Consider the following 60,948-nt stretch of genomic DNA (forward strand, 5'->3'; position numbering starts at 1 on the left):
TTGAAAGGAATTGACCATGGAACCTAGGTTATTTCAGAGAAATGTTGCTATAAAAGAGCAAGGTGCAGCTAAATTCCTGTCTGCCATGTGACCCTCCCCATTGTATACATTCTCATCATGATGCCCTTTACTATGATGTGATATAGACAAAGGAAACTTACCACAGTCTGAACTGACAGGACCACCCAACATTGGACTTTTATCCTCCAAAATTTTGAATTGAGTAAGGCTCTTTTCTTTATAAAGTACCCACATGAGGTATTTTGTTATAGCAAGAGAAAACAGACTAATATAGGATTGTATTGTGGTAACATTCAAATCACATAGACCATGCAGTGATACAGATGATCTGCAGTTTTCTGGCTCCATATTTTTCATTTCACATTCAAACATTCCACATAAAGTGAATGCAAAACTTCTCATAATCATCTCCTTATCTAAGACATTTTAATCACCTACTCTTAGGAAGGCAGTCTTTTATTCCTAAGCATAGGTAGGCTATTGATTGTACTTTTAACTCAGGTTTTCAGCCATGTAGTTGATGAAAACTTTCTCAAAATCTGGTAGTGGCTTAACTGACATTCACATTCCCCACATTTTTCAGTGTCTTCCCATATTTAATCAGAAGCTGATAGAGAGTATATAGAAAATATTTAAAATGCCATTCAGGGTTTTTATAGGTACTTATTTTCTTTGGTATCAAGACTCAGCTATAAGAAATCTCCAAAGCTAAGATAGAGAGCCCATAAGTTAAAGTATACATACAAAGCAGATGCACTAATTTCTACTTTGATCCAATGCATCATGGGACTGTTCTTTGCTACTTGGATAAGTTTGTTGAGACCGAACACTCACGTGACAAGGTACGTATTTGTATTAATACAAATACCCAGCAAGGGGCAACAGAAGCATAGGATTTATGATAACCTGCTCCCCAAGGTTCACGAAAGTTGCCCAGAATTGATGGAGTCATATCTGTTGTGCCCGACGTGCACACAGGTAAGGGGTCCCAGAAAGCAGCCCACCATGGGATTTGCACCTCAGGAGCAACAGGACTCACTGACATAAAAGGTTGAAGGACATTATGTTCTGGGAGGAACTAGAACAGAGCTGAATTATTACTGCCAGTTCTGCCCTATCTGAGGATGTTCCATAACCAGCACATTCTAGAGTTATTCTTGAGAACTACAAATAAGAAAGCAGGGAGAATGGGGTCATCCCCAGGCTACACAGCAACCATCCTGCAATAAGGCTGTGACCCTGCATTCTTCATACTGCCTGCCCATAAGACCATGCTTCTAGGAGCACCAGACTGAAATCCATGTCTGAAAAACTAGTGGCAATCAAACCTCAAATAAAAACAAATACACGCTAGGCCCACTAGCACAAGCCTGTAATGCCAGTTACTGGGGAGGCTGAGGAAGGAAGATCACAATTTTGAGGCCAGATTTATCAAGTTAGTAAGACTCTGTCTCAAAAATAAAAATTAAAAGAACACACTATGTAGATCAGTAATCAAGCACCCCTGAATTCAATATATATGCACATCCATACACATATGTGTATACATATATATGAATCTGAAGGCTCAACAAGGAGCTACAACCTCTAAACTCTTGGTCTAACTCTATTCTTACTTGAGATTGTATAACTTTGGAAAAACTACTCAAAACTTCAGGGCACTCATACATTTAAAAAGGTTGCTTTGGACTGAGAGTGTAGCTCAATGGTAGAAGGCATATATAGCATATGTGAGACCCTTAGCTCAACTCCCAGCACCAAAAATAAATAAATAAATAAATAAGAGTTTGCTGCTTTAAATCAGTGAGTCTCAACTAGAAGAGATACTATTGGTAGGATGGTACCCCAGGTGAATACTGTGATAGCCAATAAAAGATTAAGAGCCCCTAAATCATTGCCTAAGGAGGCACATTCTGAAATCCTTGGTATCATGAAAACTGAATTCAACAATGAGAAAATGGTGTTCTGGTAATATCTAGTCTCACATTCTGAAGGCCCACAGCTTCTTTGAATTGCCAGAAAATGCTCCTTCCAAAATTTCTGGAGTGACTTAACCCAAGATTACTTTAGGGCTGGTATGCATCCAAAGTGGTAATGTTCCTTAGATTGCCAAACCAGCTGTGCTGGATTGAAACAATGACAGACAACAAATGTAAAATCCATTAAGCCAAACCAGGCAGAAAATAGTTCAGGCACATGCATATTGTACAGAATAGCCTTGTTCACTTGCTTTCTAATAGGGTGGGAAAGGGGAGGTAATGAAAAGGAGAAAAGGAACTGTCAGAGGGCCTTTGCATGCAACCCTTGTTTGGTCCTTTCCTGCTACTATCTCTAAGTATCCCTATCTGCCGCCCCCTCCCCTTATAATATCTCTCTCTCTCTCTCTCTCTCTCTCTCTCTCTCTCTCTCTCACACACACACACACACACACACACACACACACACACACACACTTGCTCATTCTGGCATTCTTTCAGGTTTTTACCTTCTATATCCACACATTCATTATGTGTATTTATTTGTAATTATAGCTCCTGTGTATTGAGTTCCTGCTATATAGAAGATGCTTTTAACAAATTTCCTTATTGTTTATTATACTGTTTATTTCTCACAGCACCCTGAAAGGTATTTAGTCTTGCTCCTACTTTACAAGAAGAAACTGAGAGAAAAAATTAATCCAAGGACCCACAACCAGTGATACACACATACACAGAAAAGAAATTTCTGAAAGTGTTTTATATTCAAGTAGGGGGCCCCTCAGTCATCTAGCAAATAGCCCCACAGAGTAAACTACCTACTCTGTTCATCGATAAAGCCCATCCTTTCTGCTAAAGAACTGGCTTTGTCCTGGAATATTTTTTAATATCACACTTATGACAACGAAGGTCTTTAAAGCTTTCTGTATATTAAAGGCATCAACAGAGCAGGGAATTACAGGCCAGTCTTCTCCGAGACTACAAACTTGGCAAATATCTTGCACAACATTGAGAGAAGACACACGGTGCTAAATTGCCCCTCAGTGATGTAGAAGAGTTAAAGTACTTCCCGAGAGCTGTAATTTACTGGCCTCTTATCACTTGGCTCTGTCCCAACACTTGGCATATCCATTCCACATGCTGTGAGGACTTGGAAGGGAGAATAGTCATCCCAATCCAAACCAGGCAAAATGAAACACTTCCCTCCTCTACTTCTGAGGCCAAACAAAGTGTGCAATGACACCCTTCTTCCAAAATCACCTTCGTTTTAATCAGTCTGTTTGCCCAACTTTGTGTCAGATGGGCTACAAACCAGATGTTACAAATCAACTAAATCTTTATTTGATATAAAGAAAGAATTTATCAAAAAAAAAGGAAAGAAAATTTATTTTTAGTACCTTTCATGGACCAGACCCTGTCCTAAGAATATTGCTTGAAAAATCCTCACACAAATCTTAAAATAATCATTACTCTTTCAAGTTTACCACTGAGGCTCAGAAGCACACAGCTTCCATACTGTGGGGCTGGGTCTCAGCCTAAATCTCTGACTCCACAACCTTTGTGGTTCTCAGCCCTTTTTAAGCCATGTCTCATCAAAAACCTCTGCCACAGTGAGGAATCTGGAACACCTGCACTTCTTCTCTCAATGTTGTGCAAGATATTCTTTGCCAAGTATTCATTTTGGTAGCTTATTACAAAAATGTTAGATAACTTTTATTTTCCAATTGTTATTATATTTCATTTACACATACAGAATTATTGTATATTCATATTGACTCTTTCAAACTATACACACATCCCAATTCCTCCAGGGGTTACAATAACACAGTATTCATCACCACCACCATTATTTCATAAAGGACTAAAATAATATCAACCAATTGCAAAATAATTGGAAATGTAGTGGAGGCAATTTCTAAACAAAGTGAAGAGTCATGAACTTTAGAAACAATCGCCTTAGAATAAAAAATTGCAAGATGTAGTTTGGATTTCTTGGGAGTTGTCTATTCATTTATACACTTCTGATATCTCAAGTATTTTGAAAGAGTTGTGAATATGAATTATAAATCACATGCTTCTTTCTCCAAGTTTTAGAGACAGTTCCACAGTTTTATACTGCCTTATAAAATGCACACTTCACTTCGAGGCATATAAAAGTAAGATAATTTTATTTATCTACTTAGTGTCTGTTAAAGATATAAAATTAATTACCTTTTGACATCTTTTTAAAATATTTAAAGAAAGTTACAAACCCTGCAATCTAACATAAAAAAGTGTGATAATAAAAGTGTTATTGTAAAATATATAACATTCCAAAACTTGCTCTTTCAATCTTATGATTCCTTTCTAGCATCCATCTTGAAAAATGTGATTCTAGTTTGTATAATAATGATTCTAGTTCATCCAATTACAGTACAGCATCCCCAAGTATTCTTGTACCATGGTTTATTTTTTGATCTCACACTGAAGGATATGTAGGTTATTTCTAATATTTCCTGATTACTAACAGGTCCTTCATTTAAACTATTATAGATATCTCTAAATATATATGTGCAAAAGTTTCTCTGGAATGGATGGATTAGATACATGATCAATAAATGATTGATAAAGCACTGCCTATAGTCCAAAGGAGAATTGGTAAGTGGGTATATCCTAAACTTTATGAGCTATTTCCAAATTTCTCATCAAAGTATTTAGAGTAATGGAACTCCCTAACAATATAAGGGAGTTCCATTGCTCCATGTTCTTGCCAACACTTGGTTTTGTCAGACTTTTTAAGTTTGCCAATCCTATGAAATGGCATTTCATTTTGCTATTTGATTTGCATATCCTTGACCACTATTGCGGTTAGACACTTTTGTTTATTGTCCCCCACCAGGTTTACCCTTTTGAACTGTGAATTTATATTTTTGCCCATTTTTTATATTGAATCAATGATTCTATTTTCATCAACTTCTAAGAGTTATATATTCTGAATACTAAGCCTTTGTCAGTTCCTCCTGTATTTTTTACAGTCTGTGACTTACAGTTTATGGGTACTCTGCTGTATAAAAATGTTTTGGTGAAGTCAAATTTAGCAATATTTTCCTTGTTTGTTTCTTGGCATCTGAATAAGTTTTTTCTTATTTCCAAGGTTGTAAAGATATTTTCCACTATTTTCTCCTAAAAGTCTTACAATTCTGTTTTTAACCTACAGATCATTAATCCATTTGGATTCTTTTTATAAATCATTAAAATGGGAAATTACTTTAACTTTTCTGTAATGGATAACTAACATCATTTTTTGAATAACCCATCCCTTCTACACTGTTACATAATACCACCTCTGTCATGGACCAAGTTTTTTTTTATGTTAGATATTTGGGATTTTTATGTTTCAATCAGTTTGTCTACCTGCTTTTCCATAGGTAGATACTACCCTGTTTAAGTAATGATAACTTTATAATAAATTTATACATCCAGTAGGGGAAATATGTTACTCTTCTTCAAAATGATTTGATTATTCTGGACATTTTAGTTATCAACAAGAACTTTAATATTAATTTGTCAAGATTCCCTCAAAAAACCCCTGTCTTTTTTTTTCCCTGGAAATACATTTAGTTTATAGATTGACAGAGTTGATATGAAGATATTAAGTTACCTCATCCATGAACATTTTATAATTTTCCATTTAACAAAATATTATTTTATGTCCTTAAAAAAGCATAAAAATCTTGCACCTATTGTGTTAGAGTTATTCCAAATAGTTTTTATTTTATACATTGTAAGGTTGTTCAATATTTTATCATCCTCCTGAATGAAACAAAAATCTTTAAAATGTTTGAATTATTTTTTACATAGATTACCATCTCATTATTTCTACATGTGATTTCCTTTCTATGATCTTTTTGTACAAACCAAAATGAATTCTTTTGACCATTAATAGTTAATAAAATTACTGACATTCTGTCCTTCTTGTGTTTTCCAGATACCACAGTTATTTTTCCATTGGCACTTTATGGTATTTTTACTTCAGTTTACTCTGGATGAGATCTTTACCATTCATTCAGTTGTCAGAAATCTGCCTTTGCTTTCTGATAATTAACTTTTATGCTTTATAAGACTTTTCTTTATTCTTTAGGTAGCAAGAATGGGTATAGACAGAGACTTATGTGTTTTTTTATTTAATCTGAGAAACTACCTTTCTTCTGTTTCAGAAAAATCTCAGCCATTAGCTTTCCAATATTGTTTTTATTTCCTGTAACTCCTTCTTCTGAAGCTTTTCAACCTACTTTTATATCTCTTAACAATTGACTTGTATCCTCAAAGTGTGCATCCCGGGTGAATTCCTCTATACTACAATGGGCTAATATTCTCTTTCATTAGGTCAGGGGCCAACATTTTTATTTCCAAGATTTATATTGTTTTATTATATAAGTGATCAATGTTATTTCACATTTGTTTTGTATAATAGTTTGTCTTTTTATAAAAGAAATGTAAATATTAGTATGCCTTCACACACCTATTTGTGTATCCTTGATGCAACTAAACTACTAAAGGGTATTTGAAAGCTAAGTTTTAATCTATTATTTCAGTTTCAGCTGAGTTGAATTTATCTTTTTCATCTTCCCATTATTTATCATATTCCCTTTTACAGCTTTTGGGGGGATTTTTTTAATAAACAAGCCAGATTTGTGAACAGTTAATAAAATAAACATACAATACAAAGGTCTGAGTTGGGCACCAGTTTGTTCTTCAATAGTAATAATGATATTGACAAAATCTTTTGTGAACTTGATCAAAAATAGGATGTACACAGACCAAAACCAGGATAAATAAAAAGGATTGTCACTAGAGTTGACACACGAATATATTAGGGAAAAAAGATATTATTAACAACTTTATGCCAATGAATTTGAAAATATAGATGAAATGGACAATTTTTTAGGCAGTATATCAAGACTCACTCAAGAAAAACAGAAAGCTAGAAGAGTTTAGAGGGGGGATTTTTCTTTGTCATCATATCATATTTTTGTGTTAAAGTTGTTTATCTTATTTTCTCCTCTTTTCTACCCCTTCCTGTCTGAGAGTTTTGGGTTTGGTTTGGTTTTTTGGTGTGTGGTTTTTTTGGGTTACTTTTTCTCAGATAAGTTGGTATTGGTCATCTGCCATATTCCTAATACCATCACCTTGGAATGGTATTAGGAATATGGCAGATGACCACTTAGACAGAACCTTACGTTAAAAGGTTGGGCTGGATCACTACACAGGAATTGAGCCTAAAATCTTCAACCCAAGGTGCTGGTCAGAAGCAGGGCTTTCCCTGATTCCTGTAACAAGAAGTAGAAGCCCTACCAGGGCCATAACAATCTCCAAACCTTGTGAGGAAAAATTTTAGTAGCATTAGTACAAAGATATCAAACTTCCAGTTACCAGAACATGCTTCCAGCCCTGGATTGCAGTTGGTGTGAGGCTTCATCCCTGCCACCATTTGTGTTTCTGATTTTTTATATTGTCCATGAGATATTTCTCTTTTAGTCCATGAATGTTCTATTTTTAAATATGTTATCCTTCACTAGGAAAAAAAAAAATGGAGTGTCTTGAAGCCAGCCAATTTTATTCAAAGTCTTTCTCCAGTTATTAACTTTCAAAGAAGCTGGGTGGAGAAATGTTTCCCTCAGAGGTAGTTTGAGCAACCTATACCTGAAGAATACACTCAATGATTCACTGAAGAAGTTAGTATCTACTCAATTCAACAAATATTGTATTGTTGTATCACTGAAGGTTTCTAGTTGAGGACTTACAAGTCTAATAGTGAGACCATGGCTCGCAGGCTACCACCGCTCCCTCCATTCCCTACCACTTATCAACAGGCTTCCTAAGCTTGTTGTCTGCACTGGACTCTCACTGCAGCTCAGAGGTACATCTGAGCTCCGAGGCATTAGAGGTGCAACAGTCCTTCTTTCCCCTTCATTGAATTTCTCCACACAGAATATCAATCAGTAGGTACGGACACAAGACTTGAAACCTGCTTGCCATTTTTGGCTCAACACCTTAAAAACATGTATGTGGCCTAAATAAGAGTCACACACCTAAGAATTCACTACCACAGAACATTAGTTCCATTAATACATGTTGGCATCAATGCTGACAGTTAGGAAATAACATAAAGAATAACTGGTAAGCACAGTCAAAGGTTGAATGTATTTCTGTTAGTTTGGCTTTAAATTGTAAGGAGACCTAGTTAAAATCTATCCCAGTGTAGAAAAAAGTCAACTTTTAATTCTAAAAGAAGTCAGTGTCTTAGGAGGAAAGCATTCTTTTTAATCTGGGATGATTTTTTTTTCCTCTGTCTCTCTCTTCAGGCACAACAATCTCAGCCAACGGGCTCAATATTGTTTAATTTCTTTTGTTCCAGCAGCTTCCTTCCCCCATCTCTCAAGTGGTATTCATTATCCAGAATGTTCAGCAACGTACCAGCAGTTTTCATCATCAACGAAGAGTGTTGTTTTTTTTTAAAATGATGACAGTATTTCAAGCCAGTCTGTACTCCTTTCCGGATTATCACTGGCACCTCAATGTCATTAAACATTTGATGTGCTGCCTCCTGGCTTTGGGAGCTTTGCTTCCTGAAAACTCTACCACTTTAAAGCTATTTTCATCAGCTCTGCTGTTTTATTAAATGAATCACAAACTCTCCCCCCATTCATTTCCTTCCTGAGAAAACCTTCTAAAATCACTAATACAATGAGCTCTTAAAAGCTTGTGTTGCTTTTTACTTCAAAATTATACATCATAAGCCAAGCAAGAATTTTCGAATTATATCTCCCAGCTAGAGATGTGAAATATGTCACATATCCAACTAGAAATGTGTTCCATTTGGAAGTACTGATCATTTGGTTTTGCCTATTCTTAAACTGCCCATGTATTTACATATAATAATACAAAGAGGAGGTGTCTTTAACTGCAGGGCTTCATAAAGACAAGAGGAATTGTTAGAATGACAAAATTCACATTTGTCCATCAAAATTACATACAATTAACTATACATAGTTTAGCAACTGGTAATAAACTTGGTCACCACTAAGGGAACAATTGTGTTCTCTATTCGACCTCTGTGTGGCTCTCTAGCATTGTTCTTTTCCTGCATGGTCTTATTTCAGAACCTTTATTACTCTCACAAATCATTTATAGGTTTCCAGATTGAGCCTGGGAGGCTGCAGAATGCTGCAGCTCTCCCTTTGCCTCCACACCTGGAGCCTGTTGTCTGCACTGGACTCTCACTGCAGCTCAGAGGTACATCTGAGCTCCGAGGCATTAGAGGTGCAATAGAAGCACCGCCTTCTTCTAAGACTGTAACTGCAAATGGACTCCATGTTTGCATTGCACTATGATATTTTCTGTTTAATATCAACACAGACTCTCCAGGCTGGAGGTGTAGCTCAAAGGTAAAGCACTTGCCTAGAATGTGTGAGGCTCTGGGTTTGATCTCGAGCACTGCAATCTCTCTTTCTCTCCCCATACTCTCTTTGCCCCCACCCTAACTTACTCATAAAAGTAATTTAGTAGTATCCACAGCATTAATATTAAGGTCCCCTCATCCCTCATGCTTAATCACTGGACTGTAGGTGTCCTTTGACAGTCATGCAGGACTATCATAAGTCAACTCATCTGCTTCCTGACCTTCCTGGTCTAAAAAACCCTGAATATGAAAGCAGCATCTTGGCCTTGAAAATGAGCTGACTGTCATCAAGGATCTTCACAGCCCTCTCTAGCTACAAAGAATGTTCAATTACAAGAAACAGATTCACAGACTCACATAGTAGAAAAGGAAAAAGAAGATCTGTTTCAACCCTATCCACCCTTCAATTCTACCTCTTTGACAAGTCCTAAATCTTTCACCTAAATTAATGTCTTCTTTGAAGTACTGATGCATTTAATCTCCACCATACATTATCACTGGGCTATCTTCTGAACAGCTCTTGGTTCATGGCTTAGTCTTGACTGTGATCTTTGTTTGAGAACAAATGTTCCCCAATACACAGAAACTCTCTCAGCATACACTCTATATCTTGACATGTGTCACATGCTCACTAAATACTAGTGTTTGATGGCAGAGCACTTGTTATTCACTGTCTTCTAAGAACTAACAGAAGAGGGATATCCTTTGTATTCAGCCCTCCCAAAATAAAAGCTAACATGCCACAGAACCAAACTCTGTCAAGCACACCCATTGTCCACATTTCTATGGTCGATGACAAAGTCTAAATAGAACAAGTACAGGATGGAAATTAGAGAATAACCAGTCAGAGAGTGTGCCTCTACTAACTACTACTAGTGCCAACTACTAGTTATATTGATACCAGGTCTGCAGCTGTCACCCCAATTTCTGATGATACTAGGTACAGAGCAAACCTGCATGATTCCAGTGTCAGGGGGATGTCACTTCATCACTGACAACTTCCCCAGGAAAATTCCAATATCTAGCATCACCCTGGCAACATCCAATTAGCCTACCCACAAACCTTAATAATCAGAGCACCCATTTCTTTGCTTTGAGACAAAGAAATCCTGGCTCTGGTCCTTTTTTCTTTTTTCTTATGTTCTTTTGCAATTGCTTAGAAAGAAATGAGCTATGGGCTCAATTATGATACAGACCCTTTTAGACCTGTGACCCTGACAGAGAAAACTCAGACTTCGGTGGCCTGCTATGCCAATGAAGCATGAAGTTCATTCCTGTCCCTTCTGAAAGAACTGATTTCCACACAGACATTTATATCTGAAGTTGTACTGTGCCTGAGGACTACACAGAATCACATTCTTATCCTCTGGAGACTAAATTTTCTTCTTAAGATTGAGTGCTTAGGGGAAACAGGAGATAGTAATAAACAAAAAGTAAAATGAAAAGTAACATTTGCAGAAAGACAGGTACATCAGGATGAGTTCAACACTAATACTATAATCTGCCTGGCGGGTTTTAGCCTTGCCATGTAAGCTTTTCCCAAAATGCTTCCCCATATTGAGTGATCTCCCACTTTTTGGCCTAACTGGACTAATGAGACCTTATCTCTTGGCTAGACAACTAAGAAAGTTCCTCTAAGCACCCAACATACCTTCCTAAAGCACTGTTTTCACCTTACTCTATGTCTGGCTAAGACTCATCTGAGCTTCTCATTAGATACAGGGCAAAATACAACTTTGGTTATATAACATCTATCACTCGTGAAAATTGCTGTAGTAAAGTTCCAAATATGTTCTCACTTTGCCTCCTATGCAAACTTTTCATTTCCACTCTTAGGACTACAAAATGTCTACTGTTTTCCTGATTTAACATCATTCACCTGTCTCTAACTAGAACATCCTTCCTCCCTGACAATCTAAATGATATCCTTTCCTCAGGTCCAGCTTAAATTCTAGAACTGAGAAAGCATGTAGAGTCCAGAAGGGATGACTTTATTTTTATTCAGGAGAATCCTGAGACCCAGAGCAGAGAAGTGATTTATCAAACATCTCACTACCAAGAGTGTCACAACAGGCACTCAGTCTGGGTCTCCTGGGTCTTCTTACCAGGCCATGCTAGAGCTGTAGGCCTATCCATCACACTTAGAGGAAAAAAAAATCTTGTATTTTCCTATCACACACCCAACTAGATTCTTGCCTCTGTGCATTGACCAGGATGGCTACTAAGGTTTTGTTCCCATTATCTGGTTCCTCTCATACTCTTTCTGGCAATAGATTTGACTTCTTTCACATTGATACACCTTTGAATCTGGTTGTCCATTCACAGTTTCCTATTACTTTCAGCAAATCTGCAGTCAGTTTCAGGCTCAGAGGTTCAATTTTGCCCTTCTTCATTAGGTTTAACCAGGTATTCCAAGACTCTAGGAAAAGGGGCAAAAGAAAAGAGGGCAGATTTACTTTTTTTCCTAAATAACCCATAGCAAAAATAAATTGTTAGTTCTAACCCCAGAAAGTGTCATTAGTAAGCAAGCTTTCCCTTAAATTAATCTACAGCTCCTTCAACAATCTAAGTAACATCTATTCAATATCAAAACATAATGCAAACTCTAACATAACAATTATATTGTGTTTATTTGTTCAGTCTGCAGACATTGTTTGATAAACATGTAAAGTCACTCATGAATCTCATAAAGTAGTTGGGCAGAAACTAGAATATCTATTACAGATTTAGAACAATACTGTTCATTTGGTACATATTGGCCAAAAATGAGGATTATCTTGAGTTGCAATATTGTTCATTTAAAAGTAAACTATATTAGGAGAGGGATCTCATTTGCATTGCTCAGTTTTGTCCCCAGGACTTGGAACAGAATAGGCACTAATTAGACCATTGTTCAATGTTACATGAATTCATATAATTTAATTTCACTTTTCATGTATCCATGGCTTCTTTCCCAAATTACACTGCATATTATTAGGATTCGGGGTAATTTTATTCACTGTAGGCTCCAAAGCAGCCAGCATTTTGGCATAGGTGCTCCTCAAATATTTCCCAAATTGTAATCCATGACAAACTTTTCTTGAAGATGTTACTGGGGTATAAAGTGACATTAAGCATTCAGAGGTTAAATAAGTTTGCAAAATAAAGCTCTGTCTTAAAATTTCAAAATGTACATAGCATATTTAAAGACCCTGTGAATTCCTGCAGTGAAGAAGCCTAGTTTTCTTTGTACAACCAATTTTTCTCAAATTTGGACTTAACATTTTCTTTGGCATAAATTTCTTGTAGGACAATGTTCCTTGATTTGTCTATCAGTTTGAAAATGCAACCCTTCAAGGGTATGTCTCTACACATAAATATTTTATTCATTTCAATTGCAGTGGAAAGAGCACTAGTTTAGGGACCAAAAGAACTAAATCCTATCCCTAATTCTTACATTAACTAACAATGTAATAGAGGTGATAGTTTCACAATAGGTTATTAGGAGTGGGGCATCTGCCAAGGAAATTTATTGAAAAATGAAAAAAAAAAAGTAGTGAATTTCGTAATGTTAACATTAAAAATCCAGAGCATGAAGCTTTGGAATCTGAATTCCTAGCTATGTTAACTTCTACTGTGACATCAGTGACTCATCTTAAAAGTCAACTTGACAATGTAATATGAAAGGAGCAGCCATAGACAGAAAATAAACTAACTGGTGTGGATTGTCTAGGCCACTGTGGTAGGAGTATCTTCCAGTACGCTTCTCATCTCCCTGCTCAGCCTCCCTTAGAGATGGCACAGACATATGATTAAATGTTGGCTGTCAAGATGTGAAGAAAAGCATTATGCATCATCTAGGAAACATAGCTGCTATTGACCCTTTATTTCTTTTCTTTCTTATTCCTCCTCTGTCCAGCTCTAAGGATATGGATGTGATGGCTGGAGCCCCTATGGACAAGGTCTACACCCTAGGGAGAGTGTCTCAGTAATCAGGAAAGGTCTTGAGTCCCTGAGGAATTTGTGAGCAAAGCCACATGGCAACCCCAAATTATAACACCCAGACTTTCACATGAGTTTTTATCTTATTTTCATCTTCTTGTTAGTGATTGACATGTTTCTGTTAATCTTGGCTGAACTTAACCCTAACTAATACAAAATTTTTACCTGGAAATTAGACTCTGCATGTGGCCAAACCCAGAATAAAGGCACTGACTTAGAACAGACTACTGGAAGAGAATGTAAAGGAGACAGGATGGAGAACTGGTATCTTTGCTTTGAGGTGGAAAAGCATGATTATACTATCCCCTGCTTTATCTTAGAATACCATATGTTGAGTGAAACTGAAACATTCAGGGAAATGGAAGGAAAAAAATCAGAATATTGTGTTTTCATGCTTTTTGAGTATGAAAGCAATACACTCACAGCCTGGACCTAATTAGTCTCCAACCTGAATTGGAAAATTAGAAGCTCTATGAAGGATAATCTTTCTGCCTGTAATTTGGAAACTTATAGGACTGAAAAAACCAAATGTTTGTATATCCCACACTGAAACAATGAACAGGCTCCAAAGAGGTAGCTTTCACAAGAAAGAACTGACAAAGCTGCATAAAGGTCATAAAATCTGATGGTAGAGACCAGATGAAGTGTGTAGCCTTTCACCTGAGACCATTGTCTCTTACCACCTCCAGCTGGCAGCATTAAATTGAGAAGGAACATCAGGGCAAAGAACAGGAGCCAGGAAGTAAAAAAACACTAGTCTCCAACCTTTAGATTATGTCTAGACAAGACCTTTGCTGTGGCTACATGCACATAGTACTGCCTAGAAATTTACTAAGTCTGCATGAGAATTTTATAGTCAAGGAAACAAGTCAGCCAAAAACCTTGCCAGACAGCTCACTGAAAAAGATACACAAATGAGAAATAAGCATATGACTACATCATATGTCAACAGGGAACTGCAAATTAAAACAACAGTGAAATGCCATTATGAACCCATTAGGCTGGCCAAAATCTAGAACACTGACAACACCAAAGGCTGGCAAGGGTGAGGAGCAACAGGAACTCTCATTCACTGCTGGTGGGAATGCCAAATCATACAACCACTTCTGAAGACAGTTCAGCAGTGTCTTAGAAAACTCGTACCATAAACCAGGCACAGTGGTGCACGCCTATGATCCCAGCAACTCAGGAGGCTGAGTCAGGAGGATTGCAAGTTCAAAGCCAGCCTTGGCAACTTTGCAAGGCCCTAAGCAACTTAATGAGACCATCTTAAAATAAAAAATAAAAAGGACTTGGAATGTGGCTAGTGGTTAAGCACCCTGTACTAATCCCCAGTACCAAAACAAACAAAGAATTAAAAAGAAAGAAAGAAAACTCTTACCATGTGATCCAGCAACCACACTCTTTACCCAAGAGTTGAAAGCTTAAGTCCACACAAAAATGCCCACAAGAATACTTATAGTAACTTTATTCATAATTGCCAAAACTTAGAAGCAACGAGGATGTCCTTCAGTAGATTAATGATGAACTGGGGTACATGTACACAGTGAAGATCATTCAGTACCAAAAGGCAATGAATTACTAACAATGAAAAGACATGGGGGAATCCTAAGAGCATATTATTAAGTAAAAGAAGCTGTTCTGAAAAGGTTCATTGTTAACCTTGAAAAGAGTCATTTAAATATCATGTGAGATTGGGGTGGGGAAGTGGAAGGGAGTCAGAAGTTTAATAAGGAGTGCCACCTTCAAAAACTATTAGAAAAAATGTGAAAAACTTTGGAATTTTCAAAGATTATTAGGTGTCATGCCTCAATCTTCCAGTTGTCTTTCTTTCACTGTCGTTAAGTTATTTTATAACTCTGTAAGTCATAAAAACCTGATAGCAGAACGAATGACTCTTGTCCAAAGAGATACAAGTGAAATTTGTCCAGTTGAGATGTAAGTGATGTTCCCGCTGTGGACAAGATTTTGTCTTGTGGATGTTGACCAGTTTTGTACTTATTAACAGATTCATTTCAGCATTTCCAATTATCTATATATGTGTCTGTTCTTTGGATTCTCTTTTGAACCAGCATTTAGCTTTCCCTAAGAAAGGATGAGTTTAACCCCCTTTCGTCTTTCTAGCCCCATGTGCCTACCCCACCCCAGCCTTTGCCCTTTCACCTTGGGTTGACAGAGCAAAAAGGCTCCCACCAGATGCCAACATCTTTATATAAGACTTCCCAGCTTCCAGAACTGTGGTCAATACATTTTGTTCATAATAAATTACCCACTCTCAAGCACTCTTACAATAGCACAAAAAGAGTAAGACAGAAACCATCATCTTCAAAGAATATTCTATACCAGCACGAAAAACAACAGTCAACTATCAACATACCACAAAGCAGAGGAATCCTTGAAGACAGAAGCACTTGGCACCAGCACAGCAGGGGAACCAGACACAGAAGTGCCACTGCATAGGGAACCATGATTCTCCCCAACAGAACCTGAGAACCAAATTCAGGTTTGGCAAATGCAAAAGATGGCTTTGCATCTTGAAGGAGTTAACCCTTTTGACATTTTCCCATTCAGGGGAATATAGGGGCTGCCTACAGCAGCAATGTGCATTTGCTCTCTAGTACATAAAACTCCTTTTAAAAATAAGCAAACAGGTTTGTGGGGGAAAGGAATGTTCCTAGCAAGGACCCTGAAAGACTGAAACAACCATCCGGCTTAAGGGAACACTTCTCCCAACAGGAAAGGAGAAAAATAGAAAAATCTAACCCAGGAGGAAAAATACTAAGCAGTTCATCTCTAGAACAAAGTCTCCTAACTTTGGCAAATAAAGTATTTTCAGTTTGCTACTCTCCTGCTACTTTCGCCCCCCAAATCTACCATTTTCTATGTTCTAATCAAGAAAGATTTGTACATCCTTGTTATGCTACCACTTTTCATGCTCTTGATAACTGCACAAAGAACATTGAAGTATTCTAGGATTATATTGATAAATTCCTTTTAAAAGAATCAATAAGCTTAAACTCAGTTTTCAAAACTAGATGCTATCCATCATCTTCGGCAAGATTTATAGTGTTTGTTCTCACTTTCCCAACTTGAAAAGCACTCTCTTTGCTGTAGCAAATGAAAATAAAATAGGAACTGAGTAAGTCTACCTCCCCTCTGAGATCTGTTTGTCCTACCATCCTCCCTAAGAAACAGCCACTCCTTCCATGATTTTGCCAGGAGAGGAAGGCACATGAAACCACTCATCCTTCTCGCCCTGATTGCTATGTGCATTCACATAGGGTATGAAATGCACAACTGTGCATGATGGCCTGAAGTTATGGTCCTACATCATAGTATTTCACCAAGAAGCAACATACCTAGAGATGGCAATAAAAACACACAGAATATCAACTAGAATACCTCACAGCATTCACAAATAATCAGATAGTAGAGCAATAAGCATGTGCAATGTCATATGATACCTTCACTCATCTTTTCCTATACCTGAGTCCTCCCTGAAAGACTCAGGAAGACATCTGAGCCACACACTACACTTCTTTGATTCAGTAACTAGTGTGGAATTTTGGAGCACTGGGTTAGATCTCAAAAGGAAGATACTTTGGAATACTTATTAAAAGCATTTCTTATGGCCCTCAAAACATATTGTATTGGTGTATTCCATTATGTTGAAATGACATCAGAGTCTTTGAACTTTTCAAAGATAACTTCAATGAATGGTACATAAAAGGAACCCCAACAAAATTAAAAGAGTACAGAAGAAAATGCCTGTGAGAACATAACAAATCACTTCGCCTAGCTATTACCACAGTCTTTTGGAGCAAGGACTGTGGAAAGGAGGAGTGAAGTAGATGATGAGAGGGAAGGGAGAATTTGCCAGCAATCCTCTATATGCTCCTTCAGACTTAATTGAATTGGAAATTTTATGATTAAAACCCCATTGAGCAGCTTTGAGGCAAGAGAAAAGACATCGAGAATATTTAAATCATCTTTTACTTGCAAAACAAATCAGAGTTGGGACATTTTTGTTCCATAAAATAGAAAGGCAGGTTTCTACCTTGCAGAAGAATAGGTGGTTTTAAATATGAAAATAGAGTTTGGGAATTAATAGTATCATTAACATTTAAAAGTGCTATTCTGAGCATATGCACTAGAAAATTATACTATGAAGCTCCTATATTTAACAATTCATTGCTTCTATATGCTTTCATTTAGCATAAATAGATAAAATTGAAGAAGGGACACATTTGCCCTTTTCTCATTTAAGGTACATAAAGTCTTCTCCAATACCCCTAATGCTATTTTAATGATACTTGAAGTTCTCCATCAGATTTTTTTTCTTTTAGTTCTTCTATTTATCTTTTAAAAAATAATATCCAACAGGACTTATGTATAGAATCCTTCAAAGAACCAAATATTTTCTTTTAAAGAAAAAATGACCAAAGTTGCAAACAAATTTTACTTTTCTCACACAGCATATACATAATAAAATTTTGTTGAATAATTGAATGGATCAATGAATATAAATTAATAAAGTTATAATATTAATACCCTCCCAGCACTAAATCCTACATACCTATTATCTAACTTCTCTGAGCAATCACTAGTGGCATTAAAAGGAGGCAAAGTTGTATACGTTCAAAAATGGCCTAACCTCATATTTCTTGACAAGATTAAACAAACAGGTCTTGAAGAAACTCCTGGTCTATATGAAATTCCTAGTAGAAAAGCAAATCATCTATCAAGGCACTAAAGTCGAGTTCTACAGCAGGGAGCATTTGGGTGAAGGTTGAGAACAAGGAAGAAAGACCAGTCCAGACACATACAAGTTGACAGCCTAGCCTAGAAAGAGGAGATCCAAGGGGCTGAGAGGCCAAGGGCACCCAGCAGTGCTGCAGACAAATAAGAACCCACTTATGAAAGAGAAAAAGAGAGAAAATTACAAAATGACAGAGCCAAGTCACTTATCACCAGGAACAACCTTACCTAATGCAGCTCTGATTGCACAGGTGCCCTGTAAAATAGTTTAGGTCTAAAAGTTGAAAGTTTCTGCTTGGGACAGCAGTTTTACTGTGCATTTTCATTTTGGCAGCCTGAAAGATATTAGAGCAATGACTGTCTCCTGCCATCAGTGTGCTGTTATGTTGGCTGTGCTTGTGGCAGGCAGTTTGATTCTGGCTGTAAATGAGAGTTTCTTGATTACCTGCAGTGAAAACCTTCACTGCAGACTCTGGAAACCGATGCCGAGGAAGGGCAGTGGTAGAGGGGCTTCTGAGACACCTAAGAGATGCTAACTCTCTCTCTCTCTCTCTCTCTCTCTCTCTCTCTCTCTCTCTCTCTCTCTCTCTCTCACACACACACACACACAAAATACACCCACACACACACTCACGCTCACATTGACACACACATACACATCCACTCACACACACTCACACAAACACATACATGCACATTCTCACACACACATACACACACACACACACATATACACACAAAGTATGGCCCTCAACCCAGCACCAAGTTGATGCCTCACAGGGATTTTTTAATCAACTAAAAAGAAAAAAGAAACATGTCTCCATCATTAGAAATAAACAATTTTGTAGAAAGCCCTTTTATACAATACTGAATCATCCACATACCCAAAAACCCAAGGGACCCTGCAAGACTCAAGCTCCTATCTGAATTTTAACATCTCAAATCCTCCAGATATTTTAGGGAGTAATTATACTCTGTCCTGGAAGATGAGTACAGTGAAAGCCCAACAGTCTGTGCCTTGAACCAACAGTTGGGACCTGGGTATTTCTCAAGGGAGTTCCCAGGCTGGCAAGTCCATCTGACAGCAGCTTTCAGGACATTCCCTCCAGCCTTCATGGCTCCTGGCCTCTTGTTGGGAGGTGCTGGTGTTTCAGAGCCTCAGAATGGCCCTACTGAGCTGTATCATAACTATGTTTTCCAAGAAACAACTCTTGAAAGAAACTTGCTCTGGATCTCTTAGCATTGGTTTAGGGACTCCAATCTCTGAAACATCACCCCAGTTCAGGTCTCTGAGGGAAGACATAGGTGAGCTCAGGTAGATTCAGGTGAGCCAAGGAAGACACATTGAACGGACTTTCCCTCAGCGCTAGTCCCTTCTCTATGCAAAGGGAACTCTCCTTGAAGTTCAAAAAGAACCCATAATTCTCTCTTGGTAAACGCAAACTCAAATATTTTGAGGTTGTTACCAACAAATATCTCCAGATATCCTTCCAATAAGACAAATTGGGGGACATTTAAGAATTAGGATTAAAAAAAAAACACTGAGTTTCCTAATATTCAAACTAATCTCCAAAACAGGATATTCAATTGTTTTGTTTAAGGAACCATAGATTTAAGATGAAAACCATACCTTCCCAGCTACATGGCATGAAGATCACATTATCTCAGTAAAATGTTGGAGCAGAGGAAAGAGGAAAAATAAAAATTATTTTTAGTATCCAGATGACTGCCTGGTAAGTTATTGTGTTTAGTCTTTAGTACCTATTTTTTCATCTGTGGTAAAAATCAAGAAAATGTGGACATCAAAGCAGATATCTGGGATAAACCATTGCCTATGTCCTCAAGAGACCCATCAAACATTTCCAGGGGCTGGGGGCAATACACATGGTAAGTTTAAGACAACCATAAAAGTTACCAATAAAAGAAATTGCAAAATAATGGGAACATTGACCATATAAAAGAAAGCAAAGGGTCTTAATATGCATTCTACAACTTGTGAGCCTAATTATGAACCCAAATTTTACATCCAGTTCTAGTTTACAGTGAGAAAAGGAGAAGCTATTTATGTTTCCATAAAGACATATACTATCATGAAATTACTTCATGGACCATGAAAATACAAAATAAAATGAACAGAGGGATGGGGAGATGTTTCATTCATCTCATAAAAAGTTCCAAAACTAGGCATTGTTTCTATGGTTTATCTTTTCATGTCTTCAAAACCCATCCTAAAATCTCTTAACTTCCATGAAAATTTTTCCCTAAAAGTAGAAATGATATACTGATTTTTTTTTCTCTCAGGATACTACACTAATGCCTGTGGACTATTTAAAGTATCTAGGTGACTGTCAAACTCAGTTTAGGACATAATTATGCAATTGTGGTTCCTTAAACTTATATTAATATGTAAGAAGTGGTCCTTAAAGCGTTGTTTTGTTTTGTTTTGTTGTTGTTGTCGTTGCTCTATCTTTTTCTTGATAGCAAACAGTCACACTGATGAGCATTTTAAATGACCATTAGGAATCTAACTCAAGAAACATTCTAAGTACATCATACTCATGCTTCTACTCTGAATTCTCCAAAAAAGGATGCCTCAAGAATCAAATGGTTGCTGTGTACTTCAACACCTTAAGTAACCTCAGCACATGCAAATAGAATTATTTGCTATAACTTTCTGCCACAAAAGCAGAATCCAGTCTCCACAAAACTCTTCATACCCAGTATATAAAATTATATGGAGAGTGATTTCGACAGTACAATAATCCTCTCAATATGTTAGTGGGATAGTCATTACCCAATAGTGGCTCTATATGTTGGCCCCATGGCCCCAGACAATGGATGGAAGGTTCACACTCTAGCTAACTGCAATTCCAGATTTTAAATTTTTCATTGCTGCTGCATGGAAGAGGATACACTCAGTGTCAAAGTGTGGGAAGAAAATCATCACACCCACATTCAAAATTTACCTTTGCCTGTGTCACAAAGTTACTGCCCTTTGTGACACAGGCACTTTCCTGCTCTTTGACCATAATATTTTTGGTTGTTTGGCCAAGTTTAGAGACTGCTTGAAGCCTGTGTGTCACATAAAGTCCATTTTTCACTCCTTTTGGTGTCAATTTATCCTCCACACCAGGGATGGTAGTCATGTATTTCCTTAATGTCTGGGTACCTGCAGGTTAGGTACCTCACCAGTGCCCTCTGATGTTGGTGCTTGTGCCTATGATCCTTCAACAAAAGGGTGGCCCACAGTCATCTCCACCCTTGGCCTGAGCCTTCTCTAAGGCTGTGCACACTCACTTTGCTGTGTGTATGCTATGAGATCTACGTTAATGAGAGTCCAGGAGAAGTGAAGTCACGTGGGCTGATTACATCCCAACACAGTCATGAAGATGGCAAATATCGGCCAGCTGACCATCTGCTCCTGTGGCCAACCTTGGGTGTGGTCCTGTTGAACTGGAAGCCAAGAGGTGCTAAGTAAATTTTTTTTTTTTACTTTGTGGAAAAATAATAAGCAAGTATGGCTTTCCTCACTCTTTTATGGAAAATATTACCAGAAAAGGATAAAGAGCGTGAGACCGCCTACATTTTTTTTAATTATTTTATTGTTGGTTGTTCAAAACATTACATAGTTCTTAATATACCATATTTCACAGATTGATTCAAGTGGGTTATGAACTCCCATTTTTACCCCGTATACAGATTGCTGTGTCACATCAGTTACATTTCCATTGATTTACAAATTGCCTTTCTGGTGACTGATGTATTCTGCTGTCTATCCCATTCTCCACTGTCCCCCCTCCCCTCCCCTCCTCTCCCCTCCCCTCCCCTTCTCTCTCTCCATCCCCTCTACTATAAATCGTTTCTTCCACTTATATAATTTTTCTCCTACTCCTCCTTTCCTCTTATATGTAGTTGTGTATAACCCTGAGGCTCACCTTCCAATTCCATGCAATTTCCCTTACCTCTCACTTTCCCTCCCACCTATCATCCCTGTTTAATGTTAATCTTCTTCTCAAGCTCTTCGTCCCTACCCTGACCTTGGTTACTCCCCTTATATCAAAGCAGTCATTTGGCATTTGTTTTTTAAGGATTGGCTAGCTTCACTTAGCATAATCTGCTCTAATGCCATCCATTTCCCTCCAAATTCTATGATTTTGTCATTTCTTATTGCAGAGTAATACTCCATTGTGTATAAATGCCACATTTTTTAATCCATTCATCTATTGAAGGGCTTCTAGGTTGGTTCCACAATCTTGCTATCGTGAATTGTGCTGCTATGAACATCGATATAGCAGTGTCCCTGTAGCATGCTCTTGTTAGGTCTTTAGGGAATAGACCGAGAAGGGTAATAGCTGGGTCAAATGGTGGTTCCATTCCCAGCTTTCCAAGAAATCTCCATACTGCTTTCCAAATTGGCTGCACCATTTTGCAGTCCCACCAACAATGAACAAGTGTACCCATTTCCCCGCATCCTCGCCAGCACTTGTTGTTGTTGGACTTCTTAATGGCTGCCAATCTTACTGGAGTGAGATGGTATCTTAGGGTGGTTTTGATTTGCATTTCTCTGACTGCTAGCGATGTTGAGCATTTTTTCATGTACTTGTTGATTGATTGTATGTCCTCCTCTGAGAAGTGTCTGTTCAGGTCCTTGGCCCATTTGTTGATTGGGTTATTTGTTATCTTATTATCTAATTTTTTGAGTTCTTTGTATACTCTGGATATTAGGGCTCTATCTGAAGTGTGTGGGGTAAAGATTTGTTCCCAGGATGTAGGCTCCCTGTTTATCTCTCTTATTGTTTCTTTTGTTGAGAGAAAACTTTTTAGTTTTAGTAAGTCCCATTTGTTGATTCTGGTTGTTAACTCTTGCGCTAAGGGTGTCCTATTGAGGAATTTGGAGCCTGACCCCACAGTATGTAGATCATAGCCAACTTTTTCTTCTATCAGACGCCATGTCTCTGATTTAATATCGAGCTCCTTGATCCATTTTGAGTTAACTTTTGTGCATGGCGAGAGAAAGGGATTCAGTTTCATTTTGATGCAAATGGATTTCCAGTTTTCCCAGCACCATTTGTTGAAGATGCTATCCTTTCTCCATTGCATGCTTTTAGCCCCTTTATCAAATATAAGATAGTTGTAGTTTTGCGGATTGGTTACTGTGTCTTCTATTCTGTACCATTGGTCCACTCGCCTGTTTTGGTACCAGTACCATGCTGTTTTTGTTACTATTGCTCTGTAGTATAGTTTGAAGTCTGGTATCGCTATACCGCCTGATTCACACTTCCTGCTTAGCATTGTTTTTGCTATTCTGGGTCTTTTATTATTCCATATGAATTTCCTGATTGTTTTATCTATTTCTACAAGAAATGCTATTGGGATTTTGATTGGGATAGCATTGAACTTATAGAGAACTTTTGGTAATATCGCCATTTTGATGATGTTAGTTCTGCCTATCCATGAACAGGGTATATTTTTCCATCTTCTGAGGTCTTCTTCTATGTCTCTTTTTAGGGTTCTGTAGTTTTCATTGTATAGGTCTTTCACCTCTTTTGTTAGGTTGATTCCCAGGTATTTTATTTTTTGGGGGGATATTGTGAATGGAGTAGTTGTCCTCATTTCCGTTTCAGAGGATTTGTCGCTGATATACAGGAATGCATTTGATTTATGCGTGTTGATTTTATATCCCGCCACTTTGCTGAATTCATTTATTAACTCTAATAGTTTTTTTGTAGACCCTTTTGGGTCTGTTAGGTACAGAATCATATCGTCTGCAAATAGTGATAATTTAAGTTCTTCTTTTCCTATTTTTATGCCTTTAATTTCTTTCATCTGTCTAATTACTCTGGCCAGTGTTTCGAGGACTATGTTGAACAGAAGTGGTGAGAGAGGGCATCCCTGTCTTGTACCAGATCTTAGAGGGAATGCCTTCAATTTTTCTCCATTCAGAATGATGCTGGCCTGTGGCTTATCATAGATTGCTTTAACAATGTTGAGGTATGATCCTGTTATCCCTAATTTTTCTAGAGTTTTGAACATAAAGGGATGCTGTACTTTGTCGAATGCCTTTTCTGCATCTATTGAGATGATCATATGGTTCTTATTTTTAAGTCTATTGATGTGGTGAATAACATTTATTGATTTCCGTATATTGAACCAGCCTTGCATCCCAGGGATGAATCCTACTTGATCATGGTGTATAATTTTTTTGATACGATTTTGAATCCGATTTGCCAGGATTTTATTGAGGATTTTTGCATCTAGGTTCATTAGAGATATTGGTCTGTAGTTTTCTTTCTTTGAAGTGTCTCTGTCTGGTTTAGGTATCACGGTGATGTTGGCCTCGTAGAATGTCTTTGGAAGTTCTCCCTCTTTTTCTATTTCCTGAAATAGCTTGAAAAGTATTGGTGTTAGTTCCTCTTTAAAGGTTTTGTAAAACTCTGCTGTATACCCGTCCGGTCCTGGGCTTTTCTTAGTTGGTAGTCTTTTGATGGTTTCTTCTATTTCCTCTATTGTTATTGGTCTGTTTAGGCTGTCTATATCTTCCTGACTCGATCTGGGCAGATCATATGACTTAAGAAATTTATCGATGCCTTCACTATCTTCTATTTTATTGGAGTATAAGGATTCAAAGTAATTTCTGATTATCTTCTGTATTTCTGAAGCGTCTGTTGTGATATTGCCTTTTTCATCCCGTATGCTAGTAATTTGGGTTCTCTCTCTTCTTCTCTTCGTTAGCATGGCTAAGGGTCTATCAATTTTATTTATTTTTTCAAAGAACCAACTTTTGGTTTTGTCAATTTTTTCAATTGTTTCTTTTGTTTCGATTTCATTAATTTCAGCTCTGATTTTAATTATTTCTTGCCTTCTAGTTCTTTGCTGTTATTTTGCTCTTCTTTTTCTAGGATTTTGAGATGATATATGAGATCGTTTATTTGTTGGTTTTTTCTTTTTTTAAGGAATGTGCTCCAAGCAATGAATTTTCCTCTTAAAACTGCTTTCAATGTGTCCCATAGATTCCGATATGTTGTGTCCGTGTTTTCATTTATCTCTAAGAATTTTTTAATTTCCTCCTTGATGTCTTCTATGACCCATTGATCATTCAGTAACCTATTGTTCATTCTCCAAGTGATGCATGATTTTTCCTTCCTTCTTTTATCTTTGATTTTCAGTTTCATTCCATTATGATCAGATAAGATGCATGGTATTATTTCTACTCCTTTATATTGTCTAAGAGTTATCCTGTGATATAATATATGATCTATTTTTGTGAAGGATCCATGTGCTGCTGAGAAAAAAGTGTAACTACTTGATGTTGGGTGGTATATTCTATATATGTCAATTAAGTCTAGGTTGTTAATTGTGTTGTTGAGTTCTATAGTTTCCTTATTTAACTTTTGTTTGGAAGATCTGTCCAGTGGTGAGAGAGGTGTGTTGAAGTCTCCCATGATTATTGTATGGTGGTCTATTAGACTCTTGTACTTGAGAAGAGTTTGCTTGATGAACGTAACTGCACCATTGTTTGGGGCATATATATTTATGATTGTTATGTCTTGTTGGTGTATGGTTCCCTTGAGCAGTATGCAGTGTCCCTCTTTATCCTTTTTGATTAACTTTGGCTTGAAATCTATTTTGTTTGATATGAGTATGGACACTCCTGCTTGTTTCCGCAGTCCATATGAGTGGAATGATTTTTCCCAGCCTTTCACCTTCAGTCTATGTATATCTTTTCCTATCAAATGCGTCTCCTGTAGGCAACATATTGTTGGATCTTGTTTTGTGATCCATTCGACTAGCCTGTGTCTCTTAATTGGTGAGTTTAAGCCATTAACATTTAGGGTTATTATTGAGATATGGTTTGTTCCTCCAGTCATATTTGTTTATTTATGTTACTAAACCTGATTAGTTTTCCTCTTTGATTACTTTCCCCCCTTTACTGTCCTACCTCCCACTGATGGTTTTCAATGTTATTTTCAGTTTCCTCTTCCTGTAATGTTTTGCCAAGGATTTTTTGAAGAGATGGTTTTCTAGCTGCGAATTCTTTTAACTTTTGTTTATCGTGAAAGGTTTTAATTTCATCTTCCATCCTGAAGCTTAATTTCGCCGGATACACTATTCTTGGTTGGAGCCCATTTTCTTTCAGTGTTTGAAAAATGTTATTCCAGGATCTTCTAGCTTTCAGAGTCTGTGTTGAGAGATCAGCTGTTATCCTGATTGGTTTGCCCCTAAATGTAATCTGCTTTCTTTCTCTTGTAGCTTTTAAAATTCTCTCCTTATTCTGTATGTTGGGCATCTTCATTATAATGTGTCTAGGTGTGGATCTCTTATGATTTTGCACTTTTGGCGTCCTGTAGGCTTCTAGGATATGGGATTCTGTTTCATTCTTCAAGTCTGGGAAGTTTTCTCGTATTATTTCATTGAATAGATTGTTCATTCCTCTGGTTTGGAGCTCTGTGCCCTCCTGTATCCCAATGACTCTTAAGTTTGGTCTTTTAATGTTATCCCATATTTCTTGAATGTTCTGCTCATGGTTTCTTAGCAGTCTTGCTGAACTGTCTATGTTCTTCTCAAGTTGAAATACTTTGTCTTCATTGTCTGATGTTCTATCTTCTAAGTGATCTATTCTGCTGGTAGTATTGTCAATTGAGGTTTTAAGTTGGTTTATTGCTTCCTGCATTTCTAGGATTTCTATTTGTTTGTTTTTTATTACTTCTAACTCCCTGTGAAATTGATCTTTTACTTCCTGGATTTGTTTCTGTAGTTCCTTGTCAATGTGATCTTTCATTGTCTGATTTTGCTGTCTCATGTCTTCCTTGAGAGTCCAGATCATCTGAAGCATGTATATCCTGAACTCTTTATCTGACATTCTATCTGTTGCAGCTATTACCTCTTCTAGAGTTGAGTTGACCTGCATTGCTTGTGGTCCTTTCTTTCCTTGTCTTTTCATGTTGCTTGCATTTCTTTCTGCTTGGTGAAACTGTTGTGTTTTTGAAATTTTTCCCCCTGTTTATTTATGTTGCTCTTGTATATTTGGGATATCTCTCTTGTAGGGCGGGTAGTGGCTGTGATCCTCCTCTAATCAGGGTGTTCTATCCACTACGCTGGTTGGTCGTAGGTCTGCCCGCCCTGCGGGCACCGGTGGCTGCTCTACTCTGCCCCCACTCCAATTGCGGTGACGTTCCTACCACGTCCTCGGATCGTTGGTCCTGATCCGGATGTGGGCAGCAGCTCTTCTCCACCCCTACTCCAATTGATGTGACGTGTCTACCACGCTGGTCGGCCTCCAAGCCTGTTCCGCCGGTGGGTCTCAGATCTGCCCACCCTGCGGGCCTGGGCGGCAGTTCTGCTCAACCCCCACTCCCAGTGGGGGTACCTAAATGCCTCTCCAACGGGTCTCTGGGCTCCTTCCGGACGCTGGCGGCGGCTCTGTTCAACCCCCACTCCAACCAGTGTGACGTGACTGCCTCGATGCTACTCGTCCACCACACTGGCAGGCTGCCGAGCCTGTCCTGCCAGTGGGACGCAGGACTGCCTACCTTGCAGGGTCAGATGGCAGCTCTTCACGGCCTCCACTCCAAGTGGGTTGACTTGGCTACCCTGCCGTCGGGTGGCTGGTCCTGTTCCAGGCGTGGGCGGCTACTCTCCTCGGCCCCAGCTGCAGTTGGGGTGTCGCAATACCACACCGGCGGGACCCTTAGCCTGCTCTGGGCACAGGAGGCAGCTCCACTCTGGCCCCCAGGCCCCCGCAGCACCCAGCAGGACCCGGACCAAGAAGCAGTCCCTGTAGGATCCCCAACCCTGAGCCAGAGCCGCTTCGGGAGCCAGGAGCCGGTCTCTCCGATCCCCGCGACGTTCTGCTAGGAGCAGGCTCCTCAGGGCATCCGCCGCGGGTTCCCCAATCCCAGGCCAAAGCCGCCCCGGGAGCCCAAGCCTGGCTGCACCAGACTCTCCCTGCTCGGTGCCCAAGCCTAGCCGCACCAGACTCTCCCTGCTGGGTGCACGCTCCGCTGGGAGCAGAGTCTAAGACGCACTTCCCGCGGGCTCCCCAGCTCTGGGCCAAAACTGTTCCAGGAGACAGAGTCCCGCTGCCCCTTGTCGCAAGTTTCACTTGTGGCTGGCCTCAGCTCGCGGTCCCCGCAGGCTCCGCGGCCCTGGGCTCAAGCAGCCACGAGAGCCAGAACCCAGCCTCTCCGATCCCTGCCACACTCTGCTCAGAGCAGGCTCCACAGAGGTACCCCAGCCTCAGGCCCAGGCAGCCCGGGAGCCCGAGCCTGGCAGCTCCAACCTCTCCCAGCTCAGTGTACGCTCAGACAGGGGCAGGGTCAAAGACGCAGTCGCCGCGGGTTCCCTAGCCCCGGGCCAAAACTGTTCCGGGAGTTAAAGCCACGCTGCCCCTCAGCGCACAATCCACTTGTACCTGGCCTCCGCCCGGAGTCCCCAAAGGATCTCCCGCCCTGGGCCAAAGCAACCCGGGGAACTAGAATCTGGCCGCTCAAAGCCCGGCACCCGCCTTGCCAGGGGTGAGGCCTGAAGAGTATTCTCCTCAGAGTTTCCAGTCGCGAGCCTGAGATCTGTCTGCGCGACGCAGGCAAATACCAGCCTGGAATCACCTGTTCTGTAGTTGAATGAGCTGAGATCAGTAGAAAACAGGGATGATTGCATCAGCTCTCCATGATGGCGGCTGCTGTCCTCCTCCGTGTTCCGACCGGTGTCGGGAATCGAACTGGACCGATTCTCTCCTCTATTTCAAAGCTGGAACTCAGCACTCAGCGCGGCCAGTGTGCCACTGGCAGGAGCCTGCAGAATCCGCTTCGCTGTAATCCCGCTCTGGTACCTCGAGGCTAATTAACTCGGGCACATCCCAGACTCCATCCACGGGGCGGTCCGCCGACCAGGTACTGCTTCCCTCCGTGCGGAGAAATCGCCTGCGACCAAGCCCCTGCAGCCGAATCCCGCGCGCTGGAATTCTGTCCTCTAGATTCTGGAGCACCTCAATTTCACTGGGGATTCCCACCAAGGTAGCCTTCAGCCATTTCACCTCGTGTTTCTCCCGCACAGTGGCGCAGCGTACTGGTGTGCTGCACTCCCTTCGCCGCCATCTTCTCCCCTTCCCGCCTACATTTTGAAGCCATATTAACTCAAAAGGTTAACTAGACTTCTACTACCTGTACTCAAAAGCTCAAAGCCATTTGAGATGGTCACTTTGTGAGATATTTGGACAACAACTTTTAAAGGACTCAATTTATACAGTTTGAGTCACTACGGATGGCCCCTTCTTGCTATTTCTTTTTTTTAACTCTAACAACCGTTATTTTCCCCACACCCTAATGATTCTCAGCTGAAACGTTCCTAACTCTTCGAAGCTGAGGAAAGATGCTGTAACTGAGCACAAGTGTTCCCCTGTGGGGTATGTTTTTTCTAAAGGCATCACTTGGCAGGCCGAAGCTGGACTCAGAACCCTCAGCATGAGGGAATGTTGAAGGACAGTTTGTCTCTCTATGATCCATCTAGATTTTCATTCCAGGACCCAAGTCCAAAATCAAATGCTAACCAGGGAGAAGCATTCAGCATTTGACTGAAAAACAAAACATTTCTTCTCAGGAAGCAGTGACAGAGGTGGAGAGGGGCTTTGGCTGCCAAGCATAGCAGCTTCTCCATGGCAATGCTTTCTGGAATCCTTAAAATCTAGCAAACCTCTGGTGAGTAAAATGAGCCCTCATTAGTGCAGAAATCATCTACAGAAAACATTACTCAATAGCAAAGGCATTGCAGGAGAAGAAGGAGTTCTGCAGTAATAATGTCCACCCCCTCACAGCAAGCACACCAACTCCATCAGTCCACCAATTGTAAGGAAGCCATAGGCAGCCACCTGTAGGTGGGGTGGGAGGAACTCGGTGTTCCTGAGTAATGCTAGCTCTCAGTAATGCTAGGGAAATGCTGTCCAAACACTGCCCTACTTATTCAGCTAGGTTCCCTTTTGCCATGGCAATTTCACTCTGAGTTTCTATGAGATAAGGAATTCTAGAAGCAACTCAAATCCTGGTCCATACTGATACCCAGCACCCTTTATAATTCCCTGAGGTGCTCACCTCCATGTAAGAAAATGTAAGGACACCCAATTTATAAAGCAATCATCAATAAATGTTAGATACATATTTTCCTTCATTTTTTCTTTCTTTGACTCCTCAGAATGGAAGCCTGGTTTATGTCAGCATGTTTGTGCTTGTGTATTATGGGAGCAGGGGATGTAGTCTATGAGTACTGTGTAGTATATGAGTACTACTGTTGATGTTTTACTAGCAGCATTTATATTTAATATTTCCTTTCCTTAATATCAGTATGGAAATTAAGCATGTGAGTTCCATCAGAAGTTCCCGTGAAGTTCCGGGTAGCAGCTCCTACTTCTTTACACAAATGTGCTTGAAAATTCCTAGCTTCAGCAAAGATAAGGAGGAGAGGGATACAGAAAAAGGGAGATGCACAATCCTAACTGTCATCTGAAGATTGTGGGTTAATCAGCATTTTCCTAACACTCAAATCCTAAGAAAACTACTAAATGGTTGTATAATATTCTATTATTCTCTTTACTATCTTTTCAAACTATGTGATTAAGTTCTACATGCTTGGAGTACTGATTGCCTCAAAGAAATATTTTTCCTACAAGACTAGCTAACTCTTAGGGAAACCTAAGTTTCTTAGACCATTCAATGAGCAAGAAAAAGGCTAATGGCTTTGTAAGACTTCCCCCCACCCTTCAACTCCTCAACAGTCCTTTAGATAACCCATGGTCATCTTCATCTTGCAGAGGGGAAAAGTGTGGTTTTTTAGAGTTTATAAAGAACTTGACCAAGGTCAGAAAGCCAGAGCTTTAAGTTGAGCAATTGGTCTGGGTCCAGATTCCCACCTTTAGCCATCTTTGAACAATCATGTTATCATGGACTAAAAAATATATATATTTTAAAAACTCTCTTGGGCTGGGGATGTGGCTCAAGTGGTAGCGCGCTCGCCTGGCATGCGTGTGGCCCGGGTTCGATCCTCAGCACCACATACCAACAAAGATGTTGTGTCCGCCGAGAACTAAAAAATAAAATATTAAAAAATTCTCTCTCTCTCTCTCTCTCTCTCTCTCCTCTCTCCTCTCTCACTCTCTCTTTAAAAAAAAAAAAATAAAAACTCTCTTGAGAATATTACTGCTTTTGAGGCAACAGAAAAGAGAAAATGATTGAAGTAAAATTAAGGCTATTTTCTCTTTTTTCTAAGCCAGTCATTTAATGTTTTATTACTTCCTTATGTGGACACATTTCCTTAGAATCTTTCTGGGTCCTACAGATCAAATGTCAACAATTCAATGGAAGATGTACTTATTTTTGAACACTATTTCTGGAATTCAGATTTCAGGCACATCTTTCAAATGTAAAAGGGAGAGAGAACATATTTCCTATAAAGGATTTCTACAAAATCACAGCTGTAATATTTGAGTCAATTCAAAAAATTGTCTAGTATGACTTCCTTCCCAATAAAGAAGTCAAGTAGCACCACCTCTTGCCAATGGCAGGAAACCCATCAACACCATCCAAGCTGTGCTGGAACATTACCAATTATTCTACACCTACTCATTCCCAAGACAAGGCTATTTCCATTATTAGAAAATTCTAATTATTATAACAGTATTTCTTATATTCGGTGCTATTTACTCATTGTGACTTTCACCTTCTCATCCTATTTCCATCATTGTGATGCACCCAAGTTTATTTCCTTTTCTACCTGACACACTGAATGTCCAGCCTACCCGCATTCTTTCAATAATTCCTTATCCTAGATGGTTTGCAAAACCCTTAGTATCCTCATTTCCTCTTTCTAGGCAGTCACTCCACTTGGTCAGTGGACTCTCTAAAATGTAGCTTATTGCTAAATATTCAATATATGCTCCAAACAGCACAAAATAAGCCATTTTTTTTACTTTCCATGTTCTGCATTTTGTTCTTTATAATCTAAGAATAAATTATTTCAAATAAATAATAAAAAAGCAGCTATATCACTCTTCCAGATTTAATCCCGTTCATATGATTATTTATCAAGTAAGTTTGCCTATATTCTTTTTCTTAAAACTTTTCTAAAAAAATAATATTCCTGTAGCTAACATCACATTTAGGAGAAATAATGTGTGTTTTTCTTTGATTGGGGAAAAGGAGAACGCTGTTCCCTATCATCACTTCTTTTCCATAGTGTACAGGAGGCCTAGCCAATGAAATAAAGGAAGCCATAGAAATAAAAGTTAAAGAGATAAGAAGAAAAAATGTTTTTACCCTCACATATATGACTAAAAATATAGAAAATTGAAAGTAATTTACAATTCTAATCAATAAATGAATTAGAAAAGGTCACTGAATACAAAGTCATCATACAAACTTAACTGAATTTCTGTATACTAGCAACAAACAACAGAATATACAATTTTTGCAATATATTTACATAGTAGCATAAATATATTTACATAGTAGAATAAGTATATATATATACATATATATACATATATATATTTACATAGTAGAATAAATCTAATGAAAGAAAACCTTTCTGAAATAAGTTAATGAAGACCTATAGAAATATCATGTTCATGAATTGGAAGTCACACTGTGTTTTGTCAATACTCAGTTGATCTAAACAATCAACACAGTTTCAATTCATATCCTAACAAGCTTTTTTTCTCTCACAAACCCTATTGAAAGAAAGATAACAAACACAGAAAAGGACATATGTACAATTCCATTTACATGACATTCAAGAACACATCTATGTTAATAGGTATACAATATTAATGAAAATAGAAGGCAGAATATTGTTACCTCTGTGGAGGGCGGTATTCACTGGAAAGGGGCATGAGGGGCTTTCCAGGATGCTAGAAATATTCTAGGACCAGACTACACGGGTAAAAGTTCATTGAGATTTATGCACTTTATAATTTGTCTCATCGTCTTTATTTTACTTTTAATTAATTAGTTTATTTAGGTGGGGGATTAAACCCAGGGGTGCTTTACCACTGATTCATATTCCCAGCTCTTTTTATTTTTTGAAACTGGGTCTCACTAAGTTGCCCAGGCTGGCCTCAAACTTTCAATTCTCCTACCTTAGCTTCCCAAATCACTGGGGATTACAGGCATGTGCCACAGCAACTGGCTATGTCTCCTCTTTTTAAAATGCCAAATAATGTTACTAAAACAAACGACATCGAGGACTTTTAAAGTATGCCAATTAAAATTTTATCTCAGAAATTTAGTTTCATGTTTTAAACCATTAAAAGACTCTTAAATATGATTCTATCACTGGAAATAGATATTAACAATTTAAATCACATAGAACATAATTTTGGCATTAGAGAACTCACTCAAAATCATTGGGTTATTTTATTTGCTGAAATTCTCCAAGTTTTTCACTCATGCTGCCTAAATTCATCAGTTGTGAAAAACTTCGTCAAGTATTTCACTAGATTAGACGTCATTGCTCTTCCCCTAACACTATTTTTACCCATATGGATCAAATATTGTATATCCTCCCAGATAGTTCTATGTTCATTCTATCAGTTCCAAAGAGAGAGATTAAATTTTCTAGTTATTGTGTATACATCCATCATTTATTTTTGCAATTTTTGAGGCTATGCAAATTTAAGAAAGTCATAATTTCCTGGTGATTTGACTTATATCATTATGAGATATTCTTCTTTTCTTAATTTCTAATTATATTTATCAAAGCATACTTTTATTTTGTCTCATGTTAGTATAGCTACACCAGCTTACTTTTTTATAGTCTGCAAGATACCTGTTATATCATTTTACTTGGAGTATTACCTGTAGTGTTATATCCAAGATATCCAAGATGCCTCTTTTGTAAACAACATATTTTCTTTCTTTCTTTTTTTTTTGTGTGTGTGTGTGTGTGTGTGTGTGGTGCTGGGGATTGAACCCATGCCAAACAAACACTCCTACTGAGCTCCATCCCCAGCCTATTTACTATAAGGAATTTTTATTAGCTTCTTTCTACAGAATAAAAATCATTAAACCAACTTGTTTAAAGGTGAATTATAAGCCTCCATAATAAAATCAATGTAATTTACAAAGACCATTTTCAACTTTTTGAATTCATAATTTTTTATTCAAAAGTAGAATTTGAATTCTAAAAACAATGTAATCATTTCTTTGAGTTTACCTTCAACATAGTTTAAGAAATTCAAACTTATTTATTGACAAATTATTAAGTAGACACATTCATTTATACCAAATAACAAAAAAGCACACATATCATGGGCTGGGGCTATAGCTCACGTGTAGAGCGCCTGCCTCACACATGTGAGACACTGAGTTTGATCCTCAGCACTACATAAAAATAAATAAATAAAGATATTATGTCCATCTACAACTAAAGCAATATTTAATAAAAGAAAAACTTACATATCATGATATCATTTAAGTATTTATGGTGCTTACTGATTTGAAATCAAGTCCCTTTTCAAAGATCAGTATGTCAGGACTGATTAAACCACTAAATTATCATCTTTGAATAAGAAACCAAAAGCAAAAGGTGACATTTTAGAAAGGAAAATTATAGTTTCAAATAAGTAACTCTTTTTCTCATTTTAAAAAATGTACAATTTTTCTAAAGTATAGAATACAAACGTTAATTACATGGAAAAAACTGCACATCTTAAAAAACTAGAGGAAAAAAACTCTTTATTTATATACATTCCTAAGATGAATTCATGCAAAGTTGTACAACTACTCACATACGTAGTTTAAAGAGAATTTTTATTTTAAGACAGGATCTGGATAAATTGCCCAGGTAGGCCTCATATTGGGATCCTCCTGGCTCATCATCCCAAGTTACTGGGATCACAGGCATGTGCCACCACACATAGCTTGAATTTATTCCTTTTTAATCCTGTTAGAGCAGTTGGAACATCATTATTTTCTAGTATAGTCTATTTACATTTGATATAATTAATGAAAGTTATTTGACTTAAATCTACCATTACTGTTCTTTCTCCACTTGTTCTATATTTCTTTTTTCTCAATGCTTGCTATTATTCAGTATTCCCTTCTGTTAGCTCCCTAGATATAAAATATGTCCATCTTATATTCTTTCAATGATAATTAAATATAATTCAAATCTGTTTTTGCCAATTGCTGAACAGTGCAAGGATCATTGAACATATTAATTCCATTTACCTCTCTCTTTTGTGCCACTCTGTTTTGTGCCAAGTATTTTAATCCTCTCTGTATTTTAAAGGCCCTCACTGGGTTCATAGCTCTTCACTGTGCATACATGCATGCACACACAAAACTTTTTTATAATATCGAGTTAGTCTGCTATTGTTGATTATGGAAATCCTAATTCTGTTTTAAATAAGATTAGTAAGTGATGAATTGTTCATTGTTCCTAAAGATCACATCTATTATGTCCTTATTATGGCTTAGCTTTTTTTTTTCCCCGAGAGTTTGCCTTTTTTTTTTTTTCAGTACAGAAATCATTTGGAGCCATTTTGGGATAGACATCATTGAAGTAGAAGCTCTGTCAAATCCATACTGCACTGCAGGTGGTCCATTGAAGAAACCACACCTGTGATACAAAAGATGCTCCACATTTTACCTGCTTTTTAATGATAGGTTCCTTTCCCCTTCTCTCATCAATTTTATTAGATTAAAACATGACATATTGGCTTCCTCCAAATGAATCCCTAAGTCTGGAGTTTGGTTAGAAGTTTATGTTCACATAAACCAAACTTTTGGCTATGGTATTTGAGCCCTGCTATAATACTTAACACAAAATGTAGTTATAGGGAATATTCAATTTAGAATCTCCTTAATGTCAAGATGGTGCACACACTGTGAATCCAGTTCTTGAGCAACAGAAGCACACAAATGCAAAGTCTACTCTGATTAAAAGATACAAATACTGTATCAAGTTTTCTATATTGATATCACAATGTTTAAAACTGCTCCTTCACCAGGGGGAAAAAAAAAAAGCCAGTCCAGTTAAATTGAACAGAATGTGGTAACTGGTCAATTCTGAATAGCCACTCCAAGAAAACAAGTTAATACATGATATTAGAAAGATGAAGGGGAACAATATTTACTGGTACAATGCTCTTCAATCTCTCCGTTCTGATTACAAAAGCAGGCCTTACAAATTTGATTTCATACAATATGCATTATTTATCAAATTTTATATTTGTCCTAATTAGATATTAACACGTACTGTTGTTAGTCTTCCCCACAGATGTCATTTTTCTTGTGCTTCATTTCCTCAAAATCAAACTCATATCCTGTCATCCTCCTATAGATGTCTTTAATGTCATCACAGGTTGTCTCAAAGTGAGTTGTGGCATCATATGTGCAGGAAATAAAGATCTGGCTCTCTTCTCTCAAATATTTTGGTACAAGAAGGTCACTGATGCTAACAAATTTTTGTTCAATTGGTTCCAAGAGCTCCAAAGCTGGTCTGATTTCTTTTTCAGGTTCCTTGGTTTCCACAGTTGTACTAACAATGGCCATGTACTTTCCTTGCACTGCCACATTGTGTGTAGAGGAGATCATGCAAACATAGATATCAGAGTTTCGATTGACTTGGTTCTGTGGAATAATGATCTGACAGGAGTTGGCATCGTTGGTGTCCTTGATGGGGTGGCTGAGGATGCATAAAATTCTGATGACCAGGCCCACTTTTTCTACTTGATCTTTTACATAGCTGGGGTCACAGATGAGCTGCTTACAGCGAGCAATCTCTCTTTCAGACTTTACACCAACCACTTTTCCATTTTGCACAATGATTTATTCGATTGGTTTATTCAACATATAAGTACCTCCATAAATAGCACTCAGCGTTGTAAATCCTTGTGGCAATTCTCCAAGGCCATAAAGTGGATAAAGGTATGGGCTTTTGCCATATCTTGCCAAAGACTAACGGTAAAGTTTAATTCTATTAATGGTTTCACAACATGGTTGATATAAATAGTCATCAGTTCTATAAAGTGCAAGAGCATGACCAGTAAAATCTATAACATCTTGGCCCAAATCAAATTTCTTATACACATCTCGCATTGTGGTCTTCTTAGGATGGATATCCTCAAAAGTTCTAGGATCTTTTTCATCAAAGTTGGCAACATACACTAGGAATTTTCTGAAGCAACATTTTTCAAATAGTCCCATTAAACTAGATACCAGGGCTTCTGCTTGAGTGGAAGGAACCTTGCAGATTTTTCCTCCCTTATAAACAAAGCTCTCTTCAGTCACTTTGAAATCTAGGTAGCTAGTGACCTCTGTGTAAAGTAGCATCTTAACCAGCTGACTGTTGGCCATAAAAAACTTGGGAATTAAATCAACATTCCAGTCTCTTCCTCTCCCCATTGATGTTGGTGGAGGTCCTGGTAATTTAAATCTTTTGTATAAATCTTCCAGTGGAGTTATAGATGCACTTTCTCCTCCATAATATGGGTTTCGATCCATATGAAGAACCTTCTTTGCATTCACTGACAGAATACCAGACAGAATACATTCCGTCAGGCCAATGCCCAGAGGGTTATTTCTACTCCTCATTCATGGGGGGCAGGGCAAGGATTGACATCTGGGAAAAGAGAAAGCTCAGAGGCTCTGTGGCCATCATAAGAAGGCTGTAAGGTGTTCAGGGCGTTTGGGGCCCAAGAGAAGAGCAGAGGAGAGGTAAAAAGGATCTAACAAGGAGGTGAGGCCAGCCTCCACTTCAGACTGGAAGAGCTGAGCTGGGCAGGGCGGGAGGGAGGGCAGAGAGGAATGACTTAGCTTTTGATAATTAGTAATAGGTCTTAGAGATTTTATATTTTCAATAGCAATTGACTTTAAAATTCCTTTGCTCAATTCAGATATTGGAAAACTAGTCCATGAACCAATTCAGACCTACTACCGGATTTTGTAGATCAATTTTTATTAGCCTATGGCTACTTGCACAATACAGAGCCCACATGGCATGCCAAGAATATTCACTATCCTGGTCCTTTACAGAAAGTTTGCTGACCACCTTATTTAATTCCTAAAATCAATTATATCCCTATTGGGCAAATCAAGGGTTTGTTTTGTTTTTCCATTCTTATTTCTCTGGCTTCTCTACTGCCCCTCTCCATATTTCAACCCATTCTGGCTATCACTGGTGAATTAATATTCCCCAATTCAATTCTAATCCCATAATTTTTTGCTCAAAAATGATGGCATTCTGCTTCATATAAGTTATTTGTATTTTCTTCCTAACACATTTTTAATCTTCCCTTTTTTTCCCAAAACCAGCTTTTGTCCTTTATGTTCTTAAATTCCTTTTTACTGTACTGAGCATGATGATCAATAGTTATTTGCTTAATTGAATAACAGTTTTATTCATTGTTAGAACACTTAACATGATGTTTTATGTTCCACAGTCTGAATGTTAGAAGTTAGGCATCTGAAAGGATACATTTTATTTCCAAATCATTTCACTGCCGTTTCATTTGAAACTAATACACCACCACCTCCCCTGGACTGCTTCTCTCTCTGCCATGAATAATCCCCCACAGACCCAGTTTTATCCTTCTGTACAAGACTCCTGCTCCCACCAGCCAATTCCATTTGAAGATATCTTAATCATTTAAACTTCCTCCTTCTAACCAAGTCCTTTCCCTGGGCCATGAGATATATCTTGTCTATTTTTTTTATGACTTGTCCTTTTGTTCAGAAGTCATGATTTAGTAGATAAAATCTTGCTCTGCTAAACTATATTTATAGCCAACTTACTTCTCTACCTCCTCTCTATTCTGAAGCCATAGAGTTTAACAAGAAGGATAAACGAATATAAAACCTGGGCCACCTTTACCCTTCTCCTTTATTTTTCTTCCCAGAGACTCAGATCTCTGAGGAAAATTATAAATGACTCACCCCAATGACTCAGCAGATGTAAAGAAGTTTGGAGTGAAAAGGACAAGCTAAGAGACTTACAAAACACATTGAAAAATAATCTTAAAATTGTTCCCAACCAAATCTTTCTATAGCTCTTCGTTTATCATTAAAATATATCTCTTTAACTCGGAGTTTTGCACAAATATTTCTTGAGAGCATGGGTGTCTTTGAAATTTTCATTGAGGTCATATAAAGATGACTTCCTTAGTTAATAGTTTGGGAAGTTATAAGTTCAATTAAGTTAAACAGGTTTTTCTACTACAAGATTTCTCAGAGCCTCCAAAATTCTAATATGCATATGAATCTGCTGTGGAGGAGTTCAATGCAAGTGATTTTTCAAACTTATTTTATCTCACTTTTAAAGATCAGCTATTAACTGATGAAGTACTAGTCCATCCCTATGAAAATGATTTGATAGATGCTGATACAACTCCTAACTATAGCTTGGCTGGTGTTGTGATTTTGATCTGGATTGTTCCCCAAAGACTCATGTGTTAAAGGATTGGTCCCCAACTGGTGGCACTATTGGAAGGTGACAGAAACTTCAGGAGGTTGGGCCTAGTTGGATGAAGTAGATCACTTGAGGTTGAACCCTTGAGGGGTATAGTGGAACTCCAGTCCCTTTATCTCCCCCTCTCTCTCTCTCTCTCTCTCTCTATATATATATATATATATATATATATATATATATATATATATATATATATATATTATCTCTCTCTCTCTCTCTCCCTCCCTCCCTCCTTCTTAGTCACCATGAGGTAAGCATCTTTGCTCTGCCATACCCTCCTGACCATGATGCATGATGTTCTGCTTCACTACAGGCCCAGAAACAACAGAGCCAAGTACCCAGGAACTGTGAACCCAAATAAATCATTCCTCATTTAAGTTGTTTTCTCAGGTATTTTGTCACACCAACATAAAGCTGGCTAACATAGTTGGGAAGTGGTTAAGAACTTTCCAAAACAAAGTCACTAAAGAAGATGGTTTAGCACCCAGAAGAATTTTTATTTACCTATATTCCTTCATTATTTCTCTATTTTGAAATATTCCTGCACTGCCAATTTAAATTCATAGTTCTCATAAAAGCTTAATTTTTAAAATATATTTTATTATGTATATTTAAGGTCTATAACATGATGTTCTAATATATATCTATATATATATATATTCATATATACATGTATATATCTATATATACTTATATATATATTACATATATATAATATATATATTTACTATAGTGAAATAATTTAACATCCCCATCATCTCATACAGTGCTAGGATTTGGATCTCAAGTATCCCCCAAAGGTCCTTGTTTTCCAGGTTGGTAGTATTAGGGGGTGGTAGAGCTTTAGAAAATAGGGCCTAGTGGGAGGTCCTTGAGTCACTGGTATGTATCCTTGAAGGGGACAGTGGGATCCCAGTCCCTTCCTCTTTCTCTCTTTCACTTGTTGATCATGAGGTGAATGATTTTTCTCTGCCCCATGATCCTGCAATAATGAGCCTCCCCAGGCCAAAAGCAACAGGGCCAATTCCTCATGGACTAAAACTTCCAAAACTGTGAGCCCAAATAGACTTTTACTCAGTTGATTGTCTCAGGTAACTTTTATAGTCACAGAAAGTTGACTAACATGCATAGTTGGCCATTTTTCTTCCCTGAGATAAAAGCAGGGAATTAGACAAGAGCTCTAACTCACTCTTTTAGCAAAAATACCAAATATAACACACTATTATTAATTGTAGCCTTTACATTGTCCATTAGATTATTTTACTTATTCATCCTACATATTTTGCTACTTTGCATCATTTCTTCCCCTTCATCCTGACCCTGGTAGACATTGTTTTATTCTGTATCTCTATATACTTGACTTTTTCAAAGCTTAATTTCTTACAGTCAAAATATTCCTAAGCCAAACCCACCTGCTTATCTACCTGGAAGCTATAAATAGTCATATATCTCCTGATGGTAGTTTAATTCCTACTGGATCGGGTTGAGGTAAACCCAAGCAACTAGAGAACACTTAGTCTTTCTGCTTTTATATATTCTCCTCCATTTTATTTTGTTTGATTTTAAATTGTTTAACTGATGTCCTGGGTGCATCCTATTTTCCTTCTGGATTAGTCAGCTTTCCATTGCTGTGACAAAATATCTTCGAGAAAGAAACTTAAAGGAGGAAAGGTTTCATTTGGTTCAGTTTCAGAGGTTTCAGGACATGAAAACTTGGTTATGTATTTTCTGGTTCTTTGATAAAGGCAGAACCTCATGGCAGCAGGGGAAGCTGCTCAACCTATGGAAGCCAGGAAGCAGAGAGGGAGAGAGGCAAAAATGGAAGACTGGAGAGAAGGGGCAGGGGAAAAACGATATCCTTCAAGGGCACACCCCCACTGACCTACTCCTTTCAATTGGGCTTACCTACTAAAGTTTTCACCACCTTCCAAGACTCCATTAAAGCTATGTATCCATAAATGAATTAATCCATTGTTAAGGTGAGAGCCTTCATGTTCTATTCATCTCTTAAAGACCCTACCTCTAAACACTGCTGCACTGGGGACCAAACACATGAACTTTCAGGGGATATTTTCAAAGTCAAACCATAATACCCTCCCAGACTCCTCCCTTGTTGTTGTTTTTGTTTATTTGTTTTTGTTTGGCTTGGGGAGGATGTTTTTTGTTTGTTTGTTTTTGCCTTAACAGAAAATAATTCTGCCTGGTTGGTTTGTTATTTACCTCCTTTCCCTCTCCAGATGAGGTTAGTAATCAATTGCATATTGATAAGGCATTCATTACTCAGACCAGTTTCTTGGATTTTTCCAAACCTATTTCCTGTCTCCCACCCACTGAGGGAGAAGCAAATGATGAATTTTTGAACAGCTGCATACAGTGGCTTTTCTAGATAATATAGCCATAGAAACTATGTTTGAGAAGCAATCACATCAGTCCAGGGGCCGCTATGAGGCCATTCGTGATTTTTTGGAAAAGCCTGGTGGCATACAGGTAAGAAATGGATGACGGGAGAAAGTTATAGGTTACTAAAAATATTTCATGTTCAGTTGAGTTTTTAAAAACCCATTTCCATGCCTGTTGTTTTACTACCAGGGATGAAAATAGAAATGGCTTCTTCTCAGAAACTTAAAATATTCTCGTAAAGGGATCATCTACTTGCAGAACTAGAAGGACATAAAACTGTATCCACATGCATTTCTTCGATCTTTTCTTCTTTCTCAATTTGTACCTCATGACATTGATGAAAAGAGAAACTTAAATGTGATTTTTCAGGCATAATTTAGCCACTTGATTCCAAATGACTCACTGATCTCATCCCTAGGAATTTATTTCAGAGATGCAGTGTGACAAAAACAAGTACTATATGCATCAAAAACCTACCATAATATTTACCGAAGAAAGGATATTATCTGTAAATATTTGATAACAAGGAAATGATAAATAATTTATCTCCAACATAAAATTACATAACAATTTTTAAATGTAGGGATAGAAATATTGTACCTGATAAATGAAAAGACAAAATAGAGAAATTTTAAACTCCAAAAGGAAAATAAACATACATGAATACATTGGTAAATGTGAATCAAATCACTGGGTAATGCTTATCTTATAAATATTATATAGTTTAGGTGATAGTGGATTTTTGCTCTTCTTTGTAAAGAGGTATGTAGCATAGTAACCACATCAACATCTTCATACTTCTTTTGGATGCTACTCAGGGTTGCACTTGGTCAAAAAAAATTTAATGAGAGTTAAATTTCTGATTAAAAATGAATTTTTGTGTAATTAGCATAAAATATAATTTAAAATAATAGTTTAGTATGCAACAATTAGAACATTTTTATCCTTCAAAAAACATTTTTTAATCTAAAATTCAGACCTAACTTGTTTTCAAGATAATAAGTCTAATGGAGAAATGGAAAAAGAAGCTAGTATTTGTGAGGAAAAGACCATTTAGGCTCTAGTGACTCATCTTCTCATTTATGTCCCAGCAGAGAAGATGTTTTGAACTTGGTTTGTCACTATCAATATGGGTCCCCCATATTGGGTTGTGTTTCACACCAAGACCAGCTCATGCTGGGATGCATTTGACTTAAGACTTTGATTTTTAGTGTGGCTAGACATGGCCAGTTTAGAAAAAAAAAATGTTTCATTCTTAAAACAAGGCACAAACCACAGAGATTTCATGCAGAAAATCTGAACTTCTTCCCATGACAAAAAATCAAATGGAAAAAAAATAAACATAAAATATAAAATACTTCTGTCATGTCAACTTAAAAATTGGTGGAGCTATATGGAAACAAGCTTTTGTAGCTACAATTTTATACAGGAGGCAGAATGGTTTGTGGAAATATAGAAATAACATCAGAATCTAATATAAATATTAGTATCCCTTCAAATTCCAAATATCTCCCTCAATGACCCCATCATGCATGGATCTACTGTGTGTATTTTTAAATTTCTTTCCCCTCTGGGACCAGCCCCTCTCCTACTCTTTGGTGGCTGCAGATCCTGCCAGAAGAGGGAAAGCAGTGGGTGGAAGGTACTGGTTTATTGACACAACCTGACAAGCAAACCACTACACAGGATGCTTCCGGCACAGCTGGTTCTCACCTCTCCCCCACTCTGCTCCACTGTGGAGGGTGGGAGAACTCTTATTTTATCTAAATGAGAGGGAGTCATAAAAATCTCCTCAAACGTTTAACAGACAACTTGGAGAGCAGACAGTAAAATACCCCATTTAACAAACTCACGGAGGAACTGACAGGTTAAGTAAGTTGCTCAAAGTAACATCTACTTTATGGCTTTCCTTTAGGAAGAAAAATGGAAATTATTCCAATCTCATTTTTCTTACCAATGCAGAAAGGTGATTAAGGACCTACCATTGACAGAAAAGACTAATTTGTTAGGACTAGAAGGTTCGTAGTAAGTGAAAGGCAAAAGACTAGGGCAACCTAGGTAAATCCTAACATATTGTTTTTGGCAAAACTTAAAGATGAATTCAATGACTATGATGAATTAGTTTGTATTAATTTCAGCTGATAATATAAAGAACTTTTTATTATAAATTAAACTCATTTCCATTTTACAAGTTGATGGGGTTTTGCTATGGCAGCCTGCACCTTTGCATTGAGGTGACTATATTGATGGATGTAGAGGGAGCATGTTTTTTGTTGTTGTTAATTTTGGTAAAAATAGCCCATTGGACAAATAAGCAAAAGCAAATCCTATCTTTTTTTCCTTCTACAAACAAGATCTAGACATCTGTCTTGGAGAAATCGGAAGCTTTAGACTGTGGATAGCTACAATATGTTATTTTGTAGTCTTTTGTAATAGCTCAGCCATACATCAAAGCTAGGCTAACACCAGGAGCCCAAAGTAATAAAGCTTGTCCACAAAATCGTAATCCACCATCAGATAAAGTGGAAAAGTACTGTTTCCATAGTAGTTTAAAAGAATTTTGAAAATTGCAAATAAGAAACTAGTTTATTTTCTGGCACCAGAATGTTACAGATACAACTGCTTTCCTTTCATCTCTGGTAAAACTGCATTGATATAACAAACAGGAGAAGAATAGACTCATAAAACACTTGCATTGTATTTAGCTACTTTCAGTCTTCTTCTTAAGGGAAGGGTGGCATCTTGTGGCACAAACACAACTTGCCTCAACAAGCTCACTGTCTGTGTTCCTATGAGCAAAATAGTTTGGAAAACGACATCTGGTTCTGAGCTACTGTGTATATTTTTAAATTTCTTTCCCCTCTGGGACCAGCCCCTCTCCTCCTGCCCTTTGGTGGCTGCAGATCCTGCCAGAAGAGGGAAAGCAGTGGGTGGAAGGTACTGGTTTATTGACACAACCTGACAAGCAAACCACTACACAGGATGCTTCCGGCACAGCTGGTTCTCACCTCTCCCCCACTCTGCTCCACTATGGAGGGCGGGAGAACTCTTATTTTCAGATTTCCTGAGACTTTTCTCTCCTTGCTAATGTATCCTAAGCCATCAACCCTTCCTACAATTATAGTAGCAGGCACTTTGCTTCTTAAAGCATTTAGCCTATTTCAGGGACAGGGAATAATTGGTTTTTTTTTAATATAGAGAAATCTATTATTATAGAAATTGAGATAGCTTATCATCTCCATTTTGTCAAGTTTTGTGTTGAAATTCAATATTAATTTTATTAACACTAAAAAGATTTTCAAAATGAAATATACTTTTAACTTCTATATAGCATTCATCATTCAGTGCTTTAAAGCAATGAAAAAGAATCTACAATGTTTAGAGAAGAAAAGTTTACAATCCCAAAATTTTATACATGACTGGATTATCTTGTGTTATGACTTTTTTTTAAATTTTTATTGTTGGTTGTTCAAAACATTACATAGTTCTTGATATATCATATTTCACACTTTGATTCAAGTGGGTTATGAACTCCCATTTTTACCCCGTATACAGATTGCAGAATCACATCGGTTACACATCCATTGATTTACATATTGCCATACTAGTGTCTGTTGTATTCTGCTGCCTTTCCTATCCTCTACTATCCCCCCTCCCCTCCCCTGCCCTCCCCTCTTCTCTCTCTACCCCCTCTACTGTAATTCATTAGAGAATAGTTTTTGTGAGTAGAGTTTTGTGGGTTTTTTTTCCAAATTTTATTTTATTTTTAACTGGTACATAATAATCACATGTATTTACTGGGTATAATGTGATATTTTGGTACACATATGTGATATAAGGATCAAATCAAGGCTATAAACATAGTCTCATTTATCATTTCTTTGTGGTAAAAACATTAGAAATCCAACTCTTTTGACATATATAATTCATAAATGTTAAATGTAGACACCCTACTATACAACTGAATATCAAAATTCATTCCTTCTATCTAACTGTAACTTTATTCCCATCGACCAACCTGTTCCCAGGCCCCCTTCCCTCCTCTGATAACCATCATTCTATTCTATGTGATCGGCTCTTTAAAATCCACATAGGAGTGAGATCATGGGTAAAAGTAGCCCACTGAACAAATAAGCAAAAGGCACAGTGTTTCTGTGCCTGGTTTCTTTCACTTACTATAATGTCCTCCAGATTCATCCATGCTGTTGCAAATGACAAGTTCCATTCTTTTCTTAGGGCTGAATGGTATTCCATCATGTATACGTACTACATCTTCTTTCTCTGCTCATCCACTAATGGATACGTAAGTTGGTTCTATATGGTGGCTCGTGTGAATAGAGCTGCAATGGATATGGGAGTGCAGATGTCTCTTTGACAGGTTGGTTTTATTAGTGGTACAGTCTTCAACAATGCAAGGAAAAGTCCTTGAAACCAGGAGGAAAGCAAAATCATTCCAAAAAAATGATTATTTCATATCAAACAAAGACCATGGCAACATTATAAATAACTTCAGTGAGGGTTCACTTTTATTGGAAACTTCTGGCTTTACAGATCTGACTTGAATGTTGAAAAAAACTTTTTATTGTCTCCTCACATGGACATCATGGCAGATGCAGAAGTTCACAGTACAGTAATCCATACATTCAGCTCCTTTTAGCCTCTCATGTTATAATCTAAATTTTCTGAGGCAGAAATCTAAAAGCTTATGAAGATATTTTAAACCTTGCTTACGAATGCCAGTCATTTCTAATTTTTTTCTACTCTACTTTATAAAAAAACATCATTGCTATACAACTTGTTTCATCCAACAGATCATTTCAATAGGTGCAGACATTTCCCCATCTCAGGAAATTCAATATCAACACAGTCCTCTATGTAGATATACCCATTCTTTAAATCAACCCAATCATTAAGCACATAGGTAAGTAATTCTGTGTAAATCTATGCACACATTTCTGATTTCCCAGGGAAATTTTTCTAAAACTTACATTTCTGGGTACAGCAATATAAAAATCTTGTATGTTTTAAGATGTATTGCCATATTGACCATCTAAAAGAATATGCCAGCTTGCATCCCTCTTAGCAGTGCTTCTACACACAAATTTCAGTTTTATCACTTTTTAAAATCCTGTCATTTTGCAAGTTGAAACCTAGTGTCTTATTACTTAAAGATGAATTTGTAGGATTCCTAGTGTGTATAACATTTATTTATTTATCTCTATGAAAATTTTTTCTTTGTTTTATTTGATAAAACCCTTTGCTAATTTTTCAATTAGATATAGTTATCTTCTTATATTACTTGGTATGATCTTTCTATGTTTTAAGGAAATCCACTTGTGATCAGATAATAGAAGAAATCCCAATCCATTCTTGCTATCTTCCCAACCTTGAGAAATATTATCTATACTCTTTTCCACAGGCCACAAAATATTAGTTAATGTCACCTTTTGTTCAAATCCCATATCCAACTCAATAGAACATAGTATTGACACAACCTTCAGGATATACCCAGTGTGCTACTCAGCTTTTCATACTGTGACCAAAATATTTGTGACATAAACACCTTAAAGAGAGAAAAGGTTTATTTTGGCTCAGTTTCAGAGGCTTCAGTCCATGGCCAGTTTCATTGCTTTGGACCTGAGATGAGGCAAAATAACAAAGTATAAGGAACATGGTATAAAATATGCTCAGTTCATGGTATCCAGGAAACAGAGAAAGAAAAAAAACAGGGGGGGGGGACAAGATAAAGCCTTCCAGAGATGCCTCTAGTGATGCACTTCTTCTAACTAGGTCCCACCTGCTATTTCCATCACTTCCAATAAAGACAATTCGCTATGAACCCATCAATGGATGAATCCACAGAGACACATCAGAGCCCTCAAGATCCAATCACTTCTCTAGAGCCCCGCCTCTGAACAAAACTGAACTGGGGACCAAACTTTCAGCACAAGAGTCTTTAGAAGACGTTCCAGGTCTAAACCATAATACCCAGAATCTGGCCAGCATTTACCACCTGCACCCAAGATGGTAATATTTGTCTGAGTGATTGTTACTTCTTTCCTGGTCAGTACCTCCACATCTATCCTAAAAAACAAACAAATAATTACATGTTATGAAAAGTACAGCAATAATATAATCTATTTAACTAATTTTCTATTTTTATTAGGTTGTTTCCAGTTTTTCAATATTAAAAATAAATAGCATGAAAATAATCCAGTCACAAAAAAGACAACTACTATTTTATGTCATTCATATAAAGTATTTAGAGTAGTCAAATTCATAAAGAGAGAAAATATAAGTATCAAGAGTTGACTTTGGGTCTTTCCTGAGACAATCTAGCTGACATTGATTGTGGCACAAATAGTAAGATCGTTTAAATTCATTCATTCAAATTCACTGTCTCATGCCTAAGGTTAGATCAATAAGCTTTTAAGACAGGATTCGATAACTTTCACTGGCGGGTTTCAAAAGAATTTTTTCAAGTTAAAAAAAAATGAACACTATATGTAAATATGATCTTTCAGCACAATTTGCATTTAAATATGATGGCCTATTATACAATGCTACCACCTGTGTAAATGACTCAATCACAGTTTAATAAGATTTGGATACAGTGAAAAAAAATTATAATGTAAACTAGAATTATCTCATTTGGTGATTATCAAAACTGCAAGATGAATAAAGAGAAAAGTTCCATCTGTTACTATCTACCTTTTCCCCCTACACGAAGAAAACATAAAAGGGAAGAAAGTCACATGAGCTTATCTAAGTGCTTGCATAGAATGAAATTTCCCATTTGGCAAGGACTATGCGTTATTCATTTCTGGATCACCCACAGTGGCTTGTGTGTAGTAGGCGTCCAATTAACATTTATATAGCTTAATCAAAGTCTATTTTGCTGTAAAGAAAAATGTCATGGTCATTATTCAATACATTTTCACAAACTTTTATTATTGGATGTTTTTTAAAAAATTATCTCTGGGAACTTTAATACATGTAGTTACAGAAAATAAGTGAAAAAGGATTAATTACCATAAAAAATGATAGTACTTCACTACTTGAGAGGTCAGTGGTCACCTTCAGGCCAGGAAATTGCTTAGAATTGTATACGAGTTAAAATCCAATGATTTGATAACTTAAGACAATAAATTAATGGCAGCAGATAAAGCCATTTTAACTGTAAAATACTGGTAAATGACAACTAAATGAAGGAAAGAAAGCAAGATTACCAATTACAAAGTAAATCTAAGAAATATGTTAACTGCCGGGAGCATTTTTCTCATACAGAGAAATGTCATAATTGAAGCCTACAAGGATTGAGAAAAAGATGCAGTTTCACAAATAAGTCAGTACATGACATGTAATTAGATGCTATGGTGATCCAAAGTAAGACATAGATTCAGATGCCACCACCTAAACATCAAAAAGAGAAGAATAGTAAAGAACCATGAGCAGTCTATGGTGTTGAGGATGCAAAACAAAGACAAATAAGGAAGATGTGATGTATGGAGAAGGTCCAGTGTCCTCCCAGGTAAAGGAAAGACCAGGGAGCTCCACCAGGTTAGTCAATGCATAGCAATAAGCAGGGGGTTAATGAGAATAAATGGAAAGTACTTTGGAGCCATACTATGGAAGGCATACCTAGTAAGTTGAAGTGGGGTGGGGTTGTTTTTGTTTTGTTTTGTTTTGTTTTGTTTTTTGTTTTTGGTAAGAGTAATTTCAGAGACAGAAGGATTCTGAGTAGGGACATGGCATAAGAATGCTCATAAAGAGAAGAATATCTAACAATATGGTATAGACCTTACTACTCAAGGTGTACTTCCTGGACCAGCAGCACCAACATCTAACAGCCCAAATACTGTCCAATAGTTCAGCAATTTTCTTCAGTATTGCTATTTGGCTATGTTTTCATTTGAAAATGGGAATGTTTGATGGAATATCTTTTAGTATTCTTTGATTAGCCCATAACATAATGGCTAGAATTTATCATGTTCCTGTTCTCCTATTGTTCAATTCACTTATGCCTTATTAAGAAAAAAAACATTTCATTTTCAGGAGGTTTTTATGATTCTAGTTTCACTAAATACACTTTTAAAATAACTGTATTCTATTGCATTGCAGGCAGCTGTTTAAATTGCAAGTAAATGTTACCAGAGAATGCAGTATTCTCACAAAGATAGTTTCATTTTCAAACCAAGATTTAACTGGATTGGAATACTAGGCAAAAGTTTTTTTAAAAAAAAATGTATGTCTCACGATCAACCCACCATGAGAGGTATGATTTTCAAGAGCAAATCTCCAAATAGTTTAACTCCAAGTTGTTATATTAAAAACAAGCTGACTTTTCAGAACAAATTTTTGAAATATTGATCTGGAGCAAAATTTATGCTTCTAACGTAGCCGAGATGATCTGTATCTTTGTCCAAAAAACAACTGACTTAAATATCCCAATATTAATGAGACAGCTGAGTACTGAAAAATGGTGTTTGATGATGGATTGATCATAGCCCTCTGCCACAGGCAGAATACAGGAAGCAATTCAGAAGGGACCTCTCAAAGCCTCCTCCTTCTTCATCCAACTTACTATATAAATACAAAGAGCTTGTTTGCAATAAAATGCAACTGTAAAACTACGCTAAATAAATGGACAGTCTAAATAAAATATATCCATTTACATGTACATACACAAATACCTTGCAATATATATTGGGGAAGGAGAGGGGGAAATATAAACACACCATGCAAAATTAATTTCATCTTTCCTAGACTCCTATTTCGCCTGATGGTAGAAAAAAAATATTTATGATTTTAACCTAAATCCCAACTGTATCTAAATCAATCATTTTTTAGTTAATGCTAGTGACTCCATATTTCTAACCCCTCCCCATCCTCCCTTCAAAAATGGTGCCTGGGTGCAGAGGAAGCTTTTACTCATGAGGAAGGGCTCCATGATTCATATTCAGCCCTTGAAGTAAGACATTGACTTACTTGGTCATAGGGACGGATACTTGCTAAGGTACCTCTGTACCTCTATAGCAGGTACCTCTGTTTCTTCCAAAGTTTTCATATTTAGAGCCTCTTCCTCCGCAGAGAGCCTCAGAACCGCTGAAGCCCTGCTCCTTTTTTGAGCACCTTTGATCTCTCCTGGAAGATTTACAAACTCATTGTTGCTTTCTCTACACCTTAGCCTACCTGCCCTGTAGCCTACCTCTCCCAGACAACTTTCTCAGCCACTACAAAACTACTACCTGCACACTATCATGTCATTCTAGCATTGTATCAAACTAAAGTGCATACACATTGTTCCAGCCTACCCACCAGAAGTAGGCAAGCCTCCTCAAAGATGTTCATGTCCTAATCCCCAGAATCTGTGAATGTTATTTGGCAAGGGGGAATAATGTTCAGTAATCAGCTTATCTTAACATGGGGAAGTAATCCTGCAGATGGATTCAAGGTCATTAAAAGTGGGGCCAGAGGGCAGAGGAGTCAGAATTGCAGCGCTATGAAATCTACCAGACCTTTGCTGCCCATAAAGATAGAAGAAGGGGCCACAAGATAAGGAGCTCAGGCAGCTTCTAGAAGACAAGAAAATAGATTCTCCCTTAGAAATTCCAAAAATAAACACAGTTAAACTGACACATTGACTTTAGTGAGTCCCATTCATGACTTCTAATTTTGGGGACTGTAAAATAATACATATATGTTGTTTAAGCAGATAATATAATCCATTAACAGGAGAATTACAAAATAAATACACACCCCCTCTGCTACCTTGTGGGAAAGCAAGAAGCAACTCTCTGCCACCCTGAGACTTCCCCTGCATCACTAGCCCTTCCTTCTGAGACTGGACACTGTCACACTTATTGGCACCTCTGTTTTTCCCTCTTACATGCTTTCCTGTCAGAACATACACGAGAACAGGCTCTTTCATTGTGTGCTTTCCTGTAAAGCATCCCTCTATTGAAACTCAGAATAAATTTAACATTTTAATATCCAAGTTTTCTCTTAATACTCATGGGGAATTTTTAGGATTTAGAAATACCTTCTCTTCCTACAAAGCCTCTCTTTCAAAACAATGATTTCAAGGCTGAAGGACAAAAAAGGCATATAATCATCCCTATAGATGCAGAAAAAAAATATTTGATAAAATTCAACATTCTTTCTTAATAAAAACTCTCAACAAGTTAGACATAGAAAGAATGTAACTAAACACATTTAAATCTATATGAGACAAATCTGCAAATAACATCATACTTAATGGTTGAAAGTTCTTCCTCTAAGATGAAAAATAAAACAAGAATCTTCCCCCCTTTCCATTTCCAGTCCATACAGTACTAGACGTTCTACCCAGAGCAATTTGGAAAGAAAAGAAATAAAATGCATCCAAAATGGAAAGGGAGAAGCCAAATTGTTCCTGTTTGCAGAAGATGTGATTTTATATGTAGGAAACCCTAAAAATAAAAAATGAAAAAATATGTTGGAACTAATAAAGTCACTAACATTGCAGGTTACAAAACAGACACACAAAAAGCACTAACATTTCTGTATTCTAATAATAACATTCAAAAAAGAAAACAATTCAATTTATAATAGCCTCAGAGAAAATTACCAAGAATAAATTTGATCAGAAAGGTGAAAGACTATATGCTGAAAACTACAAAACATTAATAATAGAAACTGAATAAAGCATCCTATATTTGTGGATTAAAAGAATCAACAGTGCTAGGATGTCCATGCTACCCAAGGTAATCTACAGATTTAATGACATCCCTACCAAAATTTCAATGACATTTTTCACAGCAGTAGAAAAAAATCCTAAAATTTCCATAGAAACATAGAGACCCCAAATAGTCAAAGTAATCCTGAACAAAAAAAAGAACAAAAGTACCTAGGGATATAGCTCTATTGGTAGAGTGCCTGCCTCACATACACAAGGCCCTGAGTTCAATCCCCAACACCACCAAAAAAAATGATAATTCAAAAATAAAAAGGCTTGAGTAAGAACAAAACTATATGCATTATGCTATCTGACTTCAAAATACACTACAAAGCTATAACGGTCAAAAACAGCATGGTATTGGCATAAAAACAGACACTTATACTAATGGAACAGAATATAAAGCCCAGAAACACATTTGTACATTGATGATCAATTGATTTTCAACAAAGATTCCAATAAAATACAATGGAAAAAGGAAAGTATTTCAATAAATGACGTTAGAATAACTGTATATACACATGCAGAAGAATGTAATTATATACAAAAGTCAACTCAAAATGGATTAAAGACTTAAATGTAAAACCTGAAACTATAAAACTGCTATAAGAAAAATAGGAGGACAACTCTGTCATTAGTTTAGGCAATGATTTTTTTTAACGTGAACACAAAAGCACAGATAGCAAAAGAAAAGATAGATAGGATTGCATCAAACTAAAAATCTCCTACACAACAAAGGAAACATTCCATGGGGTTAAGAGACAACTTACAGAGTGGGAGAATATATTTGCAAGCCATACACCTGATAAGGGGTTAATATCCAAAATAGGTAAGGAACGCAAACTCAATAGCAAGAAAATTAACCTGATCAAAAAAATGGGCAAAAAAACTGAATGGAATTTTTCAAAACAAGACATATAAATTTTCAATAAGTAATTGAAAAAAAAATGTTCAACATCACTGATCATCAGAAAAATGCAAATTAAAACCACAACACTATATATCATCACATGCCTGCTCTGCTCTACAGTAGCCATACTGTAGAAAAGACAAAAGATAACAAGTGCTGGTGAGGATGTGGATGAAAAGGAACCTTTGCATACTGAATGTAGTATCTAACGAAGTTGAACTTATAGAAATAGTAGGTGCTGGAGAGTAGGGATAGTGAGAGACATATTAGTCAAACAATCCCACATCACAGATAGAATAAGTGCAAGAGATCCATTGTACAATATGGTTACTATAACAATATAAATCTGGGATCCAACATGGCAGCGGGCACGGAGAGATCAAGTCTCTGACCCCTTCAGCTTCGCAGGCATAGGGAGTCGTAAACTGAGCAATAAAAAAAAGAAAATAAAACAATATAAATCTATTTTTCGAATTGCTAAAAGAGTAGAGTTTTAATGTTCTCACCACAAAAAAAGTAAGTTTGCTGAATAAAGAATATGTTAATTAGCCCAATTTCACCATTCCACCATGTATACTTATTTTGAAATGTCATGTTATACATGTTCAATTTTTATTTGCTGTTTTAAAATTCATTAGCTGATCTATTTAGTTTAATCAAAAGAAGAAAAAAATGTCTGTGGGGTGAGGAGGGCCATGGATTTGGAAATGGGGTCAAAGGAGAATGAGTAAGTGCATAACTAATCAAGCAAACAACAAGAGAGGGAACTTTCGAGGACAAGGTTTCATGAACTGAGGGCTGAGATAAAGCAACCCTCTGCACCTGTCTCCAAAGTACTAACCACAGTAGTAAAAGAATTCCCTGCATCAACGGAGATCCGGGCTGACTGATTCGCCCGGCCTGCCCCTCGGCTACAGAAGGCGGGACGCTGCAGAGAAGCGATTAATTAGCAAGCAGGGAGGAAAGTGGCAGCCATTCGGTGGAACCCTGCCGGCCAAGCCCGCACTGACCCCCGGGCTGATTACGGGATTTCAGACGGGTAAGGAAGCAATACAGTCCCGTCCCCCACAACGGAAACCCCTCCAAGGCAATCAGCGGCCACCATCTTGGAGAGCTGAAGTATCCACCACCACTCTCCGACAGACTGCAACAATAAAACAGGTCTGTGTCTCCTAGGCTCTCCTAGGCTTTCCGGGGGAAGGAGTATCAGAGTGAGCCTGCATAAAGACTAGGGGAAAACTAGAGACACCTGACCTTCAACTCCCCCTCCCATCAGCAGCCAAAACTAAACCTGTCTAGCCAGCGCTGGGGGAGGGGCAAGCAGAAAAAATCAAAACGATAGAGTGCCAGGGATCCCAATAGCCAATTGTGCGACCCCGGGGATCCGGGCTGACTGATTTGCCCGGCCTTCCCCATGGCTACAGAAGGCGGGGCGCCGCAGAGAAGTGATTAATTAGCAAGCAGGGAGAAAAGTGGCTGCAATTCTGTGGAATCCTGCTGGATGAGCCCGCACTGACCCCCGGACTGAGTACGGGATTTCAGAGGGGGAAGGAAGCGGTACAGTTCTATCCCGCACAACGGGAACAAAACAATAGAGTGCCGGGGTCCCCAATAGACACCCTCCACACCCAACAAACGGCAGGTCCAGAGTACAGTTTGAACTGCCGAGAGCCATCACTCAGGGGAAATCTGGTCTAGCAGGAGAAACCAAGACTAGCAGGAGAAACTAGGGGACTAGAGGCCAGGCCCTCGCAACTGGGCAGCTGGAAACCGCAGGCCTACGGGCTACAGTTCACCCACTGCCCGCGTAACTGGGCGGTAGGAGAACACCCGCCCGCCGGCTACCGATCGCAGGACGGGGTGCCTAGAGATCGCCCGCCCACCAGCGACAGCCGGCCCGCTGCCCGCGCGACTGGGCGGCTGAAGTCCACTCCCCCGCCGGCGACCGTTCACCCGCCCGCTGCCTGAGATACTGGGCGGCTGGAGACTGCCCGCCTGCCTCAACGGGGAGCTGAAACCAAACAGAGACAGTCCAGTCACACAGCCCCATTAGGACACCCCAGCAAGGAGCCTGGGGCCCATCATAGCAGAGTAGTGACGTCACTGGAGCTCGGCCATCAGAATTGCTTCCCAGCAGAATCCACGTTAGCAGGCACAGTTTAACAACACAAAGAAGAAACAACAGAGTAATACAGAACCAAAACAAATCTATAGAAGAGAGCAGAAACACGGCAATCAAATAGAGCTGGAAAGTAACGTGGACAACATGAGAAAATAAGGGAAAAAAGGAGTACAAACAATACAGGACAACTTAACTCTACAGGAGGACATAGAAACATCAGAAGCAGGGATAGGGAATGAACTCAAGGCCTACCTAACTCGAATGGAAAGGAATATTAGGGAAGACATGAGACAGCAAGTCCAAGCAATAAAAGTATATTTTGAAAACGAATTAAACAAACAAATTCAAATGGCAAAGAACGAGCTCTACCAGGAGATAGAGATCTTAAAAAAAATCAAACAATAATCCTAGAATTGCAGGAAAATATAAACCAAATTAAAAACTCAAACGAGAATATTACAAACAGACTTGATCAAGTAGAAGTCAGAACATCAGATAATGAAGACAAGGTTTATCAACTTGAAAATAATATAGTCAACACAGAAAAGATGCTTAAATCCCATGAGCAATCTATTCAAGAGATATGGGATGCCATAAAAAAACCAAATTTGAGGGTCATCGGGATAGAAGAAGGCACAGAGACTCAAACCAAAGGAATGGACAGCATATTAAATGAAATAACTCTAGAAAACTTCCCAGAGATGAAAGATGAAATGGATTGCCAAATCCTGGAAGCCTACAGGACCCCAAACATTCAAAACCATAATAGACCAACTCCAAGACATATAATTATGAAGATAGCCAACATACAGAACAAGGAGAGAATATTAAAAGCAACGAGAGAAAAGAGGCAGATTACATTCAGGGGTAAACCAATTAGGTTAACAACTGATTTCTCATCACAGACTTTGAAAGCAAGAAGATCCTGGAACAATGTATTTCAAACGCTGAAAAATAATGGATTCCAACTAAGAATACTGTATCCAGCAAAATTAAGCTTCAGATTTGACAATGAAATTAAAATCTTTCACGATAAACAAAAGCTAAAAGAATTCGCAGCAAGAAAACCAGCACTGCAAAGCATTTTGAGCAAAATACTACAAGAAGAGGAATTGAAAAATAGTGCCCAAAACTAACAGCAAGAGGTATCTCAGTAAAGGGGGAGGAAAATAACAAAAAAGTAAAACCAGCCAAACTAAAATAAATAAATAAAGAAGCATGACTGGAAGTACAAATCATATCTCAATTGTAACCTTCAATGTTAATGGCCTAAACTCACCAATCAAGAGACATAGGCTAGTAACCTGGATCAAAAAAATAAATCCAACAATATTCTGCCTTAAAGAGACTCATATGATAGGAAAATACATACACAGGCTGAAGGTAAAAGGTTGGGAAAAATCATACCACTCACATGGCCTTCGGAAGCAAGCAGGAGTGGCCATACTCATATAGAATAAAATCAACTTTAAACCTAAGTTAATCAAGAAGGATAAAGAAGGACACTATATCCTGTTAAAAGGAACCATCCAACAACAAGACATAACAATTATCAATTTGTATGCACCAAACAATGGAGCTACAACATTCATAAAACAAACTCTCCTCAAGTTCAAGAGTCAAATAGACCACAACACAATAATTATGGGTGACTTCAACACACCGCTCTCGCCATTAGACAGATCCTCTAGACAAAAACTGAATAAAGAAACTATAGAACTCAACAGCACAATCAATATCCTAGACTTAACCGACATATATAGAATATATCAACCATCATCAAGTGGATACACGTTCTTCTCAGCAGCACATGGATCCTACTCAAAGATAGACCATATATTATGCCATAAGGCAACGCTTAGTAAGTATAAAGGCGTGGAGATAATACCATGCACCATATCTGATCACAATGGAATGAAATTGGAAATCAATGATAAAAGAAGGAAGGGAAAATCCTACATCACATGGAAAATGAACAATATGTTACTGAATGATCAATGGGTTACAGAAACATAAAGGAGGAGATGAAAAAATTCTTAGAGACAAATGATAATACAGACACAACATACCGGAATCTATGGGACACAATGAAAGCAGTTTTAAGAGGAAAATTCATTTCTTGGAGTTCTTTCCTCAAAAAAAGAAATGACCAACAAATAAATGAACTCACACTACACCTCAAAAACCTAGAAAAGGAAGAGCAAAACAACAGCAAATGTAGTAGAAGACAAGAAATAATTAAAATTAGAGCAGAAATCAACGAAATTGAAACAAAAAAAAAACATTGAAAAAATTGATAAAACTAAAAGTTGGTTCTTTGAAAAAATAAATAAGATAGACAGGCCCTTAGCCATGCTAACGAAGAGAAGAAGAGAGAGAACTCAAATTACCAACATACGGGATGAAAAAGGCAATATCACAACAGACACTACAGAAATACAGAAGATAATTAGAAAGTATTTTGAAACCCTATATTCCAATAAAATAGAAGATAGTGAAGATATCGATAAATTTCTTAAGGCATATGATCTGCCCAGATTGAGACAGGAAGACACACACAATTTAAACAGACCAATAACAAAGGAAGAAATAGAAGAAGCCATCATAAGACTACCAACCAAGAAAAGCCCTGGACCGGATGGGTATACAGTGGAGTTTTACAAAACCTTCAAAGAAGAATTAATACCAATACTTTTCAAGCTATTTCAAGAAATAGAAAAAGAAGGAGCTCTTCCAAATTCATTCTATGAGGCCAACATCACTCTGATCCCAAAACCAAAGACACTTCAAAGAAAGAAAACTACAGACCAATATCTCTAATGAACTTGGATGCAAAAATTTTCAATAAAATCCTGGCGAATCGAATACAAAAACATATCAAAAAACTTGTGCACCATGACCAAGTAGGATACATCCCTGGGATGTAAGGCTGGTTCAATATACGGAAATCAATAAATGCTATTCACCACATCAACAGACTTAAAGACAAGAACCATATGATCATCTCGATAGACGCAGAAAAAGCATTTGACAAAGTACAGCATCCCTTTATGTTCAAAACACTAGAAAAACTAGGGATAACAGGAACTTACCTTGACATTGTAAGAGCTATATATGCTAAACCTCAGGCTAGCATCATCCTAAACGGAGAAAAACTGAAGGCAATCCCTCTAAACTCTGGAACAAGACAGGGATGCCCTCTATCACCACTACTATTCTCGAAGTACTAGCCAGAGCAATTAGACAGACAAAAGAAATTAAAGGCATAAAAATAGGAAAAGAAGAAATTAAATTATCGCTATTTGCGGATGACATGATAATATACTTAACAGACCCAAAAGGGTCTACAAGGAAGCTGCTAGAGTTAATAAATGAATTCAGCAAAGTAGCAGGTTATAAAATCAACACGCATAAATCAAAGGCATTCCTGTATATCAGCAACAAAACCTCCGAAATGGGAATAAGGAAAACCACTCCATTCACAATATCCTCAAAGAAAATAAGATACTTGGGAATCAACCTAACAAAAGAGGTGAAAGATCTATACAATGAAAACTACAGAACCCTAAAGAGAGAGACAGAAGAAGATCCCAGAAGATGGAAAAATGTACCCTGTTCATGGATAGGCAGAACTAACATCATCAAAATGGCGATATTACCAAAAGTTCTCTACAGGTTTAATGCAATGCCAATCAAAATCCCAACGGCATTTCTTGTTGAAATAGATAAAGCAATCATGAAATTCATATGGAAAAACAAAAGACCCAGAATAGCAAAAGCAATTCTAAGCAGGAAGAGTGAATCTGGAGGTATAGTGATACCAGAGTTCAAACTGTACTACAAAGCAATAGTAACAAAAACAGCATGGTACTGGTACCAAAACAGGCAGGTGGACCAATGGTACAGAATAGAGGACACAGAGACTAATCCACAAAGTTACAACTATCTTATATTTGATAAAGGGGCTAAAAACATGCAATGGAGGAAGGATAGCATCTTCAACAAATGGTGCTGGGAAAATTGGAAATCCATATGCAACAAAATGAAATTGAATCTCTTTCTCTTGCCATCCACAAAAGTTAACTCAAAATGGATCAAGGAGCTAGATATCAAATCAGAGACGTTGCGTCTGATAGAAGAAAAAGTTGACTCCGATCTACATATAGTGGGGTCGGGCTCCAAATTCCTTAATAGGACACCCATAGCCCAAGAGTTAATAACAAGAATAAACAAATGGGACTTACTTAAACTAAATAGTTTTTTCTCAGCAAGAGAAACAATAAAAGAGGTAAATAGAGAGCCTACATCCTGGGAACAAATTTTTACCCCTCACACCTCAGATAGAGCCCTAATATCCAGAATGTACAAAGAACTCAAAAAATTAAACAATAAGATAACAAACAACCCAATCAACAAATGGGCCAAGGACCTGAACAGACATTTCTCAGAGGAGGACATACAATCAATCAACAAGTACATGAAAAAATGCTCACCATCTCTAGCAATCAGAGAAATGCAAATCAAAACCACCCTAAGATACCATCTCACTCCAGTAAGATTGGCAGCCATTATGAAGTCAAACAACAATAAGTGTTGGCGGGGATGTGGGGAAAAGGGTACACTTGTACATTGCTGGTGGGACTGCAAAATGGTGAGGCCAATTTGGAAAGCAGTATGGAGATTCCTGGGAAAGCTGGGAATGGATCCACCATTTGACCCAGCTATCGCCCTTCTCGGACTATTCCCTGAGGACCTTAAAAGAGCGCACTATAGGGATACGGCCACATCAATGATTATAGTGGCACAATTCACAATAGCTAGACTGTGGAACCAACCTAGATGCCCTTCAATAGATGAATGGATAAAAAAAAATGTGGCATCTATACACAATGGAGTATTATGCAGCACTAAGAAATGACAAAATCATAGAATTTGCAGGGAAATGGATGGCATTAGAGCAGATTATGCTAAGTGAAGCTAGCCAAGCCCTAAAAAACAAATGCTAAATGTCTTCTTTGATATAAAGAGAGCAACTAAGAGCAGAACTGGAAGGAAGAGCATGAGGAAAAGACTAATAGTAAACAAAGACGAATGGGGGGAGAGAAAGGGAGAGAGAAGGGAAAGCATATGGAAATGGTAGAAGACCTTCAATGATACACAAAATTATAA

General features: G+C 37.7%; 1 pseudogene across 1 annotated transcript; it reads right to left on the reverse strand.

The window, feature by feature from the left end:
• Positions 1-36,338: 36,338 nt before the first annotated feature.
• On the reverse strand, positions 36,339-37,757 carry LOC308632806 (rab GDP dissociation inhibitor beta-like; annotated as a pseudogene). The gene has a single exon. The product of its transcript is annotated as a rab GDP dissociation inhibitor beta-like (transcript).
• Between the last annotated feature and the right edge of the window lie 23,191 nt (positions 37,758-60,948).

Source organism: Spermophilus citellus, assembly GCF_964194105.1.
Source record: "Spermophilus citellus genome assembly, chromosome: 13".
Taxonomy (NCBI): Eukaryota; Metazoa; Chordata; class Mammalia; order Rodentia; family Sciuridae; genus Spermophilus; species Spermophilus citellus.